The following is a 72089-nucleotide window of genomic DNA, read 5'->3' on the forward strand; positions in this document are numbered from 1 at the left end:
TACAGTCGTCGGCTAACACATAGGCATTGTAACAATCACATAATAATCAATGAACACAAACAATATAACACCACATGGAAGAGACAACAATTCATACAATTCAAGTCAACTTTCATGCTATCAAGGATTTCATAAATCAATCAATAAGGGGTACAACAAGGCATTTCACAACATCATGTTTATCACATAGTCTTTTCAATGTCAACTCCTTTTTATTCTTTAAGATTTAACAAGTAGACAATTAACCATTCACCTCATTCTCATTACTCCCAACATGCAAACAACGAAAAGCGTATACGAATTCTGTTGGGTATTAAAGGTGTGAACAGGAAATGAAGGATTGTGACTCTCCTGAAGGGTTTTCACTTTGACGGAGGGTTGTGACCTATATGAAAGGTTGTGACCTTTTGAAAGGTTCTGCCTTTTCTAATTCTTTGTGTTTTCTTTCATCTTTTATTATTATTCTAGTTTGCTAATCCGAATACAGGAGATAACAAGCTTAAGAAATTTATCTTGATGGTATTTTCTATGGTAAGGAAATTACTTTTATATTATGTGTTCTTTTTATTGGAAAGAAAAAGAAGAAAAAGAAAATTATCTTATCAAATGATATAAGAGTTTTGGGATGAAATAGTACTACTTTGTGTGAGTATATTTCTGGTAGTAAATTTTCCTTGGATGAGTAAGATTATTTTTATTTTCTTTCCAATTACATTGAAGCATTGCACCCCTTCAGTCTTCTTTTCAATAAGAAAAGTTATTATGTGCATAAAGGTTAAGATATGTACTTTAATTATTTTTTCTATATTCTTGATTTTACATAACTATGAGAGAAGTAAATGAACAAATATTTTTTTTTCTAACAATATTTGAACCTGAGTTTAGTTTCTTATTGAAATTAAATGTCTTCTTGAAAAAAATATGAATATGATAGAAACTGAAAAAAGAAGGGAAAAAAATAGCAAGGAAAGTGACTTGCATAGAATCATTGTTGACAGATAGAATATGATTCAATGAGAGTAAAAATCAAATTTTATTTTTGTTTTCCTTTATTATTATTTTTTCATATCCTAAAGTTATGAGTTTTATCTCATAAATGTTAGGATAGATGGCCATTATGTGATGATTATTACTAATATGTATTCTGTGAAGAGGAATTTTTTTTTGTAGTTTTATATTCCATGTGAAATTTGATTGTGTTTGACTTTTGGAGACTAAAATCTTATGATTTTTTTTACTCCTTTGGTATAAGAAATTAACGAACAAATCAGATTTTGCATTGGCTTGAAGAATATAGAAGCTTCACCAATTTGTTAGATACTCTATTTGAATGAATATTCTGACTTGAAGAGTACAAAATCTTCGTCAGTAATATTGAGGCTAAATGATTTGAAAAACATAAAATCTTCATCTTTAGCTAGAAACAATGTTGTATTTGAGGTTTCTGGAGATTAAAACCTTTTTGGTTTACTACTCTATCTGAATGTAAAACTGATTCGAAGAATATAAAAACTTCATCAGAATTCAAGGTTCATTCGGCTAATGATTAGAAGAATATAAAAACTTCATCATTAAACTAGAAAGTAGTTGTTTAAAGAATGAACCTTTATTGTTAGTATTCTAAATACTAAGTGGTATGTCTAGTTGTGACAGAAAGGAAAAAATACACTAGTAACATAAAATTAATAATTTTTGTGCCTGCAATGTGTGTTTCTATGGATTAAATCTCCAAAAGAAGGTTTCGTGTTGTCAATATGTATTATGATGATATACAATTTGAAAGCATGAAAAAAAATACGGGAAAAATAATTTCAAATAAATGAAAAATATTTTTGATCACATAGTTAAAATTGGGGCTTCTTTACTTGTGATAAAGACAAAATTAGACTTACTATCTAATTTAAATTTGAATGTACAAGATATGAAATTTGATAAGATTCTTGTATGATGTTAGACCCACAAAATTCTTTGAGTATATTTGATATTGTGGTCGTTGAGTCTCTCTTTATTGATATATGATATGACTAGTATAAAACCACAAAATTATATTACTCGTTCAGAAGAGTTGTAATTTTTTTATGAAAAAGTTTCACTTAAAATATTATGATTTTTCATGAAAAGATATGTCTATTACAGTAAAAAAAATTGTATAGACATGAACATTGGTAAAAAGTGACCTGTTATGTTTGTGTTGTAAAACAAACATTTGGGTCATATTGCCCTTATTGGAGCAATGAGATTATTATCATGGGTAATTCTATAACAACTTGAATATTATGGAAAGATACTTCTAAAAAGGACAAATGACAAGGTGTTGACTGTAAAATAATGTCTATATTTGAGAAAATTATAAAAAGTAAAGAACAAAATATTTGTGGGAAAAGGTTACCTCACATGAGGTCTTTTCAAACTTAGTAGTTTTGTTTGTTCCTATTTGCTTGGCTCAAACTTTTTGTTACATAAATGATTGAGACATGTCAATTACAAAACCTTACAAAAACATATTAACTTAATAGTTTTGCCTAACTTCTAGCGCAATAAATCAATGTCAAGTATGTGTTGTTGAAATGAATTAGAATACCTTCGAATAGATTTACATTGACATTTGTGATATGAATTCAACATCATCTCGTGGTGGAAAAAAGTGTTTCATAAATTTTATCAACAATTGCACTCGATATTATTATGTTATTTGCTGAATGGTAAAGTTGAAGCAATATAAACATATAGGCAATATAAAATTAAAGTTGAAAGTCAGCTGAATATTTTCATGATAAGAAGTGGTAGATGTGAAGAATATGAATCTTCTTTTGCAGGAAATGGAATCATCTATCAAATTACTGCATATTCTCACCTAAATCTCATGAAAATGTTGACGAAAAAAGCTGAACTTTGAAGAAAATATTGAATATCTTATTTATAAGTTCAGGTTTACCACAAAATTTGTGGGGGGTGCTATCATTATAGCAAAAGAGAACAACAAAATTTGTATGTTCAGAAAGAGAGAAACAAAAAAGTTTTGTTTGTTAGTATAGGGAGTAACAATAACAAATAATAAAAATAAAAACGAAGTTTTGGTTATTAAGAAAGGGAGCAACAAAAAGTTTTGTTTGTTCAAGCTTTGTTGTATCTTGATAGAGAATGTTTCTCGCCCCTTAAAGTATATACAAGCAATAACTCTTGAAAGATAGTGATGTAACAATTTTCAATATAGTCTATTCCAAATGAGAATTGAAAATGAGGGAGTTATTTCCAAACCGGTAAAAATAGGACCTAAGACTATGGATTGTATGTTCATTGGATATGCTACAAATACTAAAGCATGTCAAGTTATGACCTATATGTCCGAACCATAAGATAGTTAAGTGAAGGGTCTAAAAGATCTTGGAATCAACCAAAGGAGAATGTACTTAATAAAGAGATTTTGAGGGGCAGTAAATGTAAATAGACAAACTACTTCCTTCGAATTTGATTTTGTAATATTTCTTCTTGAAAATAAGTCTCATAAATTCAAAGAAGTTATGCTCTTTGTGGAATCATTTTGGAAAGAGGCTGTCAATAATAAGATTGATTCAATCTTCAGCAATCGTACTTAAAGGTTCGTTAATCTTCATCCAGGAAATAAACTTTTGGGTTCAAATTGGATCAACAATAGGAAAATAAAGTTGATGGAACTATTGAGAAATACAAAACAAAACTGTTGTCATAAGTTTTAGACAATAAGAAAGTCTTGATTATTTTGACACATAGTAGCCACAACTAGGATACATCAAGTCAGAGATTGTGCTAGTTGCGGTATATGACCTTCAAATTCATCAAAATGAATGTGAAAATATTTTTCTTAAAAATGAAAAATTGGAGAAAAAAATTTACATGGAACAATTCAAGGTTTTTTTGGTTCCTGGTAAAGAAAAGAGAATCTGTAAACTTGTTAAGTCACTTTGTGGACTAAAAATAAACGTTCAAATAATGACATGTGAAGTTTGACCAAACTATATTGGCAAATGAATTCAACAATGTGATAAATATTTTTACATTAAAGAGATTCAAATGACAAGGTCATATTTGTTTTTATGTTGATCATCAAAAGAGACATTTCTGACATAAATGCTACTAAGCATATGCTAAAAAGTAACTTCAATATGAAAGACATTGAAGTTACTGATGTGATTGAAAAGGTACTTGACAAATTCAAGTATTTGAATTTTCAAAATTGTCTACACTCCAATAAATGTGAACTTTGTACTTCAAAAGAATGAAGGCAAAAATGACTTGCAATTGAATTATGCTAGAGTATTGAGAAGCAGAGGCGAACCATGATTTGAAGGCTTTGGGTGCACCTATATAAATATGGCTCAAATATAACGTCTAAGCTAAACTTAAAATAAAAATAGGATTAAGTGAGATGCAAACTTTGGTCTAGAGGTTGATAATTCTAGCTTTTACCAAATGCACTAGGGCACTTCTATGCTTTTTATGGGTGCACTGTTACTTATATCTTAATTTCTACCAGTTTTTCGAAATAGATATACATATATACATATAATTTTTTTGAAAGTTACCGTGCACCCCCACCGTATGGTGTGGGTCCGCTCCTGTTGAGAAGTATGATATATATCATAATTGACTATGTAAAGTCAAAGGATAATGTGTCGGATCCACTTATAGAAGGCCTAACTAGAGAGGGAGTTGATAGATTATCAAAGGGAATGAGACTATATATGATTGAAAACAAGTCATTGTGGCGGTAACTCTACCTAGAAAACTAAAAATCCCAAGATCTAGGTTCAAGAAGATCAAACAAAGTCATCAATAACGGTTCAACATTGTCAAAATATTATTTTTTATGGTGCATTTTCATGATAAGACAATGTTCAGTAACAAGGATAAAGACATTAGGACTTTTTAATGGTTTATAAGTTTGATACAGTTTATATCAAATGGTGTATCTACGAGATAACACATTTAGGAATCTTCTATGTAAGTGTGAAGTGCAAGCCGTTTCAAGGAGAATCCGGTAAGGCCAGTTCTCTAAGAACTTACTAACCGAGATGTGTTCATGACTGAAATGAACAAAACAATTAGAACCAAAAACAGCTCAAGGATTGATTGTATGACTTATGTTATCTAGGTATACACCAAAGCTCGACGGTTCAGAGATATAAAATCTACCGATTGACCGAGTATATTCGATATATGTTCACTACGAAAAATTTAAAGGAAAACCTACTTATCCAGATACAATTAACCCTTACTTATGAATCACACAGTTTTTCATGCATATGTTTTTAAAAATAGTCATTCCCTATTCATGTGGGGGATTGTTGGGTTTTAAAGGTGTGAACAAGAAATGAAGGGTTGTGACTCTCCTGAAGGGTTGTCACTTTGATGGAGGGTTGTGACCTTTATGAAAGGTTGTGTCCATTCTAAAGAGTTGTGACCTTTGAAAGGTTCTGCTTTTTCCAGAGTGTTGTGACCTTTCTGGAAGGTTGTTTTATTTCCTAAGAGTTGTGACCTTTACCCTTTGTTGGCTATAGATAGAGAGGTTGTCTGTCATTTCTAGCATTGAATTCTTTCCTTCTTTTGCATACATATCTTAGAAAATAAAATCGATCGATCGTATCTGTGTCTGTGATTCGTTGCGGTCATTTGAGTTCACTGAAATTATTGAACTTTGAGGAACCGCTACTTCATTAATGGTTAATCTGTTTTTATCTTGGAAGGAATTAATCTTCAACCTTGGATACTTGAGGGGATTAAATTTCTTAAGGATACACAGTGAATTCTTTGAACTCGGATTGTTCTTTGTAATTTTCTTTCTTCTTTTATTATTTTTCTAGTTTCCTAATCTGAATACAGAAGATAACAAATTCTACTAGTATACAAGGTTTAAGAGATCATTTTTCTTAAATCAACCAATGATTACTCCAAGAGTTGAGTCTCCCCCTTCCGAATCACTTCCAAAGCCACCCAATCTATTTACAAGAAAGTATTCACCGTCACATTATGAAAATAACAATAGCCACATTAATTGCTTACAAAAATGAATCAATCAACTCAAAACTCAATTTTAAAAAATAAGGTTTGAATCCGAAATATAATACTTGAAAATGGTGTTTAAGGCTTTAGGAACTCAATGGTGAAAATCATTTCGAAAAATGAATTAAAATCACTTTAGTATCCCTCATTTTGATTTAGCTAGAACTTGAGTTCTTGAAAACTAAAGCATTTGCAAATCAAAACCTCAAATTTTGATGTTAGAATCCATAAATAATCAATGGAAAATGGTCACAAAGGCTTACCTAAGGGTTTTAGCACAAGGAGTCGCCTCAGAAATGACCTCCAAGGTCTTCCCAAGCTCAAAAATAGAAAATGGAGATTAAACCCCAAAAATGATAGGCGAAAACCCTCTCATATGATAGGCAAAAACCCTCTCATAGGAGAAAATTATAATCCTAATTCCTTGTCGTTTGACAGATTGAGCTCTAAAGGAGCTAATACCACTGCCTAATCAACATAATTTATTAGTCTAGTCTCATTTCCTCCATAGTTGGCGAGCTTGTAACTTTCAAATTTTGATATAGTTTTATGTCATCCAGTTCAAACATGACATAGTTGTATGAAGTTGTTAGTCGCAATATATATAGACAATAAGTTCTTCTTTATATCTCATTTTGAAAGTGTACTTTTCCTCAATACTGTAAGTACAAATACCATTTTATTCATATGAGATTGATATTTTAGAATTATTTATCGTTATTATTACTCAACAACCTTTATATTTGTCTGTGTTGATCAACTTTTTCTCATCATTAATCATGTAATTGAAGCGTTCAAAATCAATGATCTAATTATATTCATATCGATCAATTTTCACATATAATTGCAAATGTTAGTTCCTTTTGTTCATAGAGTAAGGTGACAAGATCTTGTTGTTGATCCTTTTTCTTCAATTGCATATCTCAAGATTTTTGTTCGTCTTCCCTGTTTCAAGTAGGATTATATATCTTTTTACCTTCAATGTTTTTTACACCAACAGTCTCTAGAATAATTATATTCACCTAAAACAACCAAACACTGTACATGATTTTTTCAAGAATGTATTGTCTCATGAAAACATGTTCAAGCACTACCATATACAACTCAATCAGAACAATTTTAGTGACTCAATTGATTGAGTAATTTATTTTTTACGTTATAATAGTGAAGGTTTTTCTTTTTTTTAAAAATAAAAATAAAATAAAATACAATTCAATCAATCTATTATAATTATTAGCATAGATCAAGATTGGTTTATTTTATATGAAAATATTGATGTATACCTTCTCTCCAACACGACATCAAAAAAACAAACGAATAAGAATATTAATGATGATCACATGATCATATTTTTCTTGCTAATACTAATGGTATCACTGATTATTTTAGATTTTTAAACAATTAATGAAAAATAGTAAAGATATCTCTAACTATATTTAATATTAATAAACCGATCAATGTCATACTACTTAATATTAAATGCACGTTTGTCCTCTGAAGTGTATATATATATATATATATATATATATATATATATATATGCCGGCCGTATGATAATTACCATCTTTGGAGGATAATTTTTTCAAAAAGTTAACTTCATGTACATGTTATGGTCAACTGGTCATTTTACAATTTTCATGTCACAACAAAGTTTTTCTTATGTTAAAAAGGAAAAACTCAAATACGTTATTTAATTTTGAAAAAAAATTTATATATGTCATTCATTAAAAGTTTCACTCATCTATGTCATTTTTGTTTGAGAAAGAGTTGTTATCAATGCTATTATTTATTGACTGAAATAATATATATGTGCTAAACGTTTGAAGGATGACAAATTAAAGATGAACCGTTTCTCCAAGATCGATGGAATATTTGAGCTTCTTTTTTTTTAAATATAATTAATGACGTGGACTAATCATATATGACCATGTGCAAAAAATAATTTATTAGATTGAAATTATTTTCCGTTAACAAGTAATAACACGAAAGAGACTTTTCTCAAACTAAAATAATATAGATGTGTCCAAAGTTTAAAAGATGACATAAATAAATATTTTCTCAAAATGCAGTGACGTATTTGACATTTTCCTTTATAACCAGGTGAGGTGAAGAATACGGAGGCTTGCAAAAATAAATAAATAGAAACTATGGCTATTTTGTAAATACAGTATAAAAGTGGCTATACCAAGTAAAGAGTCCTAATGTTTTGGATGGCCAATAGAAATAAAATGGTCTGCCTTTCAGATGGTCCATATTCACATAAACTAGTCCATGAACACTACTCATACATAAATTGTACTAATCAAGGCAGGTACAGGTACGACAAGTTTGATTGAGAAAGCATGCAAGAGTTTCAAATCTGAAACACCAGCGGAGATTGTATGTTCATTTAACTTCACTACTATTATGGATTACAAACTTCAATCTAATTGAGTTAAATCCGACAATTTTAAAGTTAATTATTCTTTTAAACAAGATGACTTGAATAATTTATTCTGTAGAGAAGTATTATATTACACCATATATTCAAAATATATTAAAGAAAGGATGTACATTTTATCTTTTCATTTTATTCGTTTTATTTTTTGATATATTTTAAAAAGAATATTTTTTTAGGTTGCTTTTTTATTTTAACTTTTTACATGATAAATTTTATAATATAAAATCCAATTTTATTTAAAAGTTATATTATTTTTATATATATTTAATTTAAAATTATAATATTCAAAAATTACTTTTATCGTCTTTGTTTTATTTCAAATTAAAAAAATCAAACGGAGGAAGTATTAAAGTTAACTAAAAAAGTGGATAACATTCAGATCCCACTTCTATCTATCCTTAATTAAATCACCTTAGTTTGAGGCTTTAGTTTGAGGCTTTGACCCTTCGAATGAAAGTAATCTTGGGAAAGTTGTCTTAACAACAAACTTGGAATATGTAAATTTAAATTAAATATGGACTATCAATTTGAAAATAAAAAAAACTTAAATGGTGTATTTGATATAAACGAAAGTATATTAGTTTTTCCATGTTTAATTATGCTAAAATATTGGGGAAAAAATTTCAATCAATTTATTTTCTTTAAATTTAAATAAAATAAGTTTTTCTTCTAAAATCAAACCCAACTCTTTCTATTAAAAAAAATTAAAATTTTCAAATATGTTTTTGTTCCTATCTGAAACCGACACCCCTCCCTCCCCTCCCACATCAAACAAAAACATAAAAAATTTAAAAAATATAGTTTTTGTTATAAACAATTTGTATTATAGTGAATGTCTAATTATGTGGAGTCCTAGTAGGACATGATTAGAAATCCTATTTGGGGACCAAGTAAGGTTTTCTCTATAAATAAAGGGTCTTCCTTCATTGTAAAGAAAATTGATAAAAGATCTATGAATCCTGAATATACTTCAAGAGAAATAAGAAGTCTTTTCTCTTCTCCCTAGTTTCTTCTTCTTCTAAATTTATATAGTTTCATAACACGTTATTAGCACGATTGTTCTATTCTTTAAGAATGATGAAGAAGCGAAAAAAGTGCAAAAGACATCTTGCATAAGTTATGCAATAAGGTTCTTATATCTTTAAGGTATTGTTTATCTTTATGTTATAATTATTTATGTAACAGATCTAGAGGTGCCATCTAAAGTAAGTATTGAAAGAGACTTGTCAACTTTCCATACATTTAATTTTAATCGACTGAGAAGAAATTCTGTAATTTATTTTAATAATTAAATAAGCACAATTTAGTGAAAGATATGTTTTCAATCTTTATATTAGGTACGTGATCTATTAAACTATATCTATTAGCTACAGTGTTGATTATAAGAAATCAATATCCTCAATTTTGTGTGTAATTATAATATGTGATCATATTAATGATAATCAAAAGTGATAAATTTGAAATTATTTTAAAGGCTTGAGGTTGAGCCTCATTGTGGGTAAGACGATAAATTTAAGTTTTATCGCACCAAAAAAAAAAGATAAGACGATGGATTCAAGTCCAATTGCACCAAGATGGTAAGACGATAGATTCATGTCTAATCGCACCAAGAGGGTAAGACATCAGAATTCTTGATGCTTTGTGATGAAAGATGTTGGATTCAAGTCCCTCATTGATTTATGGCATAAGACGTTGAGTTTGAGTCTCAATGCACCATATTGATGATATTATGATGAGTAAGGAAAATAATGAGTTTTTGATAAAATTAGTCATGAAATATATCTCGTTAAGCACATCAATTCCCTAAAGTGAATGTAGCAGTGCATAAATATCTAAAAGAAGACAATTGATTGAATGACACACATGAATATTGAATGAGGTACTAAGTTATCAGAATTTGATGTACTTAGATGGTTGTGTTCCATTCATGAAGAATGAGAGTCTTTGATAAATGGTAAAAATACAGATCCATTCTTTAGAGTGAATGAGGTGATAAGCCACCATGCTAGACGTGAATTTTCTTGTACTCCTTGTTAACAAGGCAAGTTAATTGTGAGACCATCAAAAATGAAAGTTGAGATTGAATTCTCTACGTCCTAGGAACGTATATAGATATTTGTGGACCTAGTCATCCACCTAGTGGATTGTTTAAATATTTAATGGTCCTAATAAATGTTTCTTCTATATGGTCTCATGTGTGCCTATTATTATCTCCCAACTTGATGTTTGCAAAAATGTTGGCACAAATAATATGTTACATGCACAATTTTCTTCAGTTAGTTCATTCAATGATGGAATCACGACTCACCTAAAGGGTAAAGTAATTGAAAAGAAATAAATCTAAAAATTACTCTTGGAGTAATAAAATTGAAATTTACTCATAAAATAGTAAATCATAAATTTACTAAAGCAAAAGGCACATGACGTAGTAAACTTGGAGTTTACGAGTACTACTAATTTTATTAGTTGACATGAATAATTTGGTCATCCCAAAGATGTGCATACTGAGTAATGGACATATATTGAAAAAATGAAGATTCTTCCAGAATTCTTTACGCTGCTTGTTCTCGTGATAAAGTTAATTGGATCAACTAAAGTTGGGACTAAATTCCTAAATTCTGAAAAGTATAAAAGCTGAATATGGGTCCATTTACCTATCATGTGATATGATAAAAAGATGCATCAATAAAATAATCACATGTGCCTTTGTTTTCAACCAGTAGTTTGACATTCACAAAATTGTTTGTGCAAAAATAATTGAGTTAAGAGCACAATTTCAAAATATGTAATCAAGACAATTTATCTTGGTAATATTGATAAATACTCAAGATGATGTGACACTAAATGTCTCACATAGTGAATCATTGCTTATGAAAATAAAATTTCATGTGTTGATATGAAATATGATATTACATACAAACATAATTGTATGAATTAAACCAATAAGTTATGATCAATTTTTCTGTTAATTGGTTTATGGTCAGGGATCAAATAGTTTTCATCTGATAATTTTGATGTGCAATATATGATTAATGAATATACTATGATGCACGAAGATAGATTTTCCAAAAGATTGAGATATATGTTAGGTTGTCTAACATAAGGGGGAGATTAGAAGCAACACAAAAGTTGTAAATACTCCTATTGAATGTTCCTTAAGGATAAAGTCTATGACATACATGAAGCATGATAGACTAATCAATTCTAAATAAAATAATCCTTGAAAAGGGGGAGGATCAAAGAATCAAAATGATCATAATAAGGAGACAATGTGCTTTTGGAGAGCCTACGACATAACACTTTATGAAACCTGAGAGGGGTAGCTACCTAAAAATAATGAAGTGATGAGATCTCAATAAGTTTTGTCATATTGTGAATCGATAGAAAATGATATATCGTTGACGATATCTTTGATACAATAGCGTGCAATATTGTAAAATATTATGAGGATATGAATTCTACATCTATTAAAGCATACTTGTATAGAAATAATTATCAAGTGAAAAGTGGAATGATGCATTTTGGTAAGCGTAAAACTTATTTGACTTGCAATGTAGTCACTAGAATATATCATACATTTAATATTGAATGTTATCACTTGAAAAATTAATATGAAAAGTCATGAAGGATTCAAAATCTAAAGTTTGTGCAACTTTTTGGAGAACTTGTTTATAATCTTTATAAGAATTAAATCGATTCAAAATGCATGAAGCATATACAAATATTGTTGTGTAAGTTGATAACTAGAATTGAAACTCTTGAAGAGTTTTCAAAAGGCAATAGATTATTTGCTTAAAGAAGTTAAAGTAATGAACTTGCAGAATCTTTGATCTTGAAGGAAAGATTCATAAAAGTGGATAGAAGAAAACATATTTCGTCAAGATTTTTCTACTCATGATATCAACATGCAAGAGGTATGTTCAAGTAACATTATTGTTGATTTATTTACCAAGTCTCTATCAACTACAACTTTCAAGAAGACGATGCACAAGCTTGGAAAACGAAGATTCTAGTCTCTGAATTGATGTTCTCATAAGGGGGAGTTAATACGCGATGTACTCTTTTTCCCTCACAAGGTTTTGTCCCATTGGGTGTTCCTTGTAAGATTTTTAATGAGGCATTCATAATGCGTATTATTAGATATGTGTACTCTTTTTCCTTCACTAGATTTTTTTCCCACTGATTTTATCTAGTAAGGTCTTAACGAGGCACATAATCTATCGACATTCAAGGGGGAGTGTTATAAACAATTTGTATTATAGTGAAAGTCTAATTATGTAGAGTCCTAGTAGGATATGGTTAGGAATCCTACTTGGGGACCAAGTAAGGTTTTCCCTATAAATAAAGGGTTTTCCTTCATTGTAAAGAAGATTGATAAAAGCTCTATGAATCCTGAATATACTTCAAGAGAAATAAGAAGTCTTTTCTCTTCTCCCTACTTTCTTTTTCTTCTAAATTTATATAGTTTCATAACATTTTTAAAATATTTTAAATTTTAAGATTTTCTAACTTCATTCGACCCCTACCTCCTACCCCTTTCCAAAAAAAGATTTACTTATTAAAAAAAATTCTAATTTAATTTTTAAACTTTTTGATGCCACTCCCTACCCCCCACCCCCACCCCAACCCCAACATGGCACCCCAACAATATTTTTGTAAAGAAGTTAACTTTCGGAAGTATTTTAAATTTAATTTTTATTTTATTTTTATGTCACCCCCACATCCTACAACCCCCCCTCCCCCACGCCACCCCACCTAGATCACCCCCATTAAATTGTGTTTTTCTGAAATGAAAACCGTTTTTCCAATATATAGTAAATTTAAAACATTTTTCATTTCTAAACCACTCATACCCTCTCTCCAACCCAGCGCGAATCCCACCTTGTCCATTCACTTAAATTTTTAAAAATATAAGAAAAAAATATTTTTGAGAAATATTTAAAATTTTAAAAAAGTACATTTTTTACACCATCTACCCCTCATCTAGACTCCCCTTATCAATATTTTTGTAAGAAAAATTACTTTTGAAAAATATTTCAAATTTTTTAAAATTTCATTTTTATGCCAACTCCATCCCTATTGCACCCCAGCCGTGAATCCCCCACCCCCCATCCAACGTCCACGTCAAAAAATATCTTAGAAAATTATTTTTCAATTTTTTTTCTTGGATTAGATCTGAGGGTCAGATTTTGAAACGATCATTGGGTACTTGTCCTAGTTTGTATCGTCTCGTGTTCTAGATTAATTATTGAGATTAATTTTTGAATAAAAAATTATTTTTCTAATAAATAGTATTATTTTAGTTTCAAGCAAAAAAAAGATATTTTTTTTAAAAAATTCATTCACAAATCAAATATTAAAAAATATTTTTCAAAAAGTAAATTTTACTCTCCAATCAAAAATGAAAAAATAAGTAAAAATACATTTATTTCTCAAAATATTTTTTTAAAAACATTATCTACGAAAACATTTTCATTTGTACCTAACACACCCAAAAAAGGTCCACTTCTTCTTGGAAGAGACGCCATAAGTTACAACTTTAACGGTTTAACGTGTTCAGTTCTTGGCCATGAAGCATAGCTAACATAATCCATTTAAACTTTCTATCCGTTAACCAAAAAAAAAATTAATGTCCCGTGTAAAGGACTTCACTACCCAACTTACTCACTTTTTTTTTCTCATTCAATGAGTAATACTCGCATTAAAGATATATTATTTTAAATTTATAAATCGTAGGGTCTTATTTATAGAAAAACACTTCTTACTGATAACTTTTTCATATTCGAAGCTCGAACTTGAAGTTCTCTAATTAGAAATGAATTACCTCATATTCAGCACTACATGCATGAATCTTCATGTCTAATTGGTCGAGTTTTTAATGAAGTTATACTCATATACTTCGTGTTTTTTATTTCTCAAAAATAAAATAAAAATTATTTTCTTGTGTTTAATAGTAAAGTAATTAAAAATTATTATTCTATAAATATTTGCTTATAATTTAGACAAATATTATAAAAAGTACGGGAGGTAGAATTATGGAGTAGTGGGGATAAAAGCTATGGAGGTGTTGGTTGGATTCGGTTTAATAAGATCTATGTATCCCCATACTATATAAGTAGTCATTTTGATGAAAAAATACAATTTTTGATGTATTATTTTACGTAAGATGTAAGATAAAATAATTAATATGTGGTTGATTAAATTTGCACAAATAATATTGTGGAGATAATCACTTATTACTATTTATAAATTAAATAAAAGAAAATAAAATTATAAAAATGAAATTCTTTTGCAAAAAGAATATAAAATCAAAAATAAATTTGAAATACTGCAAACTCAAATCTCTCACTTTTTATGTATTTATTAATATATAAATATATACATAAAATTTAAATCAAAGTTACGAATTCAACCAACTCAAATTATTTATGCACTAGGCCCCTTCCTGTTTAATTTACCCCACCACTTTTAATATCTCAAATTAAACACTTAAAATGGTGGTTTGATTATTGATAAGAAAGTGTTAAATTTAGTTGATATTATATTTAATAGTTTTTCTTTTCATACTATAAGTATGATTTTAATATCATTTTATAATCATACATAACTCAAAACATTTATAAGTTCACGCGAATTGATATTTTTCTATTATTCTATACTATATAAAGTAAAAATGAAATAATTTATATATAAATAACTAAATAAGGCATAGCTATTATATATTTATTAATATTTACATTATTTTAACCAACAACACAACCCCTTATTATACAATATTCCTTTCTTCTCATTTTAGTGTGCTTAGAACGCTCCTAAAGAATATATAAATAAAAGCAGAATAGTTTTATTCCCTTTAAGAGAACTTTTTGAAACATTATAAACTAATTTATGCTTTCAAAAAGAAAAATTGATTGTAAAGATAAATTAGAGAAAATTTAAATTATTCTTTCTAAATTGATAAATAATTTAGAATATTTATTTTTTAGTAAGATGGACGACTAATATTTAACGGAAGGAAGGAGTATTAAATTAATGTTATAAAGTTGAGCCAATTCATAATTATTATTGCTCTAGATCCTCCCCTTACCCCCTCCTCCCCCAACTATTTATATCTCAAATTAAACACTATCACTTCATTACATTTTCATTGTTTTCTTCTGTGATCATGTCTAGAAATGATTTGAAAATATTAGGAGCATGGCCTAGTCCATATGTCATGAGGACTCGTATTGCTCTTAACATCAAATCTTTGGCCTATGATTTCTTGGAAGAACAATTTGGTACTAAAAGTGAGCTTTTACTTAAATCAAATCCAATTTACAAGAAAATTCCAGTTCTAATTCATGACGGAAAGCCCATTTGTGAATCTCTTATTATTGTTCAATATATTGATGAAAATTGGACTAATTTTGGTCATTCTATTCTTCCCTCTCATCCTTATGATCGTGCCATTGCAAGATTTTGGGCATCTTATATTGATGATAAGGTGAGTGCTTTGATTAATTTTTAGTTTCTCTTGTTCTTGCCTACTATATATGCTTGATAAGTGTACTTTTACGTACGCCAATACACATATAATTTTGAATTATTGAGTTTTCTATGAATTATTTTAAATATTACTAAGCAAATTTTAGACAGAAATACAAGATTTGGTGTAAAATTAAAGTTATTGGGTTCTAACTAAACTGTTGATGAAGTTGTAGCTCCATCCCTATCGAAAGTCAAATGTTTTCAATGCTGTGTAGTTATTTTTGTGGTGGTTAGTTACGGGAGAATATTTGTTGAAGTTTCTTGTGACTTGCTCCAATATTAATATTTACAGATTATCTTTAATTTTTAAATACTCCAAATTTCTATCAAATTGTTCTTCAATTGGTTAATATTGTTATTTATGACAATTGGAACGTACATTTTTCGCTTACCAGTCAAACGTACATTTTTCGCTTACCAGTCAAACATATAAATTTTTTTTAGAAAAATATATATGGAAAAAAGTCAGAAGGAAAATTACTTTCGTGATACCACACTTCTATAACTAGCTAGCCACTTATACAAATATATATATATATATATAATTTTTTGGGAAAAGAACCAAATATAACCTAAACTATTTGAAAAGGTCTAAATATATCATTCGTTTAAAGTTTGACTCACTCATACCCTAACCGTCCAATTTTTGGCTGAGATATGCTCTTATGGGCTTTAGTTGGTATGCTCAACATATCCAACTCATTTTTTATTTCTTTATATACCAAGGGAATTGTCATTTTATTTTGACCTTACCACATGATATTTGTTTGAAAATGAAAAGATATCAATTATGCCCTTTAAATATTCGGACACATAAGCACCTAATCCGACCTATAAATCAACCTCCTTTTAAATAAACTATCCGACCCATTTTCAATAATTTTGTTTGATTTTTATTTTTTTCGATAAATTTCGAGCATGAGTAATTGACTGATAAATAATAGAAAAAATATGAAAAAAATATATAAAATTAACGCCAAAAATCCATAAATAAATATAGTAACCTTAAATTCATCAATTTTAACATTTTTTAATTTTTTTATAAATATAAAAAATGAGTAATTTATTAATTAAAAATATGAAAAATATTAATTAACGCCAAAAATACAAAATAAATATAGTGACGCTAAGTTCAACAATTTCAACATGTTTTGAATTTTTTTTCGGTAAATACAAAATGAGTAATTTATTAATAAAAAATAGAAAAATATGAAAAAATATAAAATTTACGCTAAATATTCACAAATAAATATAGCAACCTTAAATTCAACAATTTCAACAAATTTGTTTACTTCTTTTTTGGTAAATCCTGAAAATGAGTAATTGATCAATAAAACATAGAAAAATATGAAAATATATTAAATTAAAAAAATTGTTGAAACTATTGAATTTAAGGTTACTATATTTATTTGTGGTTTTTTGGCGTTAATTTTATAGTTTTTTAAATATATTTTCCTATTTTTTATTAATCAGTTACTCATTTTTGAGATTTACTGAAAAAATAAAAATTAAAAAAAATTATTCAAATTATTGAATTTAATGCTATTATATAAATTTGTGAATTTTTGGCATAGAATTATATTTTTTTTTCATATTTTTTCCTTTTTATTAATAAATTGCTCATTTTCGAGATTTATCGAAAAAAATATATTTAAAAAAGTTGTAGAATTCAAACTTACTATATTTATTTGTGAACTTTTGGCGTTAATTTTATATTTTTTTCATACCTTTCACATTTTTTATATTAATTATTGAAATTGTTGTATTTAAGGTTACTATATTTATTTGTGAATTTTTGGCGTTAATATATATATATATATATATATATATATATATATATATATATATATATTAATTAATTTTTTTATATTTTACTCATTAGTTACTCATTTTAGAGATTTATAAAAAGATAAATAAAAAATTGAACAAAATTGTTAAAAAAGATTAGATAGTTTATTTAAAAGGGGGGTTGATTTATGGGTCGAATTAGGTGTTTATGGGTCCGAATCCCTTTCCATTTTCATATTAACGACATGTGACAATATCAAAATGACATGGTAATTCCATGTGACATTTAAAGAAATGAAAAATGAATTGGATATGTCCAACATACCAATTAACGACAAGGGGGACATATTTGGGTGAAAAGTTGGACGGCAAGGGCACGTGTGAGCCAAACTTTAGACGAGGATATATCTAAACCTTTTCACATAGTTTAGGGGCATATTTGACCCTTTTCCTATATTTTTTTTTCTATAACAAATATTTTTCATTTCTTCAGTAATATATCAATAGTTCTCTTTCTGAAGACTATACAAAATTAGTTGTTTGTTTTCTATCTTTATTTCGTAAATGGAGAAAAAATAGAAAAAAAATTATATCATTATGGATCAAAATTATATTGTGTTAATCACATTATTATGAGAATAAGTAATATTTCGGGAAAAATCGTATAGTGCAAATACGTCAATAACAATCTTTTTTACGTGTATAAATTGTTGAATTCTCTTTACATGAGTTACGTAATAGAAATCACGTTAGAAATCTTGAGTCTACCTCGGTAGCATATACCTACTAACATTTTACTTGATCCTGTAGTGGTTTCCAGCACTGTGTGGCGTGGCAGCAGCACAAGAAGAAAATGTGAAAAAGGCAGCAACAAATACTGTGATTGAAGGCTTGATGTTGTTGGAAGATGTCTACAAGAATTGCAGCAAAGGCAACAAGTTCTTTGGTGGAGAGAAAATTGGATACTTGGACATTGCACTTGGCTGTTTCTTGGGTTGGCTGAAGGTGAACGAGATATTGAACAACGTAAATCTACTTGATGAATCCACAACTCCGGCTTTATACAAATGGGCTGAAGATTTTTGTGTTAATAATGTTGTCAAAGATGTCATGCCTGAAACTGATAAGCTTGCACGGGCTGCTAAGGTTATTTGGGCAAAAGTTAGAGCTCAAACGTCTAGCTAAATTCGTATATTTCTTTTTCTTTTGATCATCTGTTTAGACTATGACGTCTTGTTAATTATTTTCAATCTATATGTGGTCTTTTTAAAAGGGCTAAATAGCACGTTTTCGCTGTGTAATAAGCTATTTAGAAAAAATCTACTAGTTACTACTCCTTCCATTCCACTTTTCTTCAATTTATTACTTCGCACCAAAAAGAATGACACGATTTTATATTTCCTTAATAGGAATCTTTCATAATCACATGAGTGCTACAACATATTTAAGATCACTGTAGACACGTAATTTTGACCGAATTTAAGTTTAACACCAATTTTTAGAGCATAAATAATTTTATCAATATATTTTGACTTTTTTTTTATTATTTTCATTAAGTTTATTTAAAAGATATAAGAATAAACAACATAAATATAATTTTTATTAGATAAGTTTATTTTGATTGTTAAAAAAAAGAAGATATATATATATATATATATATATATATATATATATATATATATATTTCATATATTATTTAAATAAACTAATATTTCTTATTATGTTTTTTTTGTTTTAATTAGTCATTTAGCTTTATTTATTAATTTACTCAAAGCAATTAATAATTATATAATTATCATTTTATATATATATATATATATATATATATATATATATATATATATATATTTAATATTAAAAAAAATAAGATAAACCCACGATCCCACTCCCCACTCCCCATTCACCATTCACCATTCACACCACACGTACACACATATACAAAACACAAACAAAAAGGGGAGAAGGGGTGGATCAGAAGAAGAAAAGAAAGAAAAAATGTGAAAAGAAAAAATACACACAAAAAGAAAGAGACTCCCCACAAACAAAAAAGTCAGTAAATATATTCACATATTTTGCTTTGACTCACAAACAAAGTTGAAGTTGAGACTTTCGCGGTTCTTTATTCGAATTGTTTTCTTTTAGTGGAATTTTAGCAAGAGGTACCATTTAATTTTTTTTAATAATTTAATATCATGTTATACAAGCATTGATTGCAATATATTGAAGTCGTCAAACTTCACATGTGGTTAAACCGTTATGTTTTTATATGAAGTTTGTTCAAATATTTCATATCAACTTTATGTTTAGATCCCTTATATAGTTATATTTTGTGTGAAATTGCTATAAGAAATCGTAGTTTATTTCATATTAAATAACTCATAGTTTATTTCATGCTTAAGTAAAATTATTGTCTAAGTCTATTCTTATTTTTCATGTTTAGTTTTTAATGATAATATGTGTAGTTATTATGATTCTAATGATAATATGCATAGTTTATCCAATTTTTTATATTCATGTCTTACTAATTTGAATGAATTCTTTGTTTGGTTGTGTTTAGAAATGTATTAAATTATATTTTATATTATATTATGTGTGTTGTCTTACATTATTATTTTTAGATTCTATTAAAAATAATAATAATAAACTTGTTAGGATAAGGGGAGGATAATAAATTGAAAGAAAAGCGATAAAAAAAAATAATAACAATAAAATGGAATAAAAAAAAGAGGTAGAATACGTGAACAACAGAAGAAGAAAAGAAATAGTGATGAAAGAACATCTGAATCAGAAAAAGAGTAATAGAAAAAATAAAAAAAAAGAAGTATAATTAAAAGAATGGTGAAAATGTACAGGAAAAAATAAATTTAATAAAAAATACTGCAAAAATGAAAAAAATAAAAGTATAGTGTTAAAAAAAATATTTTAGTATGATCAATTAAAAAAACACAACTATTTTTTTTTAAAAAAAAGGTAAGAAAAGAAAAAGAAGAAAAATCAATGTAAAACCCAAAAATATAAAATAAGAAAAGTTAAAAAAAAACGTGAAAAGATTAGTACAAAAAGAAATAAGAAGAGAGAAACAAAAATACAATAAAAAAAACAAATAAAAAAATAAAAGAGAGAAATTAAGACGCAGGCAAATGCTGAAAGCATGAAAATTAAATAATTAATTAATAAAAATGTGAAAAAACTTCACATGTTTATAAAATAGTTAATATGTTAATATAAATCAAAGAATGAGGGTAAATACATTTGTCTTAATGATATAATATTCAAAAATTAGTTTAAGTTATAAAAGTCCATAAAGTGACTGTGCTAGAACCACGGGACTGGAGGGATGCCTAATACCTTCCCCTCAGTCAGTAGAATTCCTTATCCGAACTGGTTCGTAGACCAAACAAAGAGTCATTTCCTTTTGATTAGGGATTAAATAAAAGGTGACTTGGAACACTGTAACTCAATTCCAAGTGGCGACTCTGAAAAAACTAAAATAATCCCCTAATTAATTACGTGATTTAAATTGGAAAAACCCTTACGCCGCCGCGTGAAAAAGGGGTGTGACATCTCTGGCGACTCCGCTAGGGAACTAGAATTCGAGCTTGTAAACATGGACTTCTACATGACTTTATTATGTATTTACATACTCATCTATTTGTGGATATTGTGTTTAATGGCATAATATGTTATTTGCTTGCTTATTTACCCTTCTAATAATATGTGAATTATAATATAACTATCTTTTCTCACGCATCCACCTGAGTCTTCTGAGATACTTTATTCGGAGATGCGATTACGCTCCCGAGACATGAGATACCAGAGATGCGGCAACGCTCCTGGGAAGGATTCTATAGTAACACATGTCTTAGGATGTGAAGGACTAACAGTGAGGCCAGAAAGCCCTGCTATTGGTAAGCTGTCCCTTGTCGACTCGAGTAGTCCACTCGTTTTATTGCCAATCTAGATTCCTTCCCTATTAGATTGTTTACCTAGTAAAACAAACCTCAACAATGATTATCCCTAATACGATTCGATTTATCTGCATTGCATAATGTTGAATTAATGGGGAGCTCGACACAAGGGTCGAGCCTGTCTAGGAGAAGTATCCCTACTTGAGACTATAATGTACATTATTTGTGTTACTTGTTGCATTATTAGGAAGACTATACAAATGTTGATCGGCTTTAGATGAATGAATTATAATGAAAAATTAATTATAACGAAAAATACCAAATTAAAGTTTTGACGTAACCCTTTTATTAAACACAGTTTTTTGTATCAAAATTCATATTTCTTTTACAAATAGAAAAATCTATTATTACCGTCAAAGTTTTTCTATATAAAAAAAAAGATTGAAAATTTAATCAACAAAAAATAAAATACAATCGAATATATTAATATTTTTAGTTTTGGAAAAATTTTAAGGGCTATTTATTTATAGATTATTTTTTTTCTCATTCTTCCTTTAATAACTATTTTTTAAAAAAAATAAATAAAAAAAAATGCTTTTTTTGTGTGTGTATGTGTATGATTATTTTATTAAAAAATAATAAAAAATTTTTTGTGTGTATGATTTTTACGTTATTCTCCTTTTTTTAAAAATATTTTATTATAAAAAAAATAATTAAAAAAATTACTTTATTTTGTGTGTATGATTGTTCCGTTATTCTTATTAAAAATATATATTTTATTAAGCCTAGTTTGTCAGTATCATAATATAGGAAAATATGAATCCATATGGAAAGGGAGATAAGAGACAAAGAGAGGACCAATCACCTCGATTCATAATATTGGATAAGGCCCCACACTCTTGAAGACATGGTATGAAAAGATGACAAACCATGGACGAGGAATGGTGTTCAAACGCTTGGGATTTCTACGAAGCCTTTTGTATGTTGAGCCACGACGGGATTTGATAGAAGCACTAGTGCATTTTTGGGACCCGTTAAGGAATGTATTCCGTTTTTCTAGTTGTGAACTCACCCCCATCCTTGAGGAGATAGGGGCATTCATTGGAAAGGGTAAACATCTTCGCAAAGGAGAGCCTATGATACCAAAATATATTAATGGGAGGAGGTTTCTAGAATTACTGCATATAAATGAGAATAATATAGGTGGTTGTCTCGATAATGGATGGGTTCCGTTAGAATTTTTGTACAAAAGATATGGCAAAAGTGATGGATTCGAAGTGTATGGAACGAAACTCCGTAATAATGGGTGTCGTCTGACCTGTGAAGCACACAGTTATGATGCCTTCATGGTGGCTTTTTTGGGGATCATGGTATTTTCAAAAAAGAGAGGAAAGATTACCATGAACTTAGCTGCAGTCATTACAGCTTTTGAGAAAAAGCCTAATATCACCCTCGTACCAATGATTCTGGCAGACATCTATCGTGCTTTAACTATTTGCAAGGATGGAAAAAACTACTTTGAGGGATGCAATATGTTATTACAACTGTGGATGATTGAACACATTCGTCATCACCCTTATGCGGTGGACTTTAAAGTAGAATGGAATGATTATATTGGAGGTCACCAAGAAAGAATCAAAGATCATAGTTTTCCGAAAGGTATTGAAGCTTGGAAGCAACACCTCAATAATCTGACTGCTGACAAGATTATGTGGAATTATCATTGGTTTCCATTGGCCGAGGTGATATACATGTCTACTTTTCGATCGTTCATTGTCCTAATGTGTCTTCGAGGTGTCCAACCTTACATGCCACTTAGAATCATGCGACAACTTGGGCGAAGCCAGTTTCTACCACCTAATGAAGATAAAACTCAAAATGAAAAATATAAATACAATTACAAAAATTTAAACTGATTTTAAAATAATTAATTGCAATAACACATATCTTATTTTTGACATTTTTTTTTGTAAAACATAATTTTATAATATAAAATTTCTATAAATATTGATTTGTTTTTTGTGCGGATGTAGAAATTTATTGGTGCGATTTTTTTCAAAATTTATTTTCAAGTAGAAAATTGAAAAAATATAATGCAATGATTAATGAAAATAGGATAGTAATTCACTAAAGAAAAATAGGATGGTAAATTAGTAGTTCTTGTTTTTAAGCATTTTTTTAATTACCACTTGTGGCTAACATTGTATATTAATTACGTGGGCTTACTTGAATTTGTATAATTAGTCATATTTGTATATGTATAAGTTGCCAGGATATACAATATATATATATATATATACACACAAACATATATAAAATACAATTATTAACCTATATACATATACAATTCACCTCTCTCACACTCTCCTCCCTCTCTCTCTCGCCTCTCTTCTCCCTCTCTCAATCTCGCTCGGCTCTCTCCTCCGTCTCCCAATCTCGCATGCCATTTATACAAACGTATATGTATAATATATAGTTATATACAGTTATATACATATATAATTCACCTCTCTCCCATTCTCTTTCCTCTCTCGCTCGCCTCTCTCCTCCATTTCTTAATTTCGCTGTCCTCTCTCGTCTATCTCACCTCTATCCTCCCTCTCTCAATCTCTCTTGCCATATATACAAACACATATGTATAATATACAATTTTTTAACTGATACACTTATACAATTAACCTTTTTCGCACGCCTCTCTCATCTATATAACATGTAGCTACAAATTGTAATTATCAAACTATAGCCATGTAGAGTAATTAATTATTTTCAAGTGGCAATATGTAAAAGTTTTCCTTTTTCTAAAATTGAAAACTAAATATATAATGCAATAATTATAGAAGATAGGATAGCAACTCTTCTTTTTAAGGACTTCCATTTTTAATTTTTAAATGTAATATTTGATGACGTTTATTAGTATGCAATTAATTTCGATTTCTTATTTTAGAAATTTATAATTACATTAAAATTATTGGTGATTTTATGATTTTATTTTTATAGAAGATTCAATTTATAAATTAAAATAATTTTAATAATTTTAAAAAGAAGAATAAAATTCTTAACCGGTTACCTATATTATAGGAACCATTACTCCCTAAAACTCAGAATGAAAAATATAAATACAATTAGAAAAATTTAAACTGATTTTAAAATATTTAATTGCAATTACACATATCTTATTTTTGACATTTTTTTTGTAAAATATAATTTTATAATATAAAATTTCTATAAATATTGATTTGTTTTTTGTGCGGATGTAGAAATTTATTGGTGCGATTTTTTTCAAAATTTATTTTCAAAGAAGAAAATTGAAAAAATATAATGCAATGATTAAAGAAAATAGGATAGTAATTCAATAAAGAAAAAAAGGATGGTAAATTAGTAGTTCTTGTTTTTAAGCATTTTTTTAATTACCACTTGTGGCTAACATTGTATATTAATTACGTGGGCTTACTTGAATTTGTATAATCAGTCATATTTGTATATGTATAAGTTGCAAGGATATATATACATATATACACACAAACATATATAATATACAATTATTAATCAATATACATATACAATTCACCTCTCTCACACTCTCCTCCCTCTCTCTCTCTCGCCTCTCTTCTCCCTCTCTCAATCTCGCTCGGCTCTCTCCTCCCTCTCCCAATCTCGCATGCCATTTATACAAACGTATATGTATAATATATAGTTATATACATATATAATTCACCTCTCTCCCATTCTCTTTCCTCTCTCGCTCGTCTCTCTCCTCCCTTTCTTAATTTAGCTGTCCTCTCTCGTCTATCTCGCCTCTATCCTCCCTCTCTCAATCTCTCTTGCCATATATACAAACACATATATATAATATACAATTATTTAACTAATAAACTTATACAATTAACCTTTTTCGCACGCCTCTCTCATCTATATAACATGTAGCTACAAATTGTAATTATCAAACTATAGCCATGTAGAGTAATTAATTATTTTCAAGTGACAATATGTAAAAGTTTCCCTTTTTCTAAAATTGAAAACTAAATATATAATGCAATGATTATAGAAGATAGGAAAGCAACTCTTCTTTTTAAGGACTTCCATTTTTAATTTTTAAATGTAATATTTAATGACGTTTATTAGTATGCAATTAATTTCGATTTCTTATTTTAGAAATTTATAATTACATTAAAATTCTTGGTGATTTTATGATTTTATTTTTATAGAAGATTCAATTTATAAATTAAAATAATTTTAATAATTTTAAAAAGAAGAATAAAATTCTTAACCGGTTACCTGTATTATAGGAACCATTACTCTCTAAAACACAAAATGAAAAATATAAATACAATTACAAAAATTTAAACTGATTTTAAAATAATTAATTGCAATAACACATATCTTATTTTTGACATTTTTTTTTGTAAAATATAATTTTATAATATAAAATTTCTATAAATATTGATTTGTTTTTGTGCGGATGTAGAAATTTATTGGTGCGATTTTTTTCAAAATTTATTTTCAAAGTAGAAAATTGAAAAAATATAATGCAATGATTAAAGAAAATAGGATAGTAATTCACTAAAGAAAAATAGGATGGTAAATTAGTAGTTCTTGTTTTTAAGCATTTTTTTAACTACCACTTGTGGCTAACATTGTATATTAATTAGGTGGGCTTACTTGAATTTGTATAATTAGTCATATTTGTATATGTATAAGTTGTCAGGATATACAATATATATATATATATATATATACACACACAAACATATATAAAATACAATTATTAACCTATATACATATACAATTCACCTCTCTCACACTCTCCTCCCTCTCTCTCTCGCCTCTCTTCTCCCTCTCTCAATCTCGCTCGGCTCTCTCCTCCGTCTCCCAATCTCGCATGCCATTTATACAAACGTATATGTATAATATATAGTTATATACAGTTATATACATATATAATTCACTTCTCTCCCATTCTCTTTCCTCTCTCGCTCGCCTCTCTCCTCCATTTCTTAATTTCGCTGTCCTCTCTCGTCTATCTCGCCTCTATCCTCCCTCTCTCAATCTCTCTTGCCATATATACAAACACATATTTATAATATACAATTATTTAACTGATACACTTATACAATTAACCTTTTTCGCACGCCTCTCTCATCTATATAACATGTAGCTACAAATTGTAATTATCAAACTATAGCCATGTAGAGTAATTAATTATTTTCAAGTGGCAATATGTAAAAGTTTTCCTTTTTCTAAAATTGAAAACTAAATATATAATGCAATAATTATAGAAGATAGAATAGCAACTCTTCTTTTTAAGGACTTCCATTTTTAATTTTTAAATGTAATATTTGATGACGTTTATTAGTATGCAATTAATTTCGATTTCTTATTTTAGAAATTTATAATTACATTAAAATTATTGGTGATTTTATGATTTTATTTTTATAGAAGATTCAATTTATAAATTAAAATAATTTTAATAATTTTAAAAAGAAGAATAAAATTCTTAACCGGTTACCTATATTATAGGAACCATTACTCCCTAAAACTCAGAATGAAAAATATAAATACAATTAGAAAAATTTAAACTGATTTTAAAATATTTAATTGCAATTACACATATCTTATTTTTGACATTTTTTTTGTAAAATATAATTTTATAATATAAAATTTCTATAAATATTGATTTGTTTTTTGTGCGGATGTAGAAATTTATTGGTGCGATTTTTTTCAAAATTTATTTTCAAAGAAGAAAATTGAAAAAATATAATGCAATGATTAAAGAAAATAGGATAGTAATTCAATAAAGAAAAAAAGGATGGTAAATTAGTAGTTCTTGTTTTTAAGCATTTTTTTAATTACCACTTGTGGCTAACATTGTATATTAATTACGTGGGCTTACTTGAATTTGTATAATCAGTCATATTTGTATATGTATAAGTTGCAAGGATATATATACATATATACACACAAACATATATAATATACAATTATTAATCAATATACATATACAATTCACCTCTCTCACACTCTCCTCCCTCTCTCTCTCTCGCCTCTCTTCTCCCTCTCTCAATCTCGCTCGGCTCTCTCCTCCCTCTCCCAATCTCGCATGCCATTTATACAAACGTATATGTATAATATATAGTTATATACATATATAATTCACCTCTCTCCCATTCTCTTTCCTCTCTCGCTCGTCTCTCTCCTCCCTTTCTTAATTTAGCTGTCCTCTCTCGTCTATCTCGCCTCTATCCTCCCTCTCTCAATCTCTCTTGCCATATATACAAACACATATATATAATATACAATTATTTAACTAATAAACTTATACAATTAACCTTTTTCGCACGCCTCTCTCATCTATATAACATGTAGCTACAAATTGTAATTATCAAACTATAGCCATGTAGAGTAATTAATTATTTTCAAGTGGCAATATGTAAAAGTTTCCGTTTTTCTAAAATTGAAAACTAAAGATATAATGCAATGATTATAGAAGATAGGTAAGCAACTCTTCTTTTTAAGGACTTCCATTTTTAATTTTTAAATGTAATATTTAGTGACGTTTATTAGTATGCAATTAATTTCGATTTCTTATTTTAGAAATTTATAATTACATTAAAATTCTTGGTGATTTTATGATTTTATTTTTATAGAAGATTCAATTTATAAATTAAAATAATTTTAATATTTTTAAAAAGAAGAATAAAATTCTTAACCAGTTACCTATATTATAGGAACCATTACTCCCTAAAACTCAAAATGAAAAATATAAATACAATTACAAAAATTTAAACTGATTTTAAAATAATTAATTGCAATCACACATATCTTATTTTTGACATTTTTTTTTGTAAAATATTATTTTATAATATAAAATTTCTATAAATATTGATTTGTTTTTTGTGCGGATGTAGAAATTTATTGGTGCGATTTTTTTCAAAATTTATTTTCAAAGTAGAAAATTGAAAAAATATAATGCAATGATTAAAGAAAATAGGATAGTAATTCACTAAAGAAAAATAGGATGGTAAATTAGTAGTTCTTGTTTTTAAGCATTTTTTTAATTACCACTTGTGGCTAACATTGTATATTAATTAGGTGGGCTTACTTGAATTTGTATAATTAGTCATATTTGTATATGTATAAGTTGCCAGGATATATATATATATATACACACACACACACACACACAAACATATATAATATACAATTATTAACCTATATACATATACAATTCACCTCTCTCACACTCTCCTCCCTCTCTCAATCTCGCTCGGCTCTCTCCTCCCTCTCCCAATCTCGCATGCCATTTATACAAACGTATATGTATAATATATAGTTATATACGGTTATATACATATATAATTCACCTCTCTCCCATTCTCTTTCCTCTCTCGCTCGCCTCTCTCCTCCCTTTTTTAATTTCGTTGTCCTCTCTCGTCTATCGCGCCTCTATCCTCCCTCTCTCAATCTCTCTTGCCATATATACAAACACATATGTATAATATACAATTATTTAACTAATACACTTATGCAATTAACCTTTTTCGCACGCCTTTCTCATCTATATAGCATGTAGCTACAAATTGTAATTATCAAACTATAGCCATGTAGAGTAATTAATTATTTTCAAGTGGCAATATGTAAAAGTTTACCTTTTTCTAAAATTGAAAACTAAATATATAATGCAATGATTATAGAAGATAGGATAGCAACTCTTCTTTTTAAAAACTTCCATTTTTAATTTTTAAATGTAATATTTGATGACGTTTATTAGTATGCAATTAATTTCGATTTCTTATTTTAGAAATTTATAATTACATTAAAATTATTGGTGATTTTATGATCTTATTTTTATAGAAGATTCAATTTATAATTTAAAATAATTTTAATAATTTTAAAAAGAAGAATAAAATTCTTAACCGGTTACCTATATTATAGGAACCATTACTCCCTAAAACTCAAAATGAAAAATATAAATACAATTACAAAAATTTAAACTGATTTTAAAATAATTAATTGCAATTACACATATCTTATTTTTGACATTTTTTTTTTGTAAAATATAATTTTATAATATAAAATTTCTATAAATATTGATTTGTTTTTGTGCGGATGTAGAAATTTATTGGTGCGATTTTTTTCAAAATTTATTTTCAAAGTAGAAAATTGAAAAAATATAATGCAATGATTAAAGAAAATAGGATAGTAATTCACTAAAGAAAAATAGGATGGTAAATTAGTAGTTCTTGTTTTTAAGCATTTTTTTAATTACCACTTGTGGCTAACATTGTATATTAATTACGTGGGCTTACTTGAATTTGTATAATTAGTCATATTTGTATATGTATAAGTTGCCAGGATATACAATATATATATATATATATATATATATATATATATATATATACACACACACACACACACAAACATATATAATATACAATTATTAACCTATATACATATACAATTCACCTCTCTCACACTCTCCTCCCTCTCTCTCTCGCCTCTCTTCTCCCTCTCTCAATCTCGCTCGGCTCTCTCCTCCCAATCTCGCATTCCATTTATACAAACGTATATGTATAATATATAGTTATATACAGTTATATACATATATAATTCACCTCTCTCCCATTCTCTTTCCTCTCTCGCTCGCCTCTCTCCTCCCTTTCTTAATTTCGTTGTCCTCTCTCGTCTATCTCGCCTCTATCCTCCCTCTCTCAATCTCTCTTGCCATATATACAAACACATATGTATAATATACAATTATTTAACTAATACACTTATACAATTAACCTTTTTCGCACGCCTCTCTCATCTATATAACATGTAACTACAAATTGTAATTATCAAACTATAGCCATGTAGAGGAATTAATTATTTTCAAGTGGCAATATGTAAAAGTTTCCCTTTTTCTAAAATTGAAAACTAAATATATAATGCAATGATTATAGAAGATAGGATAGCAACTCTTCTTTTTAAGGACTTCCAATTTTAATTTTTAAATGTAATATTTGATGACGTTTATTAGTATGCAATTAATTTCGATTTCTTATTTTAGAAATTTATAATTACATTAAAATTATTGGTGGTTTTATGATTTTATTTTTATAGAAGATTCAATTTATAAATTAAAATAATTTTAATAATTTTAAAAAGAAGAATAAAATTCTTAACCGGTTACCTGTATTATAGGAACCATTACTCTCTAAAACACAAAATGAAAAATATAAATACAATTACAAAAATTTAAACTGATTTTAAAATAATTAATTGCAATTACACATAGCTTATTTTTGACATTTTTTTTGTAAAATATAATTTTATAATATAAAATTTCTATAAATATTGATTTGTTTTTTGTGCGAATGTAGAAATTTATTGGTGCGATTTTTTTCAAAATTTATTTTCAAAGTAGAAAATTGAAAAAATATAATGCAATGATTTAAGAAAATAGGATAGTAATTCACTAAAGAAAAATAGGATGGTAAGTTAGTAGTTCTTGTTTTTAAGCATTTTTTTAATATTTAAGTTTTAAATATAATAATTGAGAACGTTAATTTGAAAATTATCTGTGAGTATACAATTTTTTATTTGCAATGGTCTCTCTTCCTTCTTTTCTCTCTTTGAATTGAATAACTAACGTGGGATGTGTTATCCAAAATAACACATGAACATACCAAATAACATATATTAAATAACTGCATCTATTTAATTATACTCTTTTCAACTTTTTATTGATAACTTAAGCAACTCATAAAAAATACCATTTTGAACGAAACAATAATAAATTGCCAAAGTATATCTGGATTTCGTTCATGAATTAACATATTGACATGATTAAAGTGAAAGATTAGCCTATGATAATAATGTTTATTATAAATTTATATGTTAAAAATTATATAAGAATTGAAATAGTAAATTAACATTTTTATAAAATTAAGGAAAACGAGTCAAAAATACCCCTTAATTTTGTTTTATTGATTGACTATGTCCTTACAGTTAATGAAGTTATTTTTAAGGATTTACCCATGCAATTACTATTTTCACCATATATACCCCTCATTTGACGAAAAGCCCCAAATAAAGAAAAACTATCCAATTTTAATTAAAATGAATCATTTCTCTTTTAATCAAAACCCGACCTACTAAACCAAATTAAATTATACTCAATTAAAACCTCAAAATCATTTGTTTAATCTTCTTCATCTCCTTTCACCATTTAAACATTTACTACTGTAATCGTCCAAGGTACTTTGCTCATTTTTTTGTAACAAGTTCATCAGTTCATTTTTAAGATGGGTATTAATAAAAAAACATCACTAAATATATAAAGTGGTTAATACTGTCACATTTGGAATGGAGTGCCTTAATTGAATATTTCCGATCATTGTACTTAATTCACTTGCCATTTTTGAAGATTTTTTAAGAAGGATCTAAACACTCTTGTTAAGCTTAGTATGTCCTTTCATCTGCAAACCGATGGGCAAGTACTATCCAAACTTTGGAAGATTTAATGAGAGAATGTGTAATTTACTTCAACGGTAATTCGGATGACCATTTTCATTTGATTGATTTCACATAGTAAAATAGTTATCACTCAGATTATGATTTGTGTTAGTAATGTTGCTTATGAACTTGAATTGTGTAATGAATTGACATCGGTGCACCCAATTTTCCATGTATCCTTGTTAAAGAAATGTGTTGGTAATCCGATAACGATAGTCCCCTTACAAGAATCGGGAGTTAAGGAATATCTTTCTCATGAGGGAATTCTTGTTGAGATTTTAGACCCGGCAAGTCAAGAAGTTGAGAAACAAAGAAGTTACTTGCGTGAAAGTTTTGAGGATTAATCAGTTAGTTGAGGTGCTAATTGAGAGGCCGAGGCCGAGTCCGATATGATGTCCTTATATCCTTATCTCTTTACTTCTACCCCTACTAAAGCTTGAAAATATTGTCATGAACCAGGGGTTCCCCTAGATATAATATGGAACAGAGAACCCTGATAAGCTACATACAAGCCACTTAGCTCTCGTAACATAAGAAATAGAATAATAAGACTAAAATGATAGTCCTTGTCCAAAACATTGTATAAATGAATAACGGAAGTCTAATACACTTGTCTCATCATAGGTATCTAATACAGTAGAATGAAATTGGCCTAGCCTATATATCATGTCCATAAGAGAAATACATGAAAGATATTAAAAACTAAGAATCCTTCCCCGAAGCATGAGGAATCACCAAAGCTAGGGAACCAATCAAATAACCAACTAGCCACGAAAATAAGAACCTAAATATCGGACCCTACATTTGGGGAAAATGTACGAAAGAGTATGTGCTAGTACAAAACAATGTACCAAGTATGATAGCCATGCATAAAATATTTTAATCATGCTAAAAAGGGACATTGCTTTTCATGGTATGCAATTGGCCAAGATATGACATGAGACAAGAGAATTATAAAGATAAGTCATAAATCATGGACAATACAATCTAAATTAATCTTTAAAACTTTTGAAATCATATGCGATACTTCTAGAATTAACCTTAGTTTTTTTTTATTAGTTGAATGACCCTTGAGGTGGGTCAGGGGCTTAGCATCACCCCCAGGCCTTAACATTTCATAAAATCAAAAATTACAAGAAGGGGGACATAGACCTTACCTTCTATGATTTGGTAGGTATGTAATTGACTTATCCTAATGATTAGTCAATTCAACCTTATACAAAATGATGCACATCTAAAGAAAAATAGTACCTATAGATGACTCCTCTACATTTTCTAAGAAAGCATAAACTAGGGAGACTCTCCCTTTACAAGAGTGGTAAAAAAGATAAACCTATTCTATTAACTATAATGGTCAATGAAAAGGTTTGATATACATTTTCTTTTCCAATCCTCTGAAAAATTAAACAAATTGTTTAAGGAGGGTGTTTGATTCTCTTTACTTTCCTTCTTCTAAAGTTTTGAATGCCCATCTTCTCCAATATGTAGCTTCCTCTAATTGTTCCTTTTAATTGTCTTTTGGTGTAGAAATGTTGAGGAATTTCGATGTTGTGACTCCATTTGGCTAGCAAATCTGCTGTGTTGTTTGCTTCTCTGTATATGTGTTGGCATTGAAAGTGCTGTAATTTCTTGGTTATTTGTTGAATGTGTTGTACATGTTGCTGGCATCTCCAAGGAATTTGGATTGTGTTGCTAATCCATTTTGACAAAAATTCTGAATCAACCTCCAATACAATGTCTTTGTAACCATGTTGTTCACACCACTCAAGCCCATATACTGCTGCTTTTAGTTCTGCAATATTGTTAGTACCAAAACCTAAAGGTGAAGCAAATGCAAAAATTATACTACCTTGATGATCCCTTAGGATTCCACCACCTCCAATCTTACCAGTTTCTTGTAAACAACTACCATCTGTATTGAGTTTGTATCTGCCTAGTGTTGGTTTGATGCAGCTTACCATAATGATCTTATATTGTTGTTGACATTGATCTATATAATTGATCAAATTGCCCCAACTATACTGCCATGGTATGTTAGGATACTCCAATTTAATAATCTGCATTGTATCTTTGAAAATACCATTTTGAACTCTGTGTATGCTAGATTGCTTCCCTCCATATTTGACAGCACACCTATTTTTCCATAAATTTCAACAAATAATGTTAGGTAAAGTATGAATAAGTAATTTGTGTACCTCATTGTTTGTTTGCAGATTCCTCCAATATAATAGCTGGCTTCTCATATTTGTATTAACATGAACTGCTCCAACTGAAGATGCATGCTTTTTCTATATATAATTAGCAAAGTTGCCAGTAAGCAATATATGATTTATATCATCCTTGCCTTTGTTATAACAACAGTAACAATCAACTATATCCCTACCCAAACTCTGCAATGTCTCATTAGTAGGTAATTTTCCCTTTAAAGCTCTCCAAATAAAGAAAGATATTTTAAAGGGAATGTATTTATGCAAAATAATATTATTAATAGGATCATGACTTCTTTTCTTTCTAATAACCTCCCAAGCTGAAGAAATAGTGAATTTACCAGTTTCATCTGGTATCCATATGGCAGTGTCTTCTTTTCCTTCATTATATTTGAATACAGTCTGAAGAATATTAGGAATCAATAAAGGAGGAACATGCTGTCTAATCAAACTCTCATTCCATTTACCATCTATCCAAAAATCAGCTAATCTACTGTTATTTAAGCTAGAAATATGATCACAGTGACTGGCTAGAGAGTCATTTTCTAACCAATTATCCCACCAAAAGCTGCAAGTTCCAGAATGAATACTCCATTTAATAAGAGATTCAACCTTGTGCCTATTATTAGTTAAATATCTCCAAACAATAGAATCCCCAGAATCATATTTTTTTGCCACAGGATTGGCTCTTTGATAGTATTTAGCTTTTAAGAATTGACTCCACAAAGATTTTTTGGTTCTAAATTCCCACCACTGTTTGTATTGAAAAGCTGTACAAACATCTTCCAATTGCCTTACACCAATGCCTCCTTCATTAAAGGGATAAGCAAGATTTTCCCAAGAAGACTAATGATATTTCTTCCTCTCCTTATCAGTACCCCAAAAGAAATCAGCAATAACCTTCTTAATACATTTTAGAGTAGTCTTAGGAGGAGAAATAACTGCTAGAGTATGAACTGGAATAGATTGCAAAACATGTTTAACCAAAGTGGCTTTTCCCCCAAAGTTTAAAATCTTAGCTTGCCATCCTAAGACTCTTTTGATTACTTTTTCTACAACTCCTGAATAATAGATAATTCTTTGCCTTCCTATATATAATGGACACCCTAGATAGTTGATAGGACTCTCCTTCCTATCAAAACCTACTCTCTTTCAATATTATCAATAATAACATGATTAGTGTTGGAAGTCACCATAAAGAAACTCTTTTCTTTATTCACTTGCTGACCAGATACCCCTTCATACTCTTCAATAGTCTTCATTATCAGGTGAAGAGAATTATTCTCAGTGGAAGTAAAAATAATTATGTCATCTGCAAAGCTAAGATGATTTATTTGAGGTCCATTTCTTTCCATATGAAAACCTCTATACATTTGATTTTGGTAAAGAAGATTAAGTTGCCTTGAAAGAACTTCAGTCCCTAAAATAAATAGTGCTGGAGACAAGGGATCTCCTTGCTTTAGTCCTTTCTTAGACTTAAAAAATCCATGTCACTTACCATTGATAACCACAGAATACCAATTATTGCTCATAATCCTCCAAATTCTGTCTATAAACACTTCACTGAAGCCCATTTTCCTTAAAACTATACAAATATATGCCCAAGAAACTCTGTCATAAGCTTTAACCATATCAAGCTTGATAACCACATTACTTCCTTCTTTGGGTAATTTCATGCCATGGATAATTTCTTGAGCTAAAATTATATTCTCAGATATGCTCCTACCCTTGACAAAACCAGATTGATTATCTGATACCATAGAAGGTAAAACTGATGATAATCTATTACTCAGGATTTTTGAAATGATCTTATTAATGAAGTTACTAAGGCTTATAGGTCTATAATACTTTAATCTGTTAGGATGTTCCACTTTAGGTAATAAAACTAGGCAGGCATGAGACATATACCTAGGCATAATGTTACCAGTATAAAAAGACTTAATAACAGACATAAGATCATCTTTAATAATTTCAAAACACTCTTGATAAAATTTGCCTCTAAATCCATCAGGGCCAGGGGAAGAATTAGGATTCATACTCATAATAATCCTTTTCACTTCATCCTCTGTAGGAATCTTGTCTAACTCATCATTTTGTTGTTGAGTAGTCCTATGATTGATACATTGTAGGATTTCTTCCTGTATCTTATCATTATTAGCAGAAAAAATCCCTTTGTAGTAATCACAAGCTTCTTTGCAATATTCTCTTCCCCATGAATCCATGCACCACTGTCATCCATAAGCTTATTAATGAACATTCTCTTTCTTTTGCCTCTAATCACAGCATGGAAATATTTAGAGTTTGCATCACCCTCTTTTAACCAATGAAACTGAGTTTTTTGCTGCAAAATCTTATATTCCAATTTCAAATACTTGATATAATGAGCATTAACAACATTCAACTTTTCCCTATTTTCTATACTGTTATTCATAATCATATCCTGTTCAGCCTTTTTCACCTCATCCTCATACTGTTTTACTTTTTCAAAAATATCACCATATTCCTGTTTTGACCATTCTCTTAGAGTTTTTGTTAATCTCTTTAATTTTGCATGAAAAATCCACATAGGATTTCCAACCACTTTCCTTTTCCAGCACTTCTCAACTGATGCTAAAAATGTATCACTATCAGTCCAATAGTTGAGAAACTTAAAATATCTAATAATATTGGCATTAATATCTCTTACTTCCCTCAGTAAAGGACAGTGATCAGAGCCTACTGATGGAATGTGAGTTATACTAGAGTAAGGCATTTTTTCTAGCCACTGATCATTAATCATACCCCTGTCCAACCTTTTCCAAATCCTTGCACCATCCTTTCTATGATTGCACCATGTAAACTTCTGACCATTATACCCCATATCAACCAAACCACAAGTTTCAATAATGTTAATGAATTCTAGACTCTTAGTGATATTATACTCTCTACCACCCAATTTCTCATTTGAATAAGCTATAACATTGAAATCCCCAATAATACACCAAGGATACCTAGTGTCAGACCACTGCAACATACTATCCCACAAAGGTTTTCTCAACTGATCTTTACACTTAGCATATACATAGGTCATAATAAACTTCTCACTGCAATTTTCATGGCTCACTTCACAAGTAATATGTTGTTGATCACACTCCAAAATATCACAGGTTACTTCATTAGACCAAAATAACAAAATTTTGTTATTTGGATTACTATGACCCTGATTCATGAGAAGCTGCATTCTATAAGAATCTACTTGAGACTGGTTAGAAAAAGGTTCCAAAATAGCCACCATAGACAAATTATGTAATGTTCTGAGATTAATCAACCTTTCTAGAGCACCAAAGGTATTAATGCTTCTAGCATTCCAACAAAGCAACTTAATCATTAGTTTCCTCTACTTCTAGCTCTAGTATTAGGCTTACTAGTACTAGGACTTTTTCTAGATTTTGACAGTTTCCTTCCCCTAGGTGATAGACCTTGTTTACCAGTAACTTCAAGTATTTCATCAACATTAGAATTACTAAGTAAAGGGTCTTATTGAATTTGATCAGAAGTGGTGATTTCCTCCCCTGGTTCAATGCCATCCCCTAAAGATTGAGTATCAACATCATACTCATCTTCAGAGTCAGGCTCTCTATACTCATCTAAATTGTCTCTTTGGTGATCAATAGGGGCTTTACCAGTATTAGAAGGATTTTTATTTTTATAAGAAAAGTTAATTTGTTGATTAGGTAGCTCAATTTTATCAGGGGGTTCCTTATCAACATTACTACAAGAACCCTGTTCAACTATTTTATTTTTCCCTTTATCATTTCTATCATGATGAAACCTAGTATCCACCTGACCACATCCAACCTCACCTCCTTCAGCTACACCAACAGTATCAATATAAAGGGATGCAGGGGAGGGGAGCATTGAGTCAATACCTGAGTTTTTTCTTGTTTCTTGTTGATAAACAGCATTTTCAGTCCTAGAATATTGTACTTCCTGTCTTTTTTGTTTATTCCTGTGATCTCTATGTACCTGAATTCGTTCAGCATCTGTTTGACTCTGTTCTTGCCTTTGCTGAGTGTGTGTCTCCATCCCTTCTCCAGTAGTATTATATTCCTGCACTTCAAGATCAATATATGTATTCTTGGTAGGGATTGAAACCATACCTATTTGTGGTTGTTGTTGATGAACAACAGTCCTATCATTGCTAAATCTAACTTGTTGATTACCACTTCTTTTTTTTTGAGTTTGCCATTCTTCTTGGATCACTTGATGTTGATTATCAACCTGATGGTGTCTTTGTTGATTATACTCAGCATCACTTCTACCATTGTCCTTTTCTTTATTGATCTGCAATTCTGCATTAACAATTTGAGCAGTATCTTTCCTAGGCTTTTTTTTCCATCTCTTTTCTTTTTTTATTATCCTCATCTCTTTGTGTAACCATACAATTCATTTCTTTATGCCCTTGATGCTTGCAGTAATAACAGTAATCAGGAATACTATCATATTCAATCTTTTGCCACCTCCCATCTGTTATATCTTCCCCTATGTACCCCATCCAAATGTGAGGGGGTCTTTCTTTAGTTAAATCTACCTGCACTTTAACTCTAGCTTGGCTCCCTCTTGTTTTATTAATAGAGGCAGAATCAAGGTATAATACTCTACCTATAGGGGACAGTAAAGTGGTAATAAACTCTTTGTTGTAGCAATGCCAAGGTAGTTCAGGTAAGGAGATCCAAATGGGCACCAAGGGTGTTTCTTCCTCAGGTTTGAAAGTTGGTGTCCATGCTTGGATTCTCATAACTTGGCCAGCTATAGTCATTCTTTGCTTAGTCCATACCATATTATAATCTAATTCATTATCCAAATCTATGTACACATGCCTAGAATTCAAATGAGCAATTTTGACACCACCTGACAATTGAGTTTGAAGTATGAAATTCTTCCTAATCAGGTCAACTCTTGGCATGGTGTAAATGAATTTCCCAATCAAAGTAAATTTACAAGTAGATTCTAAGTCTTTAACCAATTCATCCTTGACATATAACACAGCAGGAAGCCCTTGTTTAGAGGTAATTTCAGGTTCTGTTAATTTTATACTCACACCCTTTTTAGCTTGATTATGTGTAAGTCTATCTGCATATGTTTGAACAATTGTATAGGGAGCAGGCTCAGGTATATGATCCTTCTTATTGAAGTTATTATTAGGATATTTATCATTCTTCTCATTCATCTTCCTAGGGACAGGTCGATCGAAATTGCTAGATACTTTAGGAAAATTATTATGATAGTCAAGTTCAGCATTAGATCTATCAATTTCTTTCATCACACCATCATTTTTAGAATTGAGAATAGGTAAAGAAGTGTTACCTTGACCATTATCAGATCTAATGGCCAATTCAGACGAGTGCATAGCAGGATGACTATTTTTGGCGAGATGAACAGCCTCCCTTGAATCTTGAACTATTGTAGGTCTTTGGAATTGTTGTGTTATCTCTTTTTCCTTGTTCAAATTAGACATACTTTGAGGATTTTGTACAGGTCGATGACCTTGTTGTTGTTGCACATCACATTTTTGCTGTTCTTGCTGCGCAATACCAGTTTCTCCTTCATGTCGATGGTCGACATTTTGACCATCAATTCCAGACCCAATTTGCTGAATATTAGAATCATGAACTTGAGATATATCCCCAATATCTGAATCTTGTCTACTACCCGCCAAATGACCTGGGGTTTGGATCGATTTCTCCGCTAATTGCGATGACTATTGTGATGCGATTTTTTCAATTTCCATCTGTTCCTCTATTCTGTGACTTGCGTCTCCATGACTGCTAATATTGTGCCCTTTACCTAAATTTTGACGAGATGCATCAATTTCTGCCTCTACATTTAAGGAGGTAGACAAAGACTCCTCCGCCAATTCTTGGGATTTTGATTGAACTATACGATTCCCAGTTCCTGAAGGTGGATCTGGGGGCCTAAATCGCTCGTCCGCTGGATTTCTAGCCATCTCAACACACAATTATCCAAGAAAGTAGCTGAATAGCTATCTTATGCGATGAACACCTTGAGAAATTCTAGAGAGAGAAATGCCAATCGAGAGAGTAGCTTAATATCTTGAATTATGACTTGTGACTAATAGTTCATTTATGATTAATACGACTATTTAGACCTTTCCTATAACATGGAATCTAGATTCCACCCCAACCGAAAAAGTGGTGTCCTACTTGCCGAAGGTTTCCTTGAACTTTTAGCTTAAGTGGATCCACAAGCTAATCAACCTATCGTAAGACACCAAATATGTCATAGGTTAACTAGAGCCAAAAATATTGGTATTGATTGTATAAGGTCCAAAATAGGTTAAATTATTGTATTGAGGCATTGACTAAGAGTTTAGGTGCATTTGAAGTCAAACGTCAAGGGACGACCAAGACGTTCGACGACTAAAGTCACCTTTGTGCCTCACATGTGGTTTTATGTGTTTATGTGTGATTTTTACACTTTTAAGGTCTTTAAATGAGTTATTATAGAATATATGGGAAGTGTATCATGTTTCATAAAGTTTGGAGGTCAAACGTCCAAGAACGTCCATGACGTTTGAAAGATGTGCCTTGAAATGACCTTGTATGTCTAAGCATGTTTCGTCAAGCTTTACGTGTTCGTTTTTGATGTTCATCTGATAGGTGCTAAAATCGTATATAGTCATGTTTGGGTTGGAAACATCGGGGAAAACCTCCCCATGAATCAACCAAGGGTCCTCTAGGATGGACCCAAGCATAGAGTCAAGACTGTCTAAGGCAACCCTAAACGACCAAGGCATCAACGGATCGTGGGACTATCGACGTAGCGTTGATGGGTTTAGTTTGTAGGGACTTCGTCATGGGTGAGAGGATACCACTGTTGAATCTCTGATCAAACTAACGGAAGGACATGAAGGTCCGTTTGTGCACAAATGCTCTGTCGGTTGCCAACAATTGGTGATTGCGTGCAGTTCAATGCCAAGTTAGGGGTGAACTTGTATTTTCACCCCACTTATCAATAGAAGTTTTGGAGGTCCTTATGGGGTATTTTGGTTATTTTAAACACGTATAATAGTGTTTAACACTTAGAAAATTTCATTCTTCCAAAGCAAAACCCTAAATCCCTTAGAATTCTCTCTAGGACTCTATTGAAGTCCAAACTCAAGGAAGGGATTAATGTGACGAATTGAGTGGATATTATTCATCAAAATGAAGAACAATATTCATCAAGGTATGGATTTTTATCCTTGAAACTCGTTTCATCAAGGAGCCCCAATTCTCAAGTTGTTTTCTAAACTTTTCAAGTTGAATTGTCCAACTTCATGATACTACCATGGGTTCTTGCATTAATGATTTGTAAATATTGAATAATAATAACAATTGATAATGTATTGATTATTTGAACCTAAATTACCTATGAACCCATGAATTGGATGACCCCTAGATTTTAACTAAGTTATGGATTACTTGATATTGATTGAATGTTTATGAATTCTAGTGTAGATTTCTATGGGCTTTCTAATGATGTAAGAATTGTGTTCAAATGATATAAAGGTTTTATTATATTGATAAATATATATTGAATTAACCTTTTTAAATTGATTTTCATATTTTCTACATTGAATTATTGTTCATGGCCATTAGTAAGGGCCTTATGATATTAAATTAGATGATTTAGCATCAAATTGAGGTGTTGAGGATGTTGTGGTGTGAAGCTACCCTACTTAAATTATTTTGATGTTATTTATACTTCAATTATGTTTTTCTTTGCATGGTCCACTTATGGTGGCTGTGTTATGAGTTTTACTTGCAATTGATAAGCGCTTGTCGGTGTTACTTACTCCAATATGATAAACATGACCTTGTTGGTACTACTCGAAGTAATGTGGCTATTTTTTCCTTTTATTATGTGAAGTATGATGATATCTATATATCTGTTAAGCAATGTGAAAATATATGTATTCTATTGATGTTATGTAGGTGATCATGTAACAGTATGACTTTGACCTAGTGTATATAGTCTTAGGGTTGAGTCTTGGTTGTTTCTACTTGACTATATAAGTCTATGTTGGTCCCAATGATGATTTTGTGATAGTGTATAGATGACATGAAGATAATATTGTTATATTTATGTGTTTATAGAATGACATGTATTATGAATTAAAGTTAAGTGTGTGGTGTTTTGTCTTGGTTGACTTTTGTCCCTTATTTGATGTATATATGATTACAGGTATGTGATGTCTTGAATTAGAATGTTAAATCTCTTAGTCTTGAATGTATTAATGACATGAGACCTCAATGAAGTTAAGAGAGGCTTTTATGTGAAAACCTTGAACCTAGTGGTAAGGTTATGAATATCAAAGTCATAAACCGTAATGGTATCCTTCAAAGTAAAGGGATGATGGGCTTAAAGTTAATTAGATGGAATGTCATCATATTAGTACTTATGAAAGTCATCATGAGCTTCTTTTCGCCATTGGAAGGTAGCCTTAAGAGGATCTCTTTGGTAGCGTAAATGTAATAGGGTTATGAACTACTTATGTACCCTTTTATTTGAACCTTTAATGTTAACTAAACTATGAGAACGAAGTCTGACACCGAGTGAGTATGGTAAGGGAAGTAGTTCTAGTTAAGTATGAGACTAGACTACAAAACATGCCATTCATAGTCCAAGTATTCATGTGTCTTAAGATGATGAGATTTAGACTTAGTATTTGCTATTTCTTTTTATGAAAGAATTTTTAAAGACTATGAAGTATGTTTTGTGAAAAGTTTTAATTCCTTACTACTTTTCACTATGTTTATGCGATGAATGAATGATATGTAAGGGCTTGTACAAGACCTCCGAGATATCAAGAACGTCTGTTGTTTTCCGAGATTACCCCTAACTTCTAGAGTGTGGTTTTCTGGATGTGACACCTATGTTGATACACAATTATGGAATGATGAGATTGCTATTATAAGACTGACCTCTACTACGTGAGATCTTTCCCCTCATATTCAATATCGACTTAGGGCTAAGCATAAGTTCCCACGGAACAGTAATTTATTAGTTGACTTTATTACTCATGAAAAGGTACTTTTGGACAACCAATTCAACCTAGTTTCATTAAGATAACTCATTGTATTTGATTTAATTAGATGAGAAAGACTTTATACTTGAGAATCATATCTATGTAAGAAAACCTTTCACATCATGCTAGTATATGTCCGAGTGATAATATCCTTTCAAATAATAAAATCATCAGTGGTACTTTACTCACAAAACACCCTTTAAACTTTTAGATTTTGATAAACAATTTACAAGTATATAATTTCCCTCTTGAGGTAAAAATCCACTATCAATAATCAACTCTCAGAAAATATGGTTTGGATACGAATTTCATCATAAATACATATAATACTTTCAATACATAATTAATTTCCTAAAAGTCTTTTTTGAGGATAAAAATCCCACATCATATGATTCCTTACTTCAAAACATGAGTATTAATCATGGAGGAATCATCATGTATAATAATTTCAGTAATAAGAGATTATAATTAAATCATTTATGTAACACCCAGAGCAACAAAAACCAAATAGTAGATTTTTAAAGTTGTAGGTTGTCAAGACCCTCAAAATGAGTTTAGCTTATTAGAGCCTAACATGTGATTAAAAAGGTTTAAAGTATGTTAAATAAGTGTTTTTGAAGTATGCACATTTGAGTTGAAGTTATTTGGAGGTTAAACGTCCGATGACGTTCGTAACTTAGCCTTGAGACATAGTAGTGTGTTCTAGTGTGCCTTGACATGTTTTACTAGTTATTTGATGCTCAAATTGTATAGGAAAGTTCATATACTTGTATATGATTGTATTAAATTTCAAAACATCCGGGCACGACTTCGTAAGGACCATCCAAGGGGTCCTTGAGGAGGACCCAAAGGCTGCCTATACACTGGCTTGACAATATCCATCTACGGCTTGCAAACGATGCCCAGTAGACTGATATATTCCCCATTGATTGGGACGTTGTTCAAAACATAAACTTATGATATCATACCCCATCAAAGGATCCTTAGTCACCATCAATGGAGCTACAGGACGTCCCATCACTCCATCGATACCCCGTTGGCCATGGTCGTCGATTTGTGCGTGGTAGTGCGTTGTCAGAGTGCTGTCCATTTAAGGGGTGAATGGATATTCACCCCACTTCATAATTAGAATATGGACTATTTGTTTTGGTGTTTTTAGGTACTATAAATAAGTAAGTAATCTTTTAACCCCAATTAGACTTCATTTTCAAAATTAGACTTCCCTCTCAACACAAATCCTCTCTAGAAACCTCCATTGGATATGAAGCTCAAGAACAACTTGGTCAATGGATTTCCATGGATTCTAAATCAGTATTTAGTGTTCCTTTAATTTAATGAGGTATGGTAATCCTTCATCTTTATATAACCATTCATCTATAGAGTCCTTTCAATGCTTTTTAAAACATTATTCTAACTCAAAAATTCCATCTTTCAATCTGGACATTTGTTCATTGTTAAAGTTATTTCAAAAGCATTGTAATCTTAAATATGTGATTAATGTAATCATTCAACATGATCTTGTCTCCTATGATGTAATGTGAGTGTGTGTAGTCTATAGTCCTTAATACTCTATACATTTGTATGACTTGAGACTTGAGGAATGTTTTACATATGTTGATATATTTAGAGTGTGTCTTCATCAAAGGTTATGTTATAACCATTATGTGATCATGTTGACCAATGTAAGCACACACTTGATGCATATCTATGAATAGGGTAGATTCATGATTATTAAAGAAATGATAGTTCTCCTAAGCATCATTTCCTGTTTTATGCATGGGAAGTATATGATTATTGAAATTATGAACATGTGTGATTCGAGGTGTTATGTGTAGGTAAATCTCACATTATATGCACACACACATGATATATAATTGTTTGAATATGTTAAAGGACATTCTCACATGAAGTAGAGTCTATGACGAAAGAACATTCATATTTGGAATGTTTTGAGCTAGATGATGTATGAAAGAGCAAGTTCCTAAAGACATCTTTGTGAACTAATGCACAAAAGTCTTAAGTATATCTAAAATGAGATTTAGAGCCTAAAACCGAGTGAACTTGACAAATGAGAGTGGGGGATTAACATTAGTAAGTCCGACTTCCCACAAGAGAACCTCCATGTTTTCCAAGTCAGGGTTCCCAATATAGATGTTGTCTCATGAGATGGAAACTTCCACGCATGTAAGTCAAGGTTTTAAGACGAAATCTCCATGTTCTAGAACTACGTGCCCCCATAGGTTATATGTTGTGGATACCACCTACATAGGTATGTATCATTAGTTATACATTAGGCAATTGCTAACCCTCTCTTTTCGGTTTGGGAGAGAACCGTGGATTCCATGTAGTTCACATGTTCCATGTCGATAATGGCTAATTCTCTCAAAGTAATAAATGTAATAAGGTAAGATTATGGACTCTATCACAGCTCCTTGAGAGGATTACTTAGTATAGGTAAGATTATGAACCCTACCATGCATTGAACAAGTGAACTTCAAGAAAGGATAAGATTAGTACATGTATGAAAGTAAGACGTATATGATGTTACGCATGAATTTTATGAATGGATTGTTAAGTGACTTTTCTATGTCAAGACATGAATTATATGTATGCATGTGAATTAAACTTATGGTTTTTAAATGGGTTTACTTAGTATGTGTGGGGGTATGGGACTCTTGAGGGTGGTTTACTTGTGGTATGAATTAACTGAGTTATGACTAAGGTTGTATTGAAGGAAAGAATCCTTATATAATTCTATGAAGTATGTGCCTAATGTTTAGATATAAATGAAATAGATATGACTTTTTAAGTAGGCTATGCCTAGTTTAGGGTGTCTTCTTATGTACACTTGGTAGAAGTAGTATTACGGGATACTACCCACACATGGCGATAGAATGACATAGGAGTTGTCTTAGATGATGGTCCTTATGCGAAACTTATGTCTATGAAGTGCTTATGACTTGTGAATATATAAGGTCATGTTTATGAAGCATATCTATGAAAGACTATTGTAAGATGACCTCAAGGTGATACACTGTATGAAGTATACTTGAGGGTTATTTAAGAAAAGAAGTAAGATAAAAGAGAAGTAAGGTATTGTATGTATGGAATATGCTTCAAAGTAAGGTAAATGGTTTTATGTGATATCATGAGTAGTACCCATGTATATATGATGTATGTGAACTATATTGAGCTTATATGTACCTATGCTCATGAAATATACTAAAAATACATGTTCAATGATTTCACATGAAATATCCCCTTTAAATACGTGTTTTTTCATGGTTGTCATACTTAGTGCATTCTTCTACGTATACCATTCTGCTTTATCTTTTTACCCAATGTGTAGGTGTTGATGGCTAGAGAATGTCTCCTAATTAAAAAGCTTTGATAGATCTCCTAAGTTCAAGTAAAGGAACCCTTATAAATCAAGGGTTGCCAATGTCAAGATGTTTCATTAAGATGATGTAATAAGTTATATTATATTTATGTTATTAAGGGTGGTTTCCCTATCCTATTCTATTCAGTTGTTTTATGTTGGCAAATGAGACATAGAGTATATATATATATATATATATATATATATATATATATATATATATATATATATATATATAGGAAGTGGTGATTCTAGAATATGATGTGCTATAAAAACTTTTAAATTATTAGCTATTTTTTATTAGGATTATACAATGAAAGATGTTTAAGACCTTATATAAGACCTCCGAGAGGTCAAGTATGTCGTGCTACTTCTAGGGGGTGCTCCCTGGTCGTGACAAACTTGGTATTAGAGTAGAAGGTTTTAGAAGTGGTTTCAGGGTCCAAAGTCTCGTTGCAACGTCTAGTAGAGTCTCGTTAATTAGTGGTGAGTCACTAAACATCTATGAGCGAGAGGCTATAGAACCATAGAGTTTTACTTTCTTTGCTACTCTTGTGTCGTGCTATAAGACATAGCTCTATATGCTTTCTCTCTTACCTTTCCTTGTTTGATTTTCTTTTAGATGTGATTGCTTGGAAAGGATGATGTCTCAAGACTAAGTGAGAAAAGGTGAGTTTTGATGCTTACTTTAGTTTTTTGGCTTTATGAGTATATGCGGAGGTGGTAAAATATTTGGTATTTTTACATGATGCCATTTAGGTCTATATGTGATTTCTGAGGATTGAGATAATTATGTTGAGAAGCTATGATATGGTTTTAGCTTTTCAAGAGATGTTATCGTTGAATGGAGTTCCCTTTTTAAAGATGGGTTGTATTATGATTAAGATTATTGATAGTGTAATGTGTGAAATAGGCTTGAAATTTTATGGAGAAAAGTGGTAGATAGTGGAAGAATGAGGTTGCCCTTATGATCGAGAATTGCCTTATAGTTTCGCTTGTGTGGATTGGATTCTTTTGGGTAGACCTGCTCCTAAGGAAGGAATATGTGTTGAACCATGTAAGGTGGTTATAAAGTATGCTAGCTAATGAGAGGACCCTAATGACTAGTTCATTAGTTCCCTTATTAAGCTACTCTAAGACTGGGGAAAAAGGGATAAAGGGTTTTATTCCATATGTTGGGATTATGTATTTTCCCTAGAATGACTTAAAGGGGTAGTGTGTACCCTTAACCTTTAAGGGAAGTATAAAAACATTTATGTTTAGTATTTTAAAGTGATTAGTTGTCTTTTAAGTTTTATCTTAAGTAATGGTCATTTTAAGAAGTGCGTAGTGTGTACCTAGGCATAGTTTGTTGGAAGATTCCATAAAAAAGTGATGAACCTTGTATCATCGAATCCGAAACTACTACCCTTGTTATAACTTGGTGGTAGAAGGTGATGAGATATGGAATTATAGTTGGTATTCTTGGAGTACTTAAGGCCTCAAGTGTTTATGTAGTATGACCTAAATTGACTGTCATCAGTTCCTTTAGGTGATCGACATAGAGGAGAAATGGTAGTTTAGGGATACCTCTTGATGGTTGAGTTAGTAAGCTCCTTGATATTATATTAGGAGTGTAAACCCTCAAGGATGTCAATCCTTCTTATGTGAGGAGTATGTACGTTTGGTATTGACTTGCCTTGACCTTTGTGGATATGGGAATGAGGTTATGAATATGTGATTAGGCTTACCCAATTGGGGGATAATGTGCCTAGAATATAAGGTTATGTATGTCCTTAATTGTCCAATGTTGAGTTCCCCTCAACTAGCCTATGTTAAGAATCCCTTTCTGTGTTAGTTATGGAGTGGAGTAAGTTAGATACTCCTTGGTGACCTCTTGAATTCCTCATCTAGTGGAGAGGGAGTAATTAACTAAGCGGAAAATGATTCTTTCTTGTGAAATGGAAAGAGGTGATTTTAAGAAAGGTTTGCTTAAGCTTGATCCCATTTTGTGATGTTGTGCTTGACTAGAAGGATTAGTGAGTCCAAGTTCCCTTGAATGATATAAGTTTCTCTTAATTGAGTTTCCCCTAAGAGGGGAATTATGTTTTGAGTATTAAAGTGGTATATATCCTTATCTTTTTCTTCTATTATTACTCAATCTTGAAACCAAATAGTTCCAAAGTATCTTGTTATGATGGGAGCTTTGCATATGAATATGAATGGCATGTTCTCTGTAGTTATTCATGTCTTAAATTACAAAATGATATGCATGTTATGAAAGGTCATTATTTCATGAAAAAGGATTTTTTAATCAAATTGCGTGGTTTTCATGTTATTGTGCCTCTTTATATGCTAAATATGCATTTAACTTCATGAGATTGCTACATGAACCTTGCTTGATGACACTTTTAAATGTGAGAATAATTTGGCTCAATAATGATGAATTATGTTTTCTTCAAATTAAAAATGATGAGTTCCTTGAAAAATGTGTGACTTTAATGAAGTAGGAAGTGTTGTTGTAGGCTCACTCTTGAGAAGTGATGATATGTTTAGGCAATGTCATCAAGGTGTGCCTAAGAATTTTAGTAACTTTCCTAAATGATGCATGTATATGAAAGCTAATGTCATGTTAAGATTTGAAATTGTATGAAATAACTTCCTATTGTTGTAATGTGTGTTGTATGAGCTTCCATTTAGACTTTGTAAGGAAGAGAGTTTGAGCATGCTTTAGTTTTTAGCAAAGAAATCCTACTTCAAATAAATTGACCTTTGTGCATTGTTATTATGTGAAATCTATGAAGCCATGTGTGTATATTGTGACTAGGAGAAAGTAGTTCCCCCTTGAAAAAAATTTAAACATGATAATATGAACTTGATGACATTATGTCTAAGCTATAAAATTTTAGTTAGCCTATATGTTTCGTAATTTTGTGCAATTAAGTGAATTGCTTAATTTGACATGAGTTGAATTATGGATTTGGCCTATATGTGCAAAGAGAAATATCTTGTATGTTCAATTTTATGATAAGATAATGAGCATGCCTAAAAGTTGTAGAAGTTGGGTACTCCAAATTGCAATGAGTATGAATAACCATGTAAACATTAAAGAAAAAGTAAGAGTAATCCATGTTTGATGTTGTTGCTTTAGTTGCATGTTAGTATAAAGTTGGTGCTACTTCTAAGTTTGGTGCATTGACTCTTACGTTTTAGCATGTTACATGTTGTGAGATGCTCTATGGTTCATTGAAATTTTTAAAAAGGTTCCAAGTGTCATTCGAGGATGAATGTTCCCAAGTTGGTGATATTATTAAGACCCTCAAACTGAGTTAAGGTGCTTAGAGCCTCACATGTGATTAAAAAGGTTGAAAGTAGTATGTAAAATAAGTACTTTAAAACATTTGTCCTTGATTTGAAGTGATTTGGAGGTCAAACATCAAAGAACGTCGGATGACACTCGTAAGTTAGCCTTGAGGCGTGTTAGTGTGTTCTAGTATGCCTTGAAATGTTTTACTAGTTGTTTGATGCTCAAATTAAAATGGAATGTATAATTTGGATATGATCATATTTACAATAGAAAAGTTCGGTCACGACTCCCCAAGGACCACCCAAGGGGTCCTTAAGGAGGAGCTAAAGCTGCCTATACACTAAATTTGTTGTGTCCATCTATGCCTAGAAAACCACGCTGAGTAGACTGATGTACAACCCGTCAAGTAGGGGCGTCACTCTACACTTAAGCGTGTCAGCTCAGCCCCCAAGAAGGGAGCCTCGGTCACCATCGACAGAGCTACAGTACTACCTGTTACTCCATTGATTCCCCGTTGTCCAGGGTAGTCGATTATGCATTCAACTGCACTGCCAGCATGCTGTCCATTTAAAAAAAGAATGGAAATTCACCTCACTCCCTAATAAGACTATGGACGGTTTTTAATTTTTTTAGGTACTTTAAGTAAGTATGTAAGCTTTAATCTAATTAGACTTCATTCTCAATATTAGACTTTCCCTCTCAAAATAAAACAGGTCTAGAAATCTCCATTGGAGATGAAGCTGAAGAACTACTTGTTTTATGGATTTCCATGGATTCTTCATCAGTATTTCTTATTCTTTTAATGTTATAATGTATTGTAATTCTTCATCCCTGGATAACCATTGTATCCCTAGATAACCATTCATCTATGTGGTCCTTTCAAAGGTTTTTTAAACATGATTCTATGTCAAAAATCCTATCTTTTAATCTGGCTATGGGTTCATTGTTAAAGTGATTTCAAAAGAATTCTAATGTTAAATATGTGATTAATATAGGGTTTTAACATGAATACCAATCCAATTCAATTAAGAACCCATAATCTCTTTATCCTCTCAAATTATGATATGTTATGGGTCTTGTGATCTAGATTAGATTATGATTTAATTGTTATTATACTATAGCAGATTGATTGATCCTAGTGTTATCTATATGAATTGATTATGAATTTTGAAGAAATTATCAAGATAATCATTAGATTTGAGATTTTGTATGTTGACCTATTTCTTTTTATTTAGCTCCGAATGTCTATTGAATTGGCCTTGGAGGGAATTGTGTTGTATGGTCTACTTATGGTGGCGGTAATTACATTCTTGTACATGCTTATGTGTTAATATCATGTACATGAAGGAATTATATGCAAGATTAATTGATATGATGATTTTCATGTTTAGGAAATAGAAGGATTTATCCTTGATTCTAATGCACATACACATGATGTATGATTGTATGAATATGTGAAAGGATATCTCACATGAATTAGAGTCTATGGTGAAAGGATATTCTCATCTTAGAATCCTTTGAGCTATATGATGCATGAAGGAGCAAGATCCTAAAGCCTTCGTTGTGAACTAATGCACTAAAGGCTTAAGTATATCAAAAATGGGAGTTAGAGCCCAGCACCAAGTGAAAATGACAATTGAGAGTGGGGGATTCACGTTACTAAGACTGACTTCCCACAAGAGAACCTTCACGTTTAGCAAGTTTGGGTTCCCAATATAGATGTTGTCTCATGTGATGGAAACCTCCACGCTAGTAGGTAAAGGTTTCTAGAAGCAATCTCCATGTATCATAAATATGTGCGCCTGTAGATTATAGCTTGTGAATACCACATAGATAGCTATGTATCATTTGTTACATCTTACGCAGGTGCTAACCCTTTCTTTTTCAGTGGGGGAGGAGATCACCGGATTCCTTGTAGCTCACATGGTCTATGTCAATTATGTCTAAGTCTTCCACAGTAAGAAATGAACTTAGGTAAGATTATGGACTGTAATGACAACTTATTGAGAGGATTACTTAGTACAGGTATGGACTCTAACCAAAACTTATTTAGAGGATTACTTAGTATAGGTAGGACTATGGCCCCTACCCATGCATTGCACAAATAAACTTCATGAAAGGATAAGATTAGTACATGTATGCAAGTAGCACTTATGTGATGTTATGTATGATATGTATGAATGCATTGTTAAGTGATTTTGTTATGATAAGACTATAATTATGTTTATGTATGTGAATTTACTTAGTATATGTTGGGGTATAGGTCTCCATATGTACGTTGCACAAGTAAGATTGTGAAGGGGTTGTGAGGGTGGTTTACGTGTGGTATGAACTAAGTGAGTTATGACTAAGGTTGTAGTTAAGTAAAGAGTTCTTATATGTGCTTTATGTCTAGTAATAAATGAAAGTTTTATGACTTGTTAAGTATGCTATGCCTAGTGTATAGTGACTTCTTAGGTATACTTGTGGAAGTAGTATTATGGGATACTACCTACACATGGCACTAGTGTGACTTAGGTTGTCTTAGATGATGGTCCTTATGTGAAGCTTATGTCCATGAGGTTCTTATGACTTGTTAATATATGTGGTTATGTTTATAAAGCTTATCTATGAAATACTATTATAAGATGACCTCAAGGTGATAGATTATACTAAGGACACTTGAAGGTTACTTAAGGAAAGAAATAGGATAAAAGAAAAGTAGGGTATTGTATTTATTGAATATGCTTCAAAGTAATATAAATGACTTTATGTGATATTATTAGTAGTATCCATGTCTATATGATGTATGTGAACTTTATTGAACTTATATGTGCCGATGTTCATCAAGTTTACAATAAAGACATGTCTCATGATGTCAAATTAAATGTTCCTTTTACATGCATATTTTTACATGCTTGTCATACTTAGTGCATTCTTGTACTAGTACTATTATTGTTCTTCTTTTTACATAATGTGTAGGTGTTGATGGCTAGAGGATGTCTCCTATGTGAAGAGCTTGGATAGATCTCCCATGTTCAAGGAAAGGAACCTTTATGATTCAAGGGTTGCCTTTGCCAATATGTTTCTTTAAGATTATGTAATAAGTTTAGATTAAATTATATGTTTTTTTGGTTCGCGTCCCTATTGTATTTATTAAGTTTTCTTAAGTTAGCAAACAAGACTTAGAGTGTACATTTATACTTATGGTATTTTATATATAGATGAAGTACTCATTCTAGCATATGATGTGCTATGAAAAATCATAATTTTTCCGCTATTTTTATTAATATTATGCAATGAAAAATGTGTAAGTCTTTTATAAGACCTCCGAGAGGTAAAGTACTTCGTGTTAATCTAGGGGTGCTCCCCGTTTGTGACATAGATGGCACTGACGGAGCTCAAACCATGACTCATGGATAGGAAAACAGATCATAGGTAAGGGTCCGTAGGCTACCCACATAGAATTTCCCAGCAAAACTAACGAACCATGGTCCACGGTCTGATGATCGTACCATGAACACCAAGTCTCTAATGCCAAACAACCCCTAATGTGGACTGACTGTCCACACCCATCGGCGAGGATCCGTTAATGGCTTCGTTATCTTTTAAGCCAAGGTAATTTTAGTATTTTCTCCTAAATATTGAGCATTTTAACTGTATCATTTTACATATAATTTACGCTTATTTATTCAATTTAAGCGTTATGATTAAGCTAGAACCTACCCAAATTCTTTTTTCTATTATAGATTTACTTATACTTTCCAAAAGTAACTATTTCCAGATTTTGCACTTCCTTCTAGGACTTCCTAGTTGCGAGATGTTTCAACAGATTCTTCATAAGGTAGTTGTGATAAGCTAAGGCACATGAGTTTATGAATTTGAAATACAGTACCATGTTAGTCCAACAGTATAGACTTAAGTTCACCCAACTCTCTAAGTATTCTTCACACATTGTTGCCGATCTAAGGGCACAAATGAGTAAGTTTTTGTTTAGGGTATCCTACTTGGTGAAGAAAAAGTGTAGGAATGATATGATGTTAGAGCATAAGAATATCTCTACACTTATGAACCATGCTCAGCAGGTTGAGGGAGATAATCTTTAGGGAAATGTTTAAGGACAACAAGACGGCTAGAACAGGGATGAATACTCTAAGAAGAAATTGTGCAGTAGAAATCACTCGTAGGTTCAACAAATGTCTACTTCCCTAGAACCTTCATCCACTATTTCTCGATTCCCCAGGCTTTGAGAAGATAAAAAAGGTAACAATTTAGTGTCTAAGACTCAAAAGAGAACTGAGTTTCCCAACATGTCCAAATTATTGTTTGAACCATTCGGGAGAGTGTCTTCCAGGAAGGGAATGATACTTTGGGTGTGGTTAGTCTTGCCATAGGTTAAAAGATTGTCGCTATGCTAGGAAAAGTCAAAGAGGTAACAACAATATGGCTTACTGTATGACCCCAGTAGGTCACATAACTCAGTAGTGTGTTTCCTCAGGTGTAGGTGGCGGTCAACTCTAGAACATCTTTTATGTTCTAGTGGCTCGCCAGTACCATGAAAGTTATCCTGATGTAGTCAAAAGTACATTATGAATCTCTCATTTACATTTTATACCTTGTTAGACCCAAAGGATACATTATCTTTTGTAACTCCCTATATTGAATTAAACGTTTGTGATAGTATTGAAACTTTATCAGAACCCTTCTAACTCTCTACTCTAGTTGGTGACACAGTTATTGCTAGACAGGTATAAAGAAATTGCCTTCTCAAAGTCTCTCCAAAATTCACCTGAGCAGATCTTGTAGAGTTAGTAATGGTAGATTTTGATATCATTCTAGTCGCGAATAAGTTATATTCGTGTTATTCCTCAATCTATTTTATATCTATAATTGTTCAATTCCAGTTTCCGAATGACCTAGTCTTAAAGTGTATGGATAGTATCTCAGGGTGTATGACTCTATTTATCTCTTACCTTAAGGCAAGAAAAATAATTTCCAAAGGGTATATCTATCATCTTGTTCGGGTTAAAGATTCAAACTCTTCGACCTCGACACTTTCGTCAGTCCCATTCGTATATGAATTTCCAAAAGTTATTTGAGAAGATATTCCTAGTGTTCTTCCCAAAAGGGTATTCGACTTCAGAATAGATCTCCTTTAGGTACCCAGCTCATTTTTATTCCTCTTAGAGAATGGCTCCAGCCGAGCTTAAAAAGATCAAAGAGTAGTAGAAAGACCTCCTAGATAATGGTTGCATCAGACTTAGTACCTCTCTACGATTTTCTCCATTTTTGTTCGTGAATAATATAAATGGTTCTCTCAAAATGTGCATTAACTATCGGTAGTTTAACAAAGTCACAAACATGATTAAGTATCCCTTCCCTAGGATTGATGATATCTTCGACTAAATAGAGGGTGCTAGTTGTTTTTATAAAATAAATCTCTAATCTGGCTATCCTTAGCTCAGATTTAGAGAGAGTGACATTTCAAATACACCTTTTAGAAGTCATTATGGTCATTATGAATTTGTAATTATGTCTTCTGGACTAACAAATGTTGCTGCAATTTTCATGAATTTAATGAATAGTGAGATCAAACAGTATTTGGAATTGTTCGTGAGCTTCTTTATTAATTATATCAATGAGACTTATTTGAGAGTTGTTTTGCAAACTCTGAAATATTACCCACTATTCGCTAAGTTCAGCAAATATGAATTCTTGTTATAGTCGGTGGCTTTCCTTGGTCATGTGGTATCCAATGAAGGGATCTGAGTGGATGCACAAAAAATTTAGGCACTACAATTTGGTACCAAACCTACCTCTCCAATTAACACAAGAAGCTTCTTGGGTTTGGCCAGTTATTGCAGGATTTTTGTAAAAGGATATTTATCCATAGCTTTCCCATTAACAATGTTGACTAAAATCAAGGTCAAATTTCAGTGGCTAGATGAGTGCCAGAAGAACTTCTCAAAATTAAATACAAGGTTTACTACAACTTCAGTCTTGACTTTACCAGATGGTTCAAATTGATATGTAATTTATTGTTATTTATCCAGGGGTTGCCTAGGTTGCGTGTTGATGCAGAGAGGTAAGTCATAACTTATGATTCTAGCTAACTTAATCTCCATAAGAAGAACTACTGACTCATGACCTCAAGCTTGGAAACCTAGTATTTTCCCTAATGATTGTGAGACACTACTAGTATGGTGTTTATATTGACGTCCTCAACCATACATAAAGTCTGTATGAATGAATGTTTAGCACATGATTAGCCAAGAGTGTTGACTTGATTTCCCTACGAGGTAAGCCTATGGTTGGTGGTCTTAAGGATCGCTTTGGTGTGCCTTGAAAAGTTTGTATAGGTGGCCCCTTCTTGTCATCCATCAGGAAGTGTTAGGATATTTTTGTTAGGGAAACATCAAAGGAAAAAGGGTTCACATGACTTTGACTATGCCATTCACTGTAATGTCCTAACTAGTTCACTATAAAGTCCTAATGTTACTGTAGTGTGTTTCTTTCTTCTAAAATCGTGAAAGTCCTTTTTGTTGTGTTAAATAATGATCCATATACTATTTAAAATTAAATCATGAATATTTTACTTATTTTTCATGAAAGGTTATTTTACTAAAATTTCCCTTTTTACATTATTTTCCATATGGCATACTTAGTACATTGTTTTGTACTAACCCCATACTCTTCTATACTTTATAAGTATAGGTTGGAAACAAGATTGAAGGCTAGAAGGAAAAGCTTGGGAATGTTTTTCTAAAGCCAAAGTATGTCCTCATATATTCGAAGGCATAGTCCTTTTCTTAGTTTCTTATATAAAGATTTATTATGTATTTCTTGTTTATGTAAAGGACTATGTCTCTAAGATATTATGTCGTGTCTATAAGTTGGCTTGTGACGATGATATAGTCTAAATATTTATGAAATACTAGTTTTTATTAAATGTCTTAAAAAGTTCGAATTCTTCGCCACTTTTTCCTGTCATATGTAATGAACGATAATTAAAGGGCTTGTACAATACCCCAAAGAGTCAAGTACACCTTGTCATGATACGAGGGTTCTCCCTAGCTTCTAGGGGGTGCATTTGGGTCGTGACACATTTTGTATCAGAGCATAAGGTTATGAAATAGTTTTGGGTCTAAAAGTCGCGACACATCCATGTACAAGAGGCTATAGGTTGATAGAAGTTTCACTTTCTTCTTTATTCTAGTGTAGTGCCTTAGAGTTGAGTAATATAAGGTATCTTTGCTCAACCTCTTCTCTTTGTGTTTATAGGACATGAATACAAGTAGATAAACAACTAGAAGGGAGTAGGGAGGTGTATCTAATGAGAAGATCCCTCCCAATGCTGGCCAAGTTCTTATTGTTCGCCTAGAGGAAGAGAATGAGGAGGTTCTCCGTCATGAACCTCAAGTGGCACCCGAACCTCAAGAGCCTCAAGTGACTCATATGCCTCAATATCCTTTTGTTGAGGAGGATATGACTAATGAGTAGTTTTGGGCTACCCTAATGAACTTGACCCAACTCAAGAAGGCTCAAGCTAATTCTCTCAACAATCACTATGTTGACCAAGATAATCATGGAGATATACATCAACCAAATGATAGTACTACCGCCTCTAGAATTTGAGATTTCACGAGGATGAACCCTCCCACTTAACCTGTAACTAAGGTTGATTGACATCCATAAGGTTTCGTAGATGAGGTTTTCAATGTGGTAAATGCTATGGGTGTTACCCATAGCGAGAAAACGGAGTTAGCTGCTTATTAACTCAAAGATGTTGCTCAAGTGTGGTTTAGGCAATGGAGGGTCAAGATACCCTTAGAAAGAAGTCCTGTTACTTGGGAGGAATTCAAAGATTATTTCCTAGATATTTTCTTTCTCCTAGAGTGGAGGGACAAGAAGATAGTTGAATTCATGAACCTTTGTCAAGGGGGAAATAGTTTGCAAGAGTACTCTTTTAAATTCATTCAACTCTTTAAGTATGCCCTAACCATGGTATCCAACCCTATGGATAGAATGAACAAATTTGTGATTGGAGTTTTTATCTTTGTGGAGAAAGAGTGTCATACGGTAATGCTTCTTACTTGGTCTATGCACAACAAATTGAGGAATCCAAAATTAGGGAGATAAGGTAAGAGGGTAAGAGGCCTAGGTCGGATGATTGTAGTAAACAAAAACCAAAGAAGAGTATCTACTATCAACATTCCTCCATGGGAAAGAGGGATAAGGACCCAAACAAAATTTCCCAAGGTGGTGGCCACACTATTGAGAGTATTAGGTTCCTACTTGTGGGAAGAAACATTAGGGTAAGCCCCGTGCCAGAACGGATGATTGTTTTGCTTGTGGTAATAAAGTTAACAATATGAGGCACTTTGCTAACATAAAATAATGAGGAAAGATATCAATCAAGCTTCCGTAGATCCTAATTCTTCAAAGAAAACCCTCCATATGAGATGGGAGCTAGAAGAGATAACTAACCTGGAGCTGATAGTCCCGGTAAGTCTACACTCTTTATGATTTTTGCTTTTATGCTACGAAATGAGTTTATATATTTTCATAATTATATTATCATTTAATATTGATCAATTTCTAAAAGAATGGATTTTTTAAAAAATTGACATGCTTAATGATGAATACAGTGAATGTTCACTGTTGAAATCCTCATTTTTGAAGAAAATTGTTGTCTTGAATCGAAGATTCAATGTGTGTAAGAATGTTTTATATGAGTATGTTTAATGTTAAATGAGGTTGTTCATCCATAAAAGAAAGAAAAGGGTGAATTTTGAACTTGTGAAATTTTAGTAAAGTGCTAGTGTGGCGACGTGTTTGAAAGTGTGAAATTGTGCTCCTTATTAGTTGATTCTTTGATGTTGTATATTTGATACTTGATTGATATGTTTTAAGTGATTCTATGTGATTCCTTCTTGTTCTTGACGTTTTAGTGTCATTCAAGGACGAATGTTAGTCTATGTGGGGGGAAATCTAATGCCCTAAACCTAACTAAGGTGAACTAGATACTTGTAAGTGTTTCTTGAGTTAATCTGAACTTAAAATTAGTTATATTAATGTTCCTACGAAGTGTGTGAAGTTTGGTTATGTTTGGAGCTGAAACATACGAGAATGTACACAACGTTTGAAAGGTGTGCCTTAGAAAGTACGTATGTGTCTTGATGTGATTGCGTGAGTTTTATGTGTTTGTTTTCATCAAAATTGATGTGGGATGTTCCTACAACCGAGAATACTATGTTTAGGGTTTTAAATTATGGGTAATACTCCATCTAGGACCCACGAAGGGTGCTAGAAGAGGACCCAAGACGTAGCAGCCAAGCTGCCAAAGCTGAGCAATCGACGCCTACAGTCTACTATCTGTCGACTTAGTGATGCCCCGTTGTTTGGGTGGCGTAATAACACACATAGTGGGATCCTAGGACCCCATGAAGTAGTCGCTGAAGCCATCGATGACCTAGTAGAGCGGGCCATATAGCAAATGACGCCCAATAGCTCGGGGTAGTTGATTGGCACCTGTAAAAGTTGTTGAACGTCTTCTGCCAGCTTAAGGTACTTTGTATAAATTCACGCTAAGTATTTTAAGACCCTAGGAAGTTACTTCTAGGGTTTTTAAATTATATTATATTAGTTTTAAGTCCTAGACCTAGACAAGACCCATCACTTCAAATATTCAAACTCTTTCTCTAAAGAAAACGCTTTTAATGGAACCATTGGAGATAAGACTCAAGGAGGCCAAGGAGGAATGGTTTGTACGTGTTTATTACACAATAACTAGTGGGTTTCCATATCATTGAGGTATGGTATCCATCCTTTAATCCTCTTCCATTCAAGGAGTCATTTCTAAATTATTTCAATAAGGGGTTTTCAAACTCTACTTTCTTCTATCTTTGATTTTAAGCATGGGACTTCTTGTAAAAGTGTTTTTAATGATTCAAATGTATTTATTATAGTATAAAATGATTATATTAATGTCAAAAACCTATGAACTCAGGTTTATGCATATTTCAAACTTTTAGTTTAAGAGATGGGTTAAATGAGCATGTTTATGTAGGGTATGAACTTTGGTTTTCTTATGTTGTTATTATAATTTAGATACTTCCCTAAGGGACTTATTATGATGAAATATTTATAAATTGGTTATAGGTGGTTATTGTTTTGTTAAATTGTTAGTTTTTTGTATCGTGTAATTTTTATTATAGATTGATTTTGAGTGGTATGGTCCACCTTCTTGGTGGTGGTTTTTGTTTGATAAACATTACACTACTTAGTATGTATTGTGAGTATTTATTTGAAGGCATAATATGTGTAATAAAGTGATATTGAAGATTGTTCTTGTAATGTGTTTTATGAAGTTTGAATTGCATGTTTGGCTTACATTATGCCTAGATGAAGGATATGATTGTGTGAAACATTTAAAGTGTTTTAATTGATGAATGTATGTCTAAAGCATGTATTGAAGTTAATGTGAATGACATTATTTTTATGTACAAGATGTTCTAACATGTGCACACACATTTAAATGAATGTATGAAGCTAATTTGAGTAAAAAGGGGATTGTTGGGGTGAACACTCTTTGTGAGTTGAGATGAATTGTTTAGTAGCAACCTCACTACCTCCCAAGAGATTTCTAAGATATGTCGGAGGATGAATATCCTTCATGAGTTGATATGTGCTGTTCACTAGTTATCCTTAATCTATAGTTTATAATGTAAAGAATCTGTGGGGAATTAAGCCTAGCACCGAGAGGATATGAAGAAGGGGTGGTTACACTTCGTAAGAGGAGATGTTTCATTCCAATGTACCTCTTGAGATGGGTACTCTTCATTAGTAAAGAATGAGTTACACAGTAGCAATCTCCTTATCACTTAACTATGTGCCCGCATAGGTGTAGACATTGTGAAAGCCATGTAAAAGCTAATAAATGTACGGCCTTACTCTAGGAAAGTGTGGATCCCTCATTCGATAGGGGTTAATATTGGGATTCCATATCTACATCTCATGGTATATGTAGGTTAATTTAACTAAGATAAAAGAATTGAATGAACTAAGTTATTTAAAAGAATGTACTACTTAGGGTAGGTGGTCGTAAGGGATGCTATCAATCCGTTGCACTAAGTAGGACCTTTCGAAAGGGAAGTCTTGGTGACAAACCTTATAAAAGGGTGTACTACTTTGAGTTGGTAGTGCTTTGGGACACAATCTACTCATTGCACTAAGTAGGCATTCCGAAAGGGAAGTTTTTGTTGTGTTGTTGGGTGTTCTTCTAATTTCTTGATATTGAGTGGTGACTTGTTCCCCCGGGATGAGTAAGATCTTGGTGGTTAGTCCTAAGGATCTCCTTGGTGTGTATTGTAAGAGGTTTTTAGACGTTCCTTCATGTCATACCTTAGAGTCTTAGGATAACCCTGACTAGGAAACTTCTACAGAAATGAACTCATTTCCTCATTGGCAATATCTTGGAAGTTCACTATCTGTGGAACCTTTTTAGTTCACTGTAATGTTTTTCCTAAATCACTATAATTTGTGTTAATTTATTGTGAAGTGCTCAATCCAAGGGAATCCATTTGTAGCACTAAGTTGGACTAGTAGTATGGGATGCAACTCTCACATTGTACTTAGTGTGACCGATAAAGTCCTATTGGAGAAGGGTACTTACAAGAATTTCGTATGACTGAATGTTTAGCACATGTTTTGCCAAGACTATGGTTGGTCGTCATGAGGATCACTTCGGTGTGACTTGAAGGAGGTGTATGGGCGGTCCCTTGTTGTCTTACCTTTGTGAGTAAAAAGGGTTCACATGACTTGGACTGTGCCATTCACTATAATGTCCTAACTAATTCATTGTAAAGTTCTAATGTTACATTAAAATGTGACTTTCTCTAAAATTGTGAAAGTCCTTCTTTGTGTATTAAATGATAATCCTTATACTATTTAAAATCTTAAATCATGCATGTTGTACTTATTTGGCATGAAAGGTTATTTTACTAAAATGTCCCTTTTTACATGATTTTGCATCTGCCATACTTAGTACATTATTTTGTACTAACCCCATACTTTTATATACTCTATGAGTATAGATTGGAAGCAAGATTGAAAGATAGAAGGAAAAGCATGGGAAAATTTCTCACAAGGAAAAGTATGTCCTCATATATTCGATGGCATAGTCCTTTTCTTATTTTCTTATTTAAAGGCTCGTTATGTATTTCTTTTTAATGTAAAGGGACATGTCCCTAATATATTATTTCGTGTCTATAAGTTTTCTTGTATTTATGAGATTCCTTAAATATTTATTAAAGACTAGTTTTTTATTAAATGTGTAGAAAAGTTTTAATTTCGCACTACGTTTTATGTCTTATGTAATGAATGATAGTTAAATGTATCTTTTATCAACCTCTTGTCTTTAGTTTAATTGGACAAGAATACAAGGAGATAAACAAATAGTAGAGAGGAGGGAGGTATAGGTAATGAGAGGATCCCTCCTTGTATTGGCCAAGTTCCTATTGTTGGCCTAGTGGAAGAGAATGAGGAGGTTCCCCTTCAAGAACCTCAAGTGGCACTGGAACCTCAAGATCCTCAAGTGATTGTGATGCCTAAATCTCTTTTTTTGAAGGGGTATATGACTAATGTGGACTTGAGGGCTTCCCTAAAGAACTTGACCCAACTTATGACGGCTCAGTCTCATGTCATCAACAATAACTTTTTTGCTGTAAGAACCCGAATATGACTTAGGTTAACTAGAACTTTACATTTTGGTATTGATGGTATAAGTTCCTAAATAGGTCTAATATATGGTATTAAGGCAATTCCTTAAGTATTAGGTGAATTAGAAGTCAAACGTCAAGCGACTACCAAGATGTTCCACTACAAAGTCACCTATGTTCCTCATATAAGGGTACTATGTGTTTAAGTGTGATTTATGAGGTTTTAAGGTCATTAAATGCGTTATTGTAGCATGTATAGGAAGTGTGTCAAGTTTAACGGAGTTGGAGGTAAAACGTCAAAGAATATCCTTGACGTTTGAAAGATGTGCCTTGAAATGATCTTGTGTGTCTACGCATGTTTCATTGAGTTTTACATGTTTGTTTTGGATGAAATTTATGTGAGAGGTGCGAAAATCATTGATGATAATGTTTTGGTTGGAAACGTCTGGGCAAACATATGAAAGGACCAACAAAGTGTCCTTGAGGAAGGACCCAAAGCTTGATGTCAAGGCTACCCAAGATAACCCAAACAACGGAGGCAGTCGACGCCCTGTGGGCCAATCGATGTCCCGTGGGTGGCATGAATTCGTTTGTTACTTATACTAGGAATCAAAGATTCAATTTTCGAGGCTCTGACCCAGCCGACCGAGGACATCACAGTCCGTTTGTGGATTGACACCCCATCGATGGGTAGTCGTCGTCTTAGGGCCTATGTTCCTGCGCAGATTCACTGTTAAGTTAGGGGTGATATTGTAATTTCACCCCGCTCCCAAATCATAGTATTGGAGGCTTAGTAAGGGTATTTTAAACATGTATATAAGTTTTTAATACATAGAATATTTCATTATTCCAAATCAAAACACCAAAATCCCTTAGAAATTCCAAAAAACTCTATTGAAGTCCAAAATCATGGAAGAGCTTCGTGTGACGTTTTGAGTGGAGATTCTTCATCAAAGTGAAGAATTAGATTCATCAAGGTGTGGATTTTGATCCTTGAAACTCGTTTCATCAAGGATCCCCAATTCTAAAGATATTTTCTATAGTTTTCAAGTTGAATTGTCCTATTGTATTATTTTACCAAGTGTTCTTGAATTAATGACTTACAAAAATTTAATAATTATTTAATTGATATTGTATTGATGATTTTAACCTAAATTATGTATGAACCCATGAATTTGATGAACCCTAGATTTTTACTATGTTATAGGTTACATGATATTGATTTAATATTGAAGAATTATGATTTAGATTTCAATGGGCTTTCTAATGATATAAGAATTGTATTCACTTGATATCTAGGTTATATTAGATCGATGAATATCTATTAAATTTACCTAGTTTCACTGATTATCATAGTTTCTACGTTGAATTATTGTTCATGGACATCGGTAGGGGACTTATGGGGTTGAATTGGATAATTTAGCATCAAATTAAGGTAATGAGGATGTGGTGGGTGATAATATGCCCTACTTCCATTATTTTTATGTTATTTATGCCTCAATTATGTTGTGATTAGTATGGTACACTTATGGTGGCAGTGTTATTTGCATTACTTGAAATTGATGTAACCTTGTCAGCATTATTTTGTGGAATATGATGATCATGTCCTTGTCGACACTATTTGATGTAATGTGGATTTTTGTGTATTTTATTATATTAATTATGATGATATATCTCTACTTTTCAAGCAATGTGAAAGTATATGATATCCATTGATGTTATATAGGTGATCATGTTAGACTATGACTATGTACTTATATGTGTAGTATTAGATGTTGATACATGATTGTTCCTACTTGAAAATATGAGTTATGATGGTTATATTGATAAAGATATAGTAATGTATAGGATTGCATTAAAAAGATAAGGGTCATCGTAATTGCGTAAAAGAATGACATGCTATATCTGAATGTAGTGTTTTGTTTGGTAGACTTGTGTCCCTTACTTGATATGTGAATGAATGTTATGATATTATGATATGTCTTGACTAGGTAGGCTTAGTGCACCCTTGTCATGCATGAATGAATGATATGTGAGACCTTAGAGGATGCTTAGAAGAATATGTACGTGGTCAATGTTATGTTATGAATTTAGAGGTCTAGGGTCATAATGGTATCCTTCATGTAAAGAAATGGTGGACATATGGTTAATTGGCTGGAAGGGAATAATATTAATCCTTAGGAAAGTCAAACGAGCTATCTTAGTTGCAATTGAAAGGTAAAATTAGTGGACCTCTTTGGTAGGGTGAATGTAATGGGGTTATGAACTAGATAAGGAAACCTCATCATGTAATCCTTTAATGTCAATAACTCTATTACAACTAAGGCTTGCACCGAGTGATTATGTAATGGGAAGTAGCTCTACATGAGAATGTGACTTTAGGACAATGTACTTTTACTTGATAATGAGACTTGAGTGCATAAAAGCCCTTGATATTCCTTAACTATGTGCCTACATGTGATGTGTCCTAGTTCTACCCTTGGTAAGTAGAACATCGTCATTGGAGTAGGTTAGAACTCCAAATCCATATTTAGTTATTAGGGTCTATGTCGGTTATTTCCTATTCTCATCATGTAGGATTGTAACGACCTGTTTAGTCATTTTGAGCAACAGATGTTATTTCTGGAAAACTAACTGAGACGATGGATCCCACGACGGACCGTCATGGGCACAACGGACCGTCGAGGGGGCCTCGTTTCAAAACACTTAGAAATTCTAAAAAATGGATACTGAAATCGATTCTCTGAACTTCGTAATGGAATGGCCGGACAGACCGTCACAGGCGTGACGGACCGTCGCAGACTCTTTAAGGGAATTGAGTCTCTGAACTCTGTGACGGAGCAGTTGGACGGACTGTTGCAGGCATGACAGGCCGTCACAGGCTGCATAATCCCGGGCTGAGTCGGATTTCTTTAATGTTTTAAGGGACGTTTTTGACTATTCCTTCTTTAATTATAAAGTTAGTGGGTTAATGTTAATAAGTCTAATAAAGATAATGAATCTTAAAAGATGTTAATATACTTAATCTAATGAACCTAATTTCTAAATGAGTATGATGAGGAGGCGTGAGTCCTCATTGATGTGCTTGGTGTTGTAACCAAGGGTTATGGTAATTGTAAATGTTGCATGCTAAGGATATTAGTTAATTTTATGATGTTATCTGATATATACCGTTTTCTATTTTGAGTTGGCCGATGATACCTACTCAGTACTTGTGTTTGTACTGACCCCTACTTGTATTTGTTTTCTTTGTTAATTGTGGAGTGCAGCAAACGTACCGTCGTCTTCAACTCAACCGCAGCTCTAGCAAGTTTTCATTATTATGGATATCAGGGTGAGCTAATGCTTCTAGCTTTGACTGGATCCTCCTCTTCATGTCTTGATGCCTTGAAGTTCCGGCATGGACTAGCTGTTTATGTATTTTAGCTTCTTAGATACTCTTAGATTTAGTAATTTGAAGTAGATGTTCTTGTGATGGTGACTTCCAGATTTTGGGGATAATAATAGTTGTTGAGTTTTTAGAAGTTATTGAATTGGGTTTTATTAATGAGTTTAAGTCTTCCGCATTACTTTCTGTTGATATTATATTGAAATGTTAAGGTTTAGATTGGTTGGTTCGCTCACATAGGAGGGTAAGTGTGGGTGCATGTCGCGACTCGATTTGGGTCGTGACAAAATTGGTATCAGAGCATTAGGTTCGTTGGTCTCATCACACAAGAACGAGTCTAGTAGAGTCTTAAGGAACGGTAGGGGGACGCCTTTACTTTTTTTTGAGAGGCTATAAGACTTCAGGAAAATTCCATTCTTTCTTTCTTTGTTTCGTGCTATTACTTGGATCCAATTGGTATCTAGGTGATACAAATTGGTATCTGACCATCTTCACTCTATTTCGCAGATAGTTAGAACTAGAGCAACAACGACTGCGCCAACACCAACACCGGCAAGACAAGAAGCGTCTGAGCCAGCCACTGGGGCTGTAGCTCGAAGAGGAATAGGGGCAAGAGGCCGTGCAAGAGGTCGTGGGAGGACGTCCTCTAGAGGAAGAGGACAAGCACCTAGCCCATCTGATACTAGGGCGGTAACTCCTCCACCGACTAAGGAAGTAGTAAGAGAAGGGGAGGATGGGGAAAATGAACAAGTACAGAATGAGGAATTACCACCCAACCTACCCCAGAGATGATCAATCAGGTTCTTGCTTATCTTAGCGGGCTATCTGATCAAGGCCAGACACCTCCAATGTTTTCTGCAGCAGCACCTCAGTCTCCGGAGGTACAACATGCGGCTACTGTGGCTCCCCGCATGGATGCCTCATTGGAAATAGGCACATTTCCTCGTCTGACTACAGGGCCTATAATGATAAATGATCAACATGAACTTTTAAGTAAGTTCTTGAAACTGAAACCTCCAGTCTTCAAGGGTGCTGAATCTGAGGATGTGTACGATTTTCTGGTTGACTGTCATGAGCTACTACACATGATTGGTATAGTAGAACGGTTTGGTGTTGAGTTTGTGACTTATCAACTTCAAGGGAACGCCAAAATGTGGTGGTGGTCGCATGTTGAGTGTCAACCAACAGAGGCACCACCTATGACTTGGGCATCATTCTCTAGCTTGTTTATGGAGAAGTATATCCCTTGGACTTTGAGGGATAGGAAAAGAGATGAATTCTTGAGCCTAGAGCAAGGTGAGATGTCGGTTACTGCATATGAGGCTAAGTTTCGTGCACTTTCCAGATATGCCACTCAGCTTTGTATCAGTCCACAAGAGCGGATTCGCCGTTTTGTGAAGGGGTTGGGATCAAAGTTGCGAATTTCAGCCTTACAGATAGCGGCTACATCGAAATCCTTTCAAGAAGTGGTGGACTTCGTGATAGAGGTGGAAGGAGTGAAGCCAGATGACTTCACCATGGCATCAACAACAAAAAGGTTTCGAAAGGGAGGTGAGTTTAATGATTCTTACTCCAGAGGACAGGGTTCAGGAGGTTACCCAGTCCGACCAATTTAGTCCTTACTACAGACTGTAGTTGGGGGACCACCTCAAACCGGTCAACATTTCTCTGAGGTTGGAGGTTATTCCCAGACTTCGTCATTCTCAAAGAGACCAATGCTTGAATCCCGAGAATGTTATGGATGTGGGGAGACTGGACACACCAAGAGGTATTGTCCAAAACAGAATTAGAGACCTCCCATAGTCCGAGGTAGAGGTGGTCATGGAAGAGGCTGTCATTCTGGAGGACATGGTGGTCGAGGTAATGGTGGTCACTAAAACGGCCAGGGTGATGGGCAAACTGTAGCCACTACAGCACAACATGGTAGGGGCAACGGACAAATAGGTGACAGGGCCCATTGTTACGCAATCCCTAGGCGGTCTGAAGTGGAGACATCGTATGTTGTTATCACAAGTAATCTTTTGATTTGTGATTGCATGGCTTCTGTATTATTTGATCCTGACTCCACATTTTCATATGTATCTTCCTCATTTGCTAATGGTCTTAACTTACATTGTGAATTGCTTGACATACCTATTCGTGTGTCTACTCCGGTGGGTGAGTCTGTAATAGTTGAAAGGATATATAGGTCTTGTTTGGTGAATTTTGTGGGGAACAATACTTATGTAGACTTGGTTATTTTGGACATGGTTGATTTTGATGTAATTCTAGGTATGACTCGGCTTTCTCCGAATTTTGCAATCTTGGATTGTAATACTAAAACAGTGACGTTAGCCAAGCCTGGGACAGATCCGTTAGTGTGAGAGGGCGACTACACTTCCAATCCGATTCGTATCGTCTCCTTTCTTTGTGCTAAGAAAATGGTTAGTAAGGGTTGTCTAGCTTTCTTGGCACATCTCAGGGATGACACTACTCAAGTACCTTCAATTGAGTCGGTTTCAATAGTCCGCGAATTTTTAGATTTGTTTCCTGCAGACCTTACTGGTATGCCACCGGATAGAGATATTGACTTCTGCATCGATCTTGAACCGGGTACTCGCCCCATTTCTATACCCCCTTATAGAATGGCTCCCGCGGAGTTAAGAGAGTTAAAGGCACAACTTCAAGAGTTGCTAAGCAAAGGCTTTATTAGACCAAGTGCATCTGCTTGGGGTGCTCCGGTATTATTTGTGAAGAAAAAGGATGGGAGTTTTCGGATGTGCATAGACTACAGACAGTTGAACAAGGTAACTATTAAGAACAAGTATCCCATTCCTCGTATTGATGACTTGTTCGATCAGTTACAAGGTGCTTGTGTCTTCTTTATGATTGACTTGAGATCCGGTTATCATCAATTGAAAATACAAGCAACGGATGTGCCAAAGACTGCTTTTCGGACCAGGTATGGGCATTACGAATTTGTAGTGATGTCTTTTGGTCTTACAAATGCCCCTGCTGCTTTCATGAGCTTGATGAATGGGATTTTTAAGCCATATTTGGATCTCTTTGTGATCGTATTTATTGATGATATACTGATATACTTACAGAGCAAGAAAGAAGATGAGGAGCATTTGAGAATGGTACTGGAAATGTTAAGGGAGAAGAAACTCTATGCCAAATTCTCCAAGTGTGAGTTTTGGCTAGATTCAGTGTCCTTCTTGGGGCACGTGGTGTCTAAGGAGGGCGTGATGGTGGATCCTTCTAAGATTGAGACAGTGAAGAATTGGGTAAGACCTACTAATGTGTCAGAAATAAGGAGCTTTGTTGGTTTAGCTAGCTATTACCATCGATTTGTCAAGGGAATCTCTTCCATTGCTTCCCAACTGACGAACTTGACTAAGCAGAATGTTCCATTTGTGTGGTCAGACGAGTGTGAAGAAAGCTTTCAGAAGCTCAAGACTTTGTTAACTACTGCACCAATTCTCACCTTGCCCGTGGAAGGTAAGAATTTCATTGTCTATTGTGATGCATCCTATTCTGGTTTGGGTGCAGTGCTAATGCAAGAGAATAATGTAGTTGCTTATGCTTCAAGGCAATTAAAGGTGCATGAACGCAATTACCCGACCCACGATTTGGAATTGGCCGCAGTTGTGTTTGCATTAAAGCAATGGAGACATTATTTATATGGGGTTAAGTGTGAAGTCTACACGGATCATCGTAGCATACAGTACGTCTTTACTCAGAAAGATTTGAACTTGAGACAGAGGAGATGGATGGAACTACTGAAGCACTACGACATCACTATCTTGTATCATCCGGGAAAGGCTAATGTTGTGGTAGACGCCTTAAGTAGAAAGGCAGGAAGCATGGGAAGTCTAGCTCACTTGCAAGTTTCTAGATGTCCATTGGCTAGAGAGGTTCAGACTCTGGCTAACGACTTGATGAGGTTAGAAGTGAATGATAAGGGAGGATTGTTGGCTTGTGTGGAGGCAAGATCTTCTTTTCTTGACAAGATTAAGGGAAAACAGTTTACTGATGAGAAACTAAGCAGAATCTAAGATAAAGTATTGCGAGGGGAGGCTAAGGAAGCACAAATCAATGAGGAAGGTGTTTTGAGAATCAAAGGAAGGATATTTGTACCCCGCGTCGATGATTTGATCAACACTATTCTAACAGAGGCTCATAGTTCAAGGTATTCTATACATCCTGGTGCAACCAAGATGTATCGTGACCTAAAGCAACACTTTTGGTGGAGTAGAATGAAGCGTGGTATTGTTGATTTTATTGCCAAATGTCCAAACTGTCAACAAGTAAAGTATGAACACCAGAGGCCCAGAGGAACACTTCAGAGAATGCCCATTCCTGAATGGAAGTGGGAAAGGATTGCAATGGATTTCGTGGTTGGTCTTCCAAAGACAATGGTTAAGTATGACTCTATTTGGGTGATTGTTGATAGGTAAACTAAGTCTGCTCATTTCATTGCGATCAAGGTGACTTACAATGCAAAGAAGTTAGCCAAAATCTATATCTCAGAAATTGTTCGGTTGCATGGGGTTCCACTCTCCATCATATCAGATAGAGGTACGCAGTTTACTTCTAAGTTTTGGAAAACATTGCATGCGGAATTGGGTACTAGGTTGGACCTTAGTACTGCGTTCCATCCTCAGACCGATGGTCAGGCTGAGCGAACGATTCAAGTGTTGGAGGATATGCTTCGTGCATGTGTGATAGAATTTGGCGGTTATTGGGATAGCTTCTTACCCTTAGCAGAGTTCTCCTACAACAATAGCTATCACTCAAGCATTGAGATGGCCCCATTTGAGGCACTATATGGGAGAAGATGTAGGTGTCCCATTGGGTGGTTTGATGCATTTGAGGTTCGACCTGGGGTACTGACCTTCTGAGAGAATCGTTAGATAAAGTGAAATCTATTCAAGAAAAGCTGTTAGCGGCACAAAGTAGGCAAAAGGAATATGCAGATCGAAAGGTTAGAGACTTAGAGTTCATGGAGGGTGAACAAGTCTTGCTGAAGGTTTCACCCATGAAAGGGGTGATGCGTTTTGGTAAAAGGGGTAAATTAAGCCCAAGGTATATTGGTCCCTTTGAAGTACTCAAGCGAGTAGGGAAGGTGGCTTATGAGTTAGCCTTCCCTCCAGGGCTGTCCGGAGTGCATCCGGTATTTCATGTGTCTATGTTGAAAAGATACCATGGGGATTGAAACTACATCATTCGTTGGGATTCAGTTCTGCTTGATGAAAATTTGTCTTATAAGGATGAACATGTTGCTATTCTAGATAGACAAGTTCACAAGTTGAGGTCAAGGGAGATTGCATCCATCAAAGTTCAATGGAAGAATCGACCCGGTGAAGAAGCCACTTGGGAGAAAGAGGCTGACATGCAAGAAAGATAACCACACCTGTTTACAGATTTTTCGCCCTTGTTTTTCTTCTTATGATGGTTCGAGGACGAACGATGGGTAAATTGGTATCTATTGTAACGACCTGTTTAGTCGTTTTGAGCAACAGATGTTATGTCTGGAAAACTGGCTGAGACGATGGATCTCACGATGGACCGTCATGGGCACGACGGACCGTCGAGGGGGCCTCGTTTCAAAACACTTAGAAATTCTGAAAAATGGGTACTGAAATCGACTCTCTGAACTTCGTAACGGAATGGCAGGACGGACCATCACAGGCGTGACGGACCGTCACAGACTCTTTAAAGGAACTGAGTCTTTGAACTCTGTGACGGAGCAGTAGGACAGACCGTCGCAGGCACGACGGGCCATCACAGGCTGCATAATCCCAGGCTGAGTCGGATTTCTTTAATGTTTTAAGGGACGTTTTTGACTATTCCTGCTTTAATTATAAAGTTAGT

General features: G+C 32.4%; 2 protein-coding genes across 2 annotated transcripts; one reads left to right on the forward strand and one right to left on the reverse strand.

Annotated features, from left to right (window-relative positions):
* The first annotated feature begins 15528 nt into the window (after positions 1-15528).
* Positions 15529-19144, forward strand: LOC138340639 (glutathione S-transferase U17-like). Its single transcript, XM_069292557.1, has 2 exons — positions 15529-15965; positions 18608-19144. Exons 1-2 carry the CDS (start codon positions 15645-15647, stop codon positions 18980-18982), a joined length of 696 nt encoding a protein of 231 aa, XP_069148658.1. The 5' UTR covers positions 15529-15644; the 3' UTR covers positions 18983-19144.
* A 14476-nt stretch (positions 19145-33620) lies between these two features.
* LOC138340345 (uncharacterized) lies at positions 33621-37686 on the reverse strand. Its single transcript, XM_069292060.1, has 7 exons — positions 36598-37686; positions 36337-36550; positions 35911-36162; positions 35291-35368; positions 34725-35221; positions 34401-34493; positions 33621-34262 (listed from the first exon to the last, which is right to left on the reverse strand). Exons 1-7 carry the CDS (start codon positions 37684-37686, stop codon positions 33621-33623), a joined length of 2865 nt encoding a protein of 954 aa, XP_069148161.1.
* Positions 37687-72089: the final 34403 nt, after the last annotated feature.

The sequence above is a fragment of the Solanum lycopersicum genome, chromosome 12 (genome assembly GCF_036512215.1).
Source record: "Solanum lycopersicum chromosome 12, SLM_r2.1".
In the NCBI taxonomy this organism is placed as follows: domain Eukaryota; kingdom Viridiplantae; phylum Streptophyta; class Magnoliopsida; order Solanales; family Solanaceae; genus Solanum; species Solanum lycopersicum.

Excerpts from the sequence above, each read along its gene's own strand:
- LOC138340639 (XM_069292557.1), top strand. The coding sequence starts at position 15,645 with ATGTCTAGAAATGATTTGAAAATATTAGGAGCATGGCCTAGTCCATAT. Across the intron at positions 15,966-18,607 it reads CATCTTATATTGATGATAAG|TGGTTTCCAGCACTGTGTGG; the intron begins GTGAGTGCTTTG and ends TTGATCCTGTAG.
- LOC138340345 (XM_069292060.1), bottom strand. The coding sequence starts at position 37,686 with ATGGTGGCTATTTTGGAACCTTTTTCTAACCAGTCTCAAGTAGATTCT. Across the intron at positions 36,551-36,597 it reads AGAATATTGCAAAGAAGCTT|GAAGAAATCCTACAATGTAT; the intron begins GTGATTACTACA and ends GATAAGATACAG. Across the intron at positions 34,263-34,400 it reads ATCTGCAAACAAACAATGAG|ATTATTAAATTGGAGTATCC; the intron begins GTACACAAATTA and ends GATACAATGCAG.